Here is a 72089-nt window from a genome sequence, read left to right as displayed (position 1 = left end):
GTTCTTTCACTTTAATTTTTTTTCAAATCTGCAACCTTTAGATAATGTTAGTAAAGTAGAAAAGGGCCTTGTCTCCATATGGTAGTGTTCCAAAAATTCATTTTTAAGATGAACCAATTCAAAGAATGCATTTCCCTATAGAACAGTTTTCATAAAAACACACTTAAAATATAATGGAATAAAAGGGAACTAGCTTCTCAGCTAGCAGTTCAGAGCTTGGCAAACTAGAACACAGCATTTCTTCTCATTTCCTTTCTCACACCCTAGGGAACTTTTTACTCACCCATATGTATAGATTCGGGATTGTCTGCACTTCAAAGATAAAAGGCAGCAATACCATAAATGGTCATTTGTACATAAGAAGCAAAAGTAGTTAAATTCCCCGATCCTTAGTCTCTCTTTCAATTCTTTCCTGTTCCTCTTCGTAGAACTGGAATGCTGGTTCTTCTGAACTCTAGAAGTTTCTTTCTATTCTGCTTGTGCATACCATCTCACCTTCCACCTAGATCTCTCAATCTTCAACTAGAGTGTGTTATCTCCCTGTTCAATTTCACCTTCCACCTTCAACCCTTAGCCCCTGCCATTTTCCAGTCAGGTAATTCCTTGCCAAAAGTCTGACATATAAAAGAATGGGTAGTATCTTGATTGACAATGCTCTAATATGAATATTAGATGGTTGATGTACTGCAGAGAGGGCAATAGATGCTACCCTGTTTCTCATGAGAAAGGAGGTCAAACTCCTCTTCTTCAAACTTAGGTAAGAAGTAGGAAGATACATATAGAAACAGATATTTGAAAGAGGAAGAAAATAAAGCTGGTTTTTGTCTCTGCTACCTTGGATCTATTCAGTAAAAGAGAAGTCTAGTTGAGCTCAAAGTAGAGGTAAAATTTTACTTTAAATTGGTTCCAAAGGATGGATATATATACATATAACCCATTCCTAGCCACAAAAAATGAAACAGAGGATGTGTGTCCAAGTAGCTGTCCAAAGGTGTGAAGTAGTAGTAGGAATTATACCACAGGAAACCAGTTCCAGGACTAAGGTTAACAGACGACAGAGGGAAAGCAAAACTGTCCCTTCTGTTTAGACAGAACTGCCTGCATACACAAGGACAGTACTACTCATCAGAAATAATTAGTATTGAGAGAAAAATAATGAGCTATAAAAGTCAATTTAAATACAGTTTAAACAACTGCAAGTCTAGAACAAAATAATAACTTTGATTTTTGTAATAATTTATTACTACCTCTCTACTGACATATATTTTACACATTGTAATAAAATTAATAGTCTAAATTGTTTGCAATTAGACCACTAGTAAAGAGGACTTAGAATTATAGCTCTGTTGATATTGGCATTTAACCACCTTTTGAAATGCTACCACCTGTACTAGGGATTGAACCCAGGGGGTGCTTTACCACTGAGCTGATATGTGTCCATCCTTACCAAAGATACACTCAAAGCAAATTTTTAGAAACAGTTGCTTCGGTTTTTGAAAAGTCATTCTAATCCCTAGACTCTTGAGGCTTTAACATCTGAAAAAGATCTTAGAAATCACTTAATCTAACTCATTTAGTTTAGAGATAATTGCCTCATGGGTGAAAATCACTTACACACATTTCAGTAAAAGCATCTTTATAGTGAGTAGCTTTATGTTTCCTAGTCAATATTTGCTGCTAAGGGATTAAAAAATTTGGCAATAAATTTAAATATCTGTTGAAAAGATATTGCCACTTAAAATTTTTGGTCAATCTTCATATTATCATTTTAGCCATTGATAAAAATAAATACAATTTACTAATTACTTGAATGTGTTAGGGCCTCTGCAAATATTCTCCTATGTAACCAACACAACCACTCTAAAAGATGGGCATCATCATCTTCCTTTCACAATTGAGGATCAAATGGCTCAGAAAGCAGCTAGTGAATAATAGAGTCAGGATTAAAATACTTTTTGTTCAATAGTTTGTACTCCAGGATGTTGCACCACAGTGGAATTTTTAAAAAGTTATCAGAAATATAACACGAATATTTTCTCAACTTTGTATAGTAAGTGTTGTTTCAAGTATCCTTAAAATTAAAATATGTGTACATGTGCAGATTCTATCGAGGTTTGCCCCATGGCAAAGAGACCACAGAGGTCATAAAGAGGGCTGGAATACTGAAGTATTTGAAAATTCTCTGGTTAAATGTGAAACATTCAAAAACTTCAGTAATTTTCCAAATCACCATTGATCAGCATGGTCAAATGATTATGAGCTCATTTGCAGACAGATAACATCACCAATAGGTTTCACAGGGTCTATCTTTCTTCATTTCTCATCTGGAGCATTGATGTTAATGGATCTACCATGCATGCAGAACTCAATCTATGTAAGCATAAGTAAGTCAAAACTATGTCACCCATTGATTTTAGACACTTAAAAAGGGGCTTGAATTTCAGGAGGGTTGAGAAATAATTATCCTCCTGCTTTAGGTTTTGTTATGGGCTGATTCCCAGAAAACAGATGAAATGGAGCTCAGCATACAGAAAGCATATTGGAAAGTGCTTTTGAGATCAACATCTGTGAAAGGAAAGAGAAAGAAGCAGGAATAGGCAGAGTGCAAAGTTGGACTATAATGTAGTCTTAACAAAAGCCTAGGCCAGCTTCATGGGGAATTCCAAATTTGGAATGGTCCTAGGGAGTATCATAGTATGGGAGCCAGAAGCCAGCTTTCTATACCCATTTAGTGATCAATCACTGGATAGATGCTCTGAGAGGGAGCATGCCCTTGAGTTGAAGCTGGTGTCTGCACCGAGGCAATTCCTTAAAAAAGCAACAGGTCCTGTTTCTCAAGACTTTGCCCTAGCTAGCAGTCCAACTACATCTAACATTGAGGAGAATAGCATTCATTGAGGTTAATTGGCCTACCATTTATGAAAAACTTGATTTCCTGAACTAAAATAGTCTATTAAGAATGTTATGTTGTAGCTGCTCAGTTCACAATAGCCAGATTGTGGAACCAACCTAGATGTCCTTCAATTGATGAATGGGTAAAGAAACTGTGGTATATATATACAATGGAATATTACTCAGCCAGAAAGAATGATAAAATTATGGCATTTGCAGGCAAATGAATGAAATTGGAGAATATCATGCTAAGTGAGATAAGCCAATCTCAAAAAACCAAAGGACAAATGATATTGCTAATAAGTGGATGATGACACATAATGGGGAGTGGGAGGGGTTAGTGTTAGGGTTAGAGTTAGGGTTAGGGAGCGGGGCAAGAATGGGGGAAGGAAGGACTGTATAGAGGGAAAAGAGGGGTGGGAGGGGTGGGGGGGAAGGGAAAAAATAACAGAATGAATCAAACAACATTACCCTATGTAAATTTATGATTACACAAATGGTATGCCTTTACACCACGTACAGAGAACCAACATGTATCCCATTTGTTTACAATAAAAAAAAAAAACTGTGCTCAAAATGACAATTTCAATGTGCATGTGGTGAACGAAGCACCACTATATGTGTAAACTTTGTTAGTTCACTGAATAAAATGAATAAAAATCAAAAAAAAGAGAATGTTATGTTGCAGATTGCATATCATACATTTAATATTAAATGATATGTACATTTATAAAAGTTACATTTTTTTTAAAACCTCCCTTTTTATTCCCTAAAAAAGTACTGTTAAGATTAATGAATCTCTGGTAGATCAGGACTGGGCATTGAGAGTCATGGATCCGCCATATAGCTATAAGCGCTGGACCAGGTGGTGGTTAAGAGCTATTTGGGAGACTGGGAAAGCAGAATGAAAATTTCTTAGAAAACTTGGAATGGAACCAACATTTGACCCAGCTATTCCACTCCTCAGTCTATTCCCAAAGGACTTAAAATCAGTATATTACAGTGACACAGCCACATCAATGTTTATAGCAGCTCAATTCACAATTGCTAAACTGTGGAACCAACCTAAATGCCCTTCAATGGATGAATAGATCAATAAACTATGGTCATATCGTCGCCTTTTTTGAGTGCTCACTGTCAGGCGTCTATCATCCGCCATTTGCCTGCCTCTCACCTGTCCATCGCCTGCCTTACAACTCTCCATCACCCACCACATGAGGTTCACCTCCCGATCGTCCAACAACAGTCAGCAAACTCATCGCCGACCACCAATGGAGCACCAGCTGCCTGCTGTTGCCTGGAAGTTCACTGTTACAGTACCAGCAGGTTTGATTACACATGGCTGCTGCCATTTTGAGACAACAGCCAGGCCCCGTAGGACCCCTGGCCGGTCTGACTGAGCCCTGTCTCCAGGATCTCTCAGCCTGCCCGATCACTCCCTGCCTTGGGCCCTCACATGGACTGACTGCTCCCTGCCGCCAGGACCCACAGACCAACTGACTGCGTCCTATCACCGAGACCCCAGACCGACTGATTGCACCCGGCCTCCAGGATCACACAACCACACTGGACCTCCAGGCCCCCTGCCGGACCAACTGCATCCCATCTCCAGGACCTCCAGCTGACCACGTCCACACCCTGAGCTGCATGCAGCTCCCCATTTGCCAACACATTTCAAAGCCAGAGTGGCCATCCTGGATAATCCTGGAAGCCGTAGCTCCGATCTTTGGGTGGGGCAAATCCCATCCTGAGACGCCTGCTGGAGGCTTGAAGCTCATTGTCAGGTATCTCTCATGCATCAGGCTACTGAACACTGGGAGGTTTCATTAGTATATGACTGTTATACAATAGATTTTCTTTTTTCTCCTTTTTAAAAAATTTAAGTTTTTATTTCTTTATTTTTCTTCCTCTCTTTTCCTTTTGTTTGCCTGTTCCCTCAGAGTCTCTTTTTCCTTTTTTGCATGCTAACATCCAATTTCTTTTGATTACACTCTCACCCTTTCTATTTTCTAGAACTTCTGTATATTCTTTTCTTATCCCATTAACAGCCACATTCTACATCCCTCTGCATCCTCTTTGTCCTCCATTAGAAACTGCAGACCTTATTGCAAACCTGTTTGTTTTACTGAAGATAATATTTGAACTCATTCTGTTTACTATGACAATTTTGTTATTGTCCCCATAGGGACTATGTGGTCTAGAATTGTATAGTGTCTGATTTGGGCACTGCTAATATTGATCGCCCCTTAAAGAAAGGGTTTTGGAAACCTATAGGGCCACTATAAGCCTATAGGGGGAAATCTGCAATACCCCAGATCTGCACTGCTAGAGGGGAAGATACATGAACAACATGAAAAAACAAGGGAAGAAAATGATTCAAACAAATCTAGATTCTATATTAATAGAATCCAATGACAGTATGTTAGAAGAAATGTCAGAAAAGGACTTCAGATTATACATGATTAAGATGATTTGCGAAGCAAAGGATGAGATAAGAGAGCAAATGCAGGCAATGAATGATAATACCAATAAGCTGAAAGAGCACCTGCAGGAAGCAAAAGATCATTTCAACAAAGAGATAGAGATTCTCAAAAAAAAAAAAAAAAAAAAAAAAAAAACCAAATGGAAATCCTTGAAATGAAGGAGACAATAAACCAAATAAAAAACTCAATGGAAAGCATCACCAAAAGACTAGACCACTTGGAAGACAGAACCTCAGACAATGAGGACAAAATATTTAATCTTGAAAATAAAGTTGCCCAAACAGAGAAGATGGTAAGAAATCATGAAGAGAATCTCCAAGAACTATGGGACATCATGAAAAGACCAAATTTGAGAATTATTGGGATTGAGGAAGGCACAGAGATACAAACCAAAGGAATGAACAACCTATTCAATGAAATAATATCAGAAAATTTCCCAAACCTGAAGAATGAAATGGAAAATCAAATACAAGAGGCTTACAGAACACCAAATGCACAGAATCACAACAGATCCACACCAAGGCACATTATAATGAAAATGCCTAAGATTCAAAATAAAGATAGGATTTTGAATGCCGTGAGAGAAAACATCAGATTACATATAGGGGGAGACCAATACGGATAGCAGCCAACTTCTCAACCCAGACTCTAAAAGCTAGAAGGGCCTGGACCAACATATTTCAAGCTCTGAAAGAACATGGTTGCCAAGCAAGAATCCTATACCCAGCAAAACTAACCTTCAGATTTGAAGATGAAATAAAATCCTTCCATGATAAACAAAAGTTAAAAGAATTTACAAATAGAAAGCCTGCACTACAGAATGTTCTCAACAAAATATTCCATGAGGAGGAAATGGAAAACAACAATGTAGGTCAGCAAAGGGAGGAACTACCTTAGAGAAAAACCACTCAAAGGAGAAACCAAGCCAACTTAAAAACCAAAAATAAGCCAAATGACCGGGAATAAAAATCATATCTCAATAATAACCCTGAACGTTAATGGCCTAAACTCATCAATCAAAAGACATAGACTGGCAGAATGGATTAAAAAGAAAGACCCCAACAATATGCTGCCTGCAAGAGACTCACCTCATAGAAAGAGATATCCATAGACTAAAGGTGAAAGGATGGGAAAAAACCTACCACGCACATGGACTCAGTAAAAAAGCGGGGGTTTCCATCCTTATTATCAGATAAAGTGGACTTCAAGCCAAAGTTAGTCAGAAGAGATAAAGAAGGACATTTCATACTGCTTAAGGGAGCCATAAATCAGGAAGACATAATGATAGTAAATATTTATGCCCCAAACAATGGTGCATCCTTGTACATCAAACAAATCCTTCTCAATTTCAGGAATCACATAGACCACAACACAATAATTCTGGGTGACTTTAACGCACTGCTGTCACCACTAGATAGATCTTCCAAACAAAATCCAACCAAAGAAACCATAGAACTCAATAACACAATCAATAACCTAGACTTCATAGACATATATAGAATATTCCATCCATCAACGAGCGGATTCACTTTCTTCTCAGCAGCACATGGAACCTTCTCGAAAATAGACCATATGTTATGCCACAAAGCAGCCCTTAGGAAATGTAAAAAAAATAGAGATACTGCCTTGTGTTCTATCAGATTATAATGGACTGATAGTAGAAATCAATGACAAAATAAAAAAGCAAAATTACTCCAACACCTGGAGACTAAATAATATGCTATTGAATGAAACATGGATAACAAAAAACATCAGGGAGGAGATTAAAAAATTCTTAGAGGTCAATGAGAACGACGATACATCATATCAAAATCTCTGGGATACTATGAAAGCAGTACTAAGAGGAAAATTCATTGCATGGAGCGCATTCCAGAAAAGAATGAAAAGTCAACAACTAAATAACCTAACATTACAGCTGAAAGCCCTAGAAAAAGAAGAACAGAATAACAGCAAAAGTAGTAGAAGACAGGAAATAATTAAAATCAGAGCTGAAATCAATGAAATTGAAACAAAAGAAACTATTCAAAAAATTGACAAAACAAAAAGTTGGTTCTTTGAGAAAGTAAAGAAAATAGACAAACCCTTAGCCACACTAACAAAGAGGAGAGAGAAGACTCAAATTACTAAAATACATGATGCAAAAGGAAATATTACGACAGACACCACTGAGATACAGAACATAATGAGAAGCTACTTTGAAAATCTGTATTCCAACAAAATAGAAACTACCAAAGACATTAAAAAAAAAAAAGAAAGAAACTGTGGTATATATACAAAATGGAATATTACTCAACCTTAAGAAGAATGAAATCATGACATTTTCAGGTAAATGGATGGAGCTGGAAAATATCATGCTAAGCAAAATAAGCCAATCCCAAAAAATCAAAGGTCAAATATTTTCTTTGATATATAGATGCTGATCCATTATAGTGTGTGGGGGGGGGGCGCAGAGGCAAATGGAGGAACTTTACATTGGGCAGGGGGGAGTGAGGGGAGGAAAGGGGAGGCGGTATGGGGATGGGAAAAATGGTGGAATGAGATGGACATTATTACATTACATTACATTATTATGTACATGTAAGATTACATGAATGGTGTGACTTGTACATAACCAGAAAAATGAAAAGTTGCTCTACATTTGTGTACAATGAGTTGAAATGCATTCTGCTGTCATGTATAACTAATTGGAACAAAAAAAGATAAATGAATCTCTAAAATTATGTCCAATAAAGATGCCATTTCATAGAATTAGGTTTTATTTCCCCTTCTTTTTCTTCAAGTGAAAATCACTGGAAGTATAACAAGGACTTAAGACTTTTCACTTTTTGCCTGCGAGTATTTAATGGATGGCTAAAAGCAGGATTAAAGACTTGGCATCTTCGCTTCCATTTTGCATCTGTTTCCTTCACTCTGAGAGACCTTGGATTCCAGGAACAAGGTCTGATTGGATAAACATCTTTTTATGAGTGAAAGTAACCCCACTCCCCAATTAACAGCAACTTTCTTATGGGGGTAGGAACAAGGCCCAGCCTGGCCGGTCCTGATATAATGGTGGACAGATCACACCTGATCAATATCACCTGCTTTGGCAACCATGCAGCCCTGGGCCATGAAGACCCCCTGCCACACACACACGTACACATACTATTTCCCATTTCCCTTTCTATAAAACCTCAGTCATCCTCAGTCCCTTAAAGATGGGGCTAAGGATATGTGTTCCCTTGTCTTCCTGGTGTAGCTATACTGATTAAAGTTTCTTTCATGCTTTCACCATCACCTTTTGTGTTTGGTTTTTGAGACTGGCTCAACCTGATTTGCTGGATTCAAAGTCAGGCCTCTGGCCCAGGACTCTGGCAACAAATGAGTCAAAAACAAGGGTTATTTTTTGTACATTGACATCTTTAAGTCTCTTCTTGAACATTCCAATTCTCCCAAATTTGGATCCCCTGTTACTTCAGTCTTTCCTTGGCCAAAGGGCCCCACTCCTCTTCTCATAGTACTCAAACTCATATTCCCTCAAGCCTGTCCTGTCTTTCTCTTTTTTCATCCTTACCCTTTCCCTTCTCTGAAGCAGCAAAAGCAATCTGTTCCTTACCCCCAGATCACGCAGCTTAGTTCTTGTCTCTGAAAACTTGGTTGATGTCAGGAATATAAAAATCCTAAAAGTCTTATGTTCTACTCCAGCACTCATCAAGGGTTTTGATTTCCTTTCAGAGAAAGACTTTTTTCTCTCAGAGAAATTCTAGTACAATTTATAAAAAAAGAAAATGTTCTCTACTTTTACGAGGAAATGAATAAATTCATGAATAAAGACAGTGAATACATACAGGTGATGAGGAAAAAGGAAGGAAGGGTATGTGTAGTAGTTGTAGAGGGCAGTAAGGTGAAGGAATGTAAAAACCAGAGGTGCAGGAGAAATTAGGAAAATAGAAAAGGTGGAAATCAGTCCATGAAATCAGGTTCTAAAGGAAGGGAGAGGGTCTCCAGAACAGGATGGGGCTGAAAGGACAACCTGGAATGGATGAGGATACTATTGTAGGAAGTCTGCAGGTAGAAAAGAGTGCTGAGTGCAGTTATTTAAAAAAATATCATCTGAAGTTCAAAGCCAACCTCAGCAGCAACTTAGCGAGGCCCTAAGCGACTTAGCAAGACTCTGTCTCAAAATAAATACAATTAAACAGTACTCAGTGGTTAAGCGCCTCTGGGTTCAACAAAATAAAAATAAAAATAAAAAATAAAAAATGTCTGGTTAGAACAAAGAGCGAGGTAAAGTAGATAAAGGAGCAAGCATATTGGTTCAAGTAACTTTTATGGGAAATGGAAAAGGGAACTAATTGGAAAAGTAAAAGAAAAGCCCCCAGGCTCCAACTGAGACAGCCAGATTTCTTCCAGCAAAACTCCTGTCTGTGCTGCTATAGCAATTCATAATAGTTATCATTTTATGGCTATAAAATGTTTCATCAAGTAGATGTAAAATAATTATTCATCTATTTTACTCAAATCCTTATAAACTGAAGTCCAGCAGTTTTAAAAAGACAACTGTGCTCACTTTACCTATATGGTCTACCTACAAATAATTAAAGTCCCCATAAAAAGGAAGTAAAATAATAAATACATCTGCCTTTTGTGCCAATATTACATTTTTCTTTAGCAAAAGATTGTAATTTTTAAAAATATATGCAATCTGTATTGCTTTTTATTGTAACAAAATATGTATAGCACAAAATATGCCATTTAAGGATACATTTAATGGCATTAATTACATTCATACTATTGTACAAATATCATCACTACCTCTTTCTAAAGATTTTCCATTACCCCATATAGAAACTCTGTAACCATTAAGCAATAACTCACCCTTGTCCTCTCCTCCACACCTTGGTAACTTTTAATCTATTTTCTCTCTCTATTAATTTGTCTATTTTAGACAGTTCATGAGTGGAATAACACAATATTTGTCCTTTTGTATCTGGCTTCAATCACTTAGTATAATGACTTTACAGTTCATTCATGTTGTATCTTATATCAGAACTTCATTTTGTTTATGGCTGAATAATTTTCAATGATGTGTATATATCATATTTTGTTCAGCCACTCATTCATTGGTGGACATTTGGATTTTCCACATTTTGGCTATTATAAATAATATCACTATGAATATCTTTTCAAAGATTTCTGACTTTTTGAGGTTTATACCAAAGAATAGAATTGCTGGATTGTATGGTAATTCTGTTTAGCTTTTTAAAAAACTGCCCCACGGGTTTCCACAGTGGTTGTATCATTTTATATTCCCCTAGCAATAAACAGGTGTTCCAATTTCTCTGGATCCTGTCAAAACCTGCTACTTTCTTTTTTCTTATAGCTGTCATAGTAAGTGTGAAAATTTTCCTCATTGTTGTTTTGGTTTGCATTTTTTATTTTAATGACTAAGGATGCTGAACATCTTTTCATGTGTCATTTGTTTATCTTTTTTTGGAGAAATGTCTATTCGACTTCTTTTCCCATTTTTTAGTACAGTTGTCTGTCTTTTAATATGCTGTTGGGTTCCATTTACTTGTATTTTGTTGAAGATTTTTGCTTCAATATTCTTAAGGGATATTGACCTGTTCTTTTTTGTGATGTCTTTTCTGGCAATTTTATCAGAGAAATACCGGTCACACGGGAGTTAGAAAGTGTTCCCTTTTCTTCTATTTTCTGGAAGAATTTGAGAAGGATTGGAGACTTTTCTCTTTGGGAGACTTCGGATCACTGATTTAATTGCTTTATTTGTTGTAGTACTGTTGAGATTTTTCTCTTTCATTTTGAATGGGTTAAATAATTTGTTTCTAATATTTGTCTCATTTCACCTAGGTTATCTGATTTTGTGATATGCCATTATTCATAGTATTCCTACTAATTCCTTTCTATTTTTGTAAAGTTGGCAATAATTTTCCCACTTTCATTTCTGATTTTCATTTGTCTTTTTCTTTTTCTCCTTGCCAGTTTTGTTAAAGGTTTGTCAATTTCAACAATCTTTTCAAAGAATCAAATTTTGGTTTTGCTGATTCTCTGTATTGTTTTTCTATTCTCTATTTATCTATGCTCTCATCTTTATTATTTCCTTCTCTCTGCTAGTTTCATATTGTTTTTCTCTTCCTTTTCTAGTTCCGCAAAGGATAAAGATAGATCACTGATTACTTTTCTTCTTTTCTAATGAAGGCTTTTATGGTTATAAATGTCCCTCTAAATATTGTCTTCATTGTATCCTGTAAGTTTTAATATGTGTATGCTTTTGTTTTCATTGGTATTAAATATTTCTAATCTTCCTTGTAATTTTGTCTTTGACCCATTTATTGTTTAGTAGTGTGTTAATTCTCACTATTTGTGGATATTCCAGTTTTCCTTCTTTTTTGATTTATAGTTTTATTATACTATAATTAGAAAAGATACCTGGTATGATTTTAATGTTTTTAAATTTATGAAGATTTCTTTGTGGCTTAACACATGGTGTATCCTGGAGAATGTTCCACGTACCCTTGAGAAGAATGTATACTACTCTGTTATTGGATGGAATGTTCTCTGTATGCCTGTTCAATGAGGTTTGTGTATTGTGTTATTCAAGTGCTCTAATTCTTCGCTTATCTTCTGCTTAGTTTTAAAAATTCTGTTTTGAAGTCTTCGACTATTATTGTAGAAGTTTGTTTCCATTTGTCAATATTTGCTTCAAATATTTGGGTCTGTTTATTGGTACACAGGTGTTTATGGTTGTTATACCTTCTTAATGAATTGACCTTTTTTTCAATATATAGTGTCCTTTGTCATTAAGACAGCAGTTGAGTCATGCATGGAGGCACACGCCTGTAATCCCAGTGGCTTGGGAGGCAGAGGCAGGAGGATCTCAAGTTCAAAGCCAGACTCAGCAAAAGTGAGGTACTCAGCAACTCAGTGAGACTCTGTCTCTAAATAAAATACAAAATAGGATGGGAATGTGGCTCAATGGTCGAGCCCCTCTGAGTTCAATCCCCTGTACCCCCCCCAAAAAAAAAAAAGACAGAATTTCACTTGGAAGTCTTGTTGACCTGATATGAGTATTGCAAACTGTCCTTTCCAACTTATTTGTGTCTCTGGATCTAAAGTAAATATCTTGTAGAAAACATGTAAGTGGATCATATTTATTTATCCATTCTGCCAATATCTGACTTCTGATTGAAGAGTTTAACCCATTTATATTTAAAATATTACTTGCAATGAACAATTGTTATTTTGCTACTTGCTTCCTGTCTGCCATACACCTTTCTGATCCCCCATTTCCTACCTTACTTGGATGATTTTTGAGGTGAACCATTTTGACTCTCTTCTCATTTCCTTTTGTGTGTCTGTATATATATACATATAGACATTTTATTTGTGGTCACCATGGTGAATCTAAATGACTTTTTAAAAAATATACATTAATAAAGTACATTTCACACCCTAAATTCTTAGCGATCTATTTTGAATTGGTACCAACTTCAAAAACATACAAAAACTATACTCCCCCCTTTATGTCTTTAATATAACTTTATACATTATGTGCTCAATAGATTTTACAAATTTTTATAGGTCTTTAAATCGTGTCAGAAATAAAAGGAGACTTACAAACAAAAATAAAAAGGCACTTTGTTTTTATATTTTCCCATGTATTCGTGTTTAATGGAACTATTTCTTCATACGACTTTGAGATCTGTCTAGTGAAAGGAAAATGTGACGTGGATGAGCAACACAGAAACCAGGTGAGGAGATCCACACATAGAAAGTTTTATTTGCCAATCAAGGTCTGAAAAAGGCCATCATTCAGAAAAAGTGAGGGAGGCAGGGAAAACTTAGCTCCAGGGTATCTTATGGGGCAATTTGATGGCTTGCATAAGGTCCTATGAGTTACTTGTGTAAGAACTTCTGATGGACTGACAGGACAAGTAAGAGGATGTTCCAGTGGGGTAGTTAATGAGAGGTGGGAAGAGGAGGTTACATTTTAACTCCTTTTTTCTGTAAGTACTCCTCTAGGGCAGGAAAGCAACTTACGGTAAGAATTTAAAATGGCTGCATAGATGCAAAACCTTGGACCTAATATCTAGTATTTTTCATTTCAACCTTACAGACTCCTTTAGCATTTCTTGTATGGTGGGTCTATATTGTAATTAAATCTCTCAGCTTTTGTCTATCTCAGTATGTCTTAATTCTTCCTGATTCTTTGAAAGAGGGTTTTGTTGAATATAGACTTCTGTTAACAGTATTTTTTTCTTTCATCACTTTAAGTATCTCTCCCTGCTGTCTTCTAGCCTCTATGGTTTTTGTTGAGAAATAGAACTTTAATCTCTTTAAGGATCCCTGTGTGTGATGAGTCACTTCTTTACTGATGCCTTCAGACTTTTTACCTTTGGCTCTTGACCCTTTGGTTAGAATATCTCATTGTGGGTATCTTTGAATTTCTCCAACTTAGAATGCACTGAACTTCTCAGATTTGTAGGTTAATATCTTTAATCAAATTTGGGAAGATTTTGTCCATAATTTCTTCAAATATTCTTTCTGCCTCTTTCTCATTCTCTTCTTCTCCTAGAATTTCCATACCATATATGTTGGTTCACTTGGTAGTGTCCCACATGTACCTTAGATTCTGTTCAATTTTTAAAAATTAACATGCTTTATTTTTTTTAAAAGTCATTTAGATTCACAGTGAAATTGAGTGAGACGTACAGAGATTTCTCATGTTCCTTACTCCATATATGTACTGCCTTCTCCATTGTCAATATCTCACACTACAGTTTCTATCGAAATAAACCAACATTGACACATCATTATCAATCAAAGTCCACATGGTTATATTAGGGTGAATCCTTGATGTTATACATTCTACTTGGACAAATTTATAGTGACATTTATCCACCATTATAGTTTCATAAAGAAGAGTCTCCCTGCCCTAAAAATCCCTGTTTCACCTATTCATCCTTCCTTCCCCTAAAACCCTGAGCCCACCCTGGATTTTTTACATAGTGTTGCCTTTTCCAGAATGTAATCTGGTTGGAACCATGCAGTACATAGCCTTTTCAGATTGTTTACTTGGTAATATGTACTTAAGGATCTACCATACCTTTTTTTATCTTGGGTGCTTATTTTCAGTGTTGAATAGTATTCCTTTGTCTGAGTGTACAAAAATTTATTTATCCATTTACCTGTATTAGTACATTCAGGCTACTATATTACAAAAATACCACTGGCTGGGTGACTTAACAGAAATTAATTTACTCACGTTTCTGGAGACTAGAATATCATGAACAAGGTACTGATAAATTGTTTCTAGTGAGGGCTCTTCCTGGCTTATAGATGGTACCCTGTGTTATGTCCTCATACAGTTTTACTGATGTGTGTGGAGGGAGGGAGGGAGAAAGAGAGAGTGTGTGTACACGTACTGACATTTCTTATAAGAACATCGATATGGAGCAGGGACCAATGCTTATGACCTCATAAAACCTTCACTATTTCCTTAGAGATCTCATCTCCAAAAATAATCACACTGTAGTTTAAGGTTTCAGCATATGAATTTTGGACCCTACACAAACTTTTAGTTCATATCACATGTACTGAAGGCCTTTTGTTTGCTTCTGAGTACAGGCAATTGTTAATAAAGCTGTTTTAAATATTCAGATGTAGTTGGTTGTGTGGACATAAGTTTTCAGTTCATTTAGTTAAATACCAAGGAGTACAATTGCTGAACTGTGTGTCAAAACTGTTTAGTTCTGTAAGAAAACTGCCGAACTCTCCTTCAAATGCTAAAGCATTTGCATTCCAACAATAAATGGGGTTCCTCATTCTTTTTTCCTTTTTGTACCTTAAAGTCAATAATTTCAATTGTCCTTCTCCAAGCACACTGAATCTTTTATATGCTTACTCAATTTTCCTAGACTTTTTCATTTAATCATTGCACTTTTCAGCTCCAGAATTTCTCTTTTGCTCCTTTTCATGATTTCTGTCTCTTTACCAATATTCTCATTTTGTTCAGACATCATTTTTCTAGTTTTTTTTTTTTTGTTGTTGTTCTTTGTTCATCTTTTTCTTTAGTTCTTTGAGCATATTTAATCCAGCTGTTTTAAAGTTTTGTTTAATAATTCCAGTGCCTAGACTCTTTCAGGGATGGTGTCTGCCCATTTGTTTTGTTCTTTTGATTAAGCCATACCTTCTTCTTTGTATGACTTGTGATTTTTTTTTCAGTGAAAACTGAACATTTGACTATCATGTTAACTAGAAATGAGACCCTTCTCTTTCTCTATGATTTCAGTTTCCTGGATGTTAAAGACTATGGCAATTTGTTTGTTTATTTATTGTTTTATCTGGGAAAAGTGCTTCTTAAAAAAGGGCAGTTGTAAAATGCAGAGACCTCTGCAACAATTACTTGTTTTTTCTTAAAGTGAAATAATGGGTGGGATCCAAGGAATCCAAGCAGTAGATGGACAAATCAGGAGCATCTCCCAAGTTGTTTTCAGGAAACGAAGCAACAAAATGCAAAGGTCAACTTCTTCCATCAAGGAATTCTAACAACTTCAGCTTGTCTCAGAAATTACTGCGCCCTCCCTTTTAGTGGAAAAGTGTGACTTGCTACTGCAAATCAATTGGCAGTTTATTTAATGCCTTTCCTAAACTTTTATTGCAGACTGTATTCCTTGTCAACGAGGTCACTGACGTTTCTCCTCCTTGGCTTGTGTTCAGCTTGTGTTCTGACAGGGATTTTCTCAAATGCCACATACTCTCCCAGTCTTACAAATTGGCCTTGAGCCAGGGTCCTCCTTTAATTAGTGAGGCTTGCACTATGCCAAGGGATCAGCCCAAAGTGAAAGCTTATTAGGGTTTTCTCAAATGTTTTCTAAGCATATGTCTTGCCCTGGATATGTATGTGGCTTTCTAAATTTCCACGTGGATAAGATTGCTTTTGAATTTCCTAATTTCCCAAAGAAATTTGACCCAGCTTTTGCCTGAGTATTGTATGTTTCAATTATAATCTCACTCCCAGGTTGTTAATTCAGCCTGCAGTGTTTTCAAGTTTTCTGGCCTAATTTCTGACTTAGGTGAACTAAAGAATAGCACCTTGAATCAGTACTTCTTTATTAGTCCGCACGGGCTGCTATAACAAAATACCACAGGCTGAACATCTTTTAAACATCAGAAATTTATTTTTCATTGTTCTAGAGGCTGCAAAGTTCAAGATCAAGGTTCTAGCTGACTTGGTTTATAGTTATGATACTGCTGTTTATCGGCGATGAGTTCTGTTTCCTCAGATGTTGAAATAGAACATCAGAGAAGTCCACCAAGGCAAGCATATTAAGCGGGTTTTATTTAAAGGTAGTAACACAGGAGTGTGAAGGGGGTCATGGCTGATGTTCTAGAATCCCAAGAAGTGAGTGAGCCCTGCATCTTTTATAGATTAGGGTCTCCTTTGTTCTTCTGTTCTTTCCAGCTTTTCTCTTTCCTTCCTGCCTACCTTACTAGGCACAGGAGATGCCAGTGAGAGGAAAAAAGTGAGAAGCAGATGGGCAGTGGAGAAGGGCCAAATGGAGGTAGGGGCCCAGGGTGCATTAATTAGCAATTCCATGCCGGCAGCTTTTTGGGAGGGATAGTACGGACAGGTAACCTTGGTGATCACAAAAGCTCTGGAGACACTGACATTCCAATCTACCAGGGGCAGTCTCCAACTTTCCAGACTCAGCTGGCCTCCATTCCTGGATTTGACCAGATTCCCTGTTCTACACTAACTGCCTGTCCTCAATTCTGGCTTCAGTTTCACCATATTTAGCTGATTGGATCTTTTCTTGTGTCCTCACATGATGGGGAGAGGCAGATGGAAAAGGAGGGAGAGTGGAGGAAGATTGGAGAAAGAGGGAGAGGAAGAGAGGGAGAGAGGGAGAGGTGAAGGGGGGGAAGAGAGGGGAGGGAGGAAGGGGAAGGAGAGAGAGAAACAGGCACACACTATGGTGTTTCTTCTTATTCTTTTAAAAGCACCAGCCCTATCAGTTTGGACCCTACTATTATGACTTAATTTAAGCTTGATTACTTCCTCACAGGCCCTGTATCTAAGTACAGTCACATTGGAGGTTAGAGTTAAAACATACGAATGTGTGGGGAAACACAAATTCAGACCGTAGTACCCCCAGTTAGGTTAGAACACAATAATTTGCAAGTGAAGTGTGTTTTTCTTGCTCCTTTGCAAACCTGGTAAACAGCTCCACACTAGGGAAAGGGACTGCTAATGCTTTTGGGCTGTACTGCCATCAGACTGTTGCCTCGTTAGGACTGTGGCAGCTTTGTAACTGCTGCTGCTTTGCCAGACCACTGCCACTCCAAGGAGGTAGGGTAAAGACTAGCAAAATTGACATGAAATATTCCTACTGTTTTCAAGTACCTTTTTCTTGATTCAGTGCTTAGTTGGGTACTGTTTACCTTTGTTTTCCAAACTCTCACAGAATTGGTTCTAACGGTTTCTACTTGTATGTGTGTATACGTGTGCAAGTGTGTGTTTTGATATCTCCATGGGAGAATAAGACAAGAGCTTGGAGCTTCTTACTCTGTCATTTTGCTGTCTTCATTCAAAAGACTGTAATTTTTGCAGGCTTTTCATAGGCCTTATGCTATTCCTTTAGACCAAAGTTTTCAAAACATGTCTTCTTGCAGATAAAGTATTTAGGTTTCTCTTAAGTGATAAAATATATTTTAAACAATGCAAAAGTTATACATTCTAACTAATTTAACAAAAAAAGTGTCACTCAATATAAGGACACAGGGTAAGGACTCATGAAATTGGGCAGTAGGGCTATTTGTGGGGTAGTGAACATGAGGAACTCTGAGGGGGACCAGAAAGCTCCTCTCTCCTCTTTCCCTTTTTCAAGGAGCTCATAGCTCAGGGTCAACTAATTTTATCAGACAATTGGCTTCATTTCTCTCTACAGAATGACTTCTTATTTGGGGTTTATATTCCTAGTTTAAAACCCACATTTGGTTACATTTTTAGTGTTCAACAGGGTATAGCAAAAGTCTTTATGTCCCAATTCCAAATTTCATCAATGAAAAAACCTATCCAATCAGCTATGGTCAGATAGGGAGAACATCCTCTCATATCAATATACCTAAAGGACAGCTTTAATCAGCTTTTTCTCTGCTGTGACCAAAAGACTCGACAAGAACAATTTTAGAGGAAAAGTTTATTTGGGGACTTACGGTTTCAGAGGTCTCAGTCCATAGATGACTAACTCCAATCTTCAGGGTCTGGGATGAGGCAGAACATCATGGCAGAAGTGTGTGGTGAAGGAAAGTAATGGAAAATATGGCACCAGGAAGCAGAGAGAGAGCTCTACTCAACAAAGATAAAATATAAACCCCAAAGGTACACTCCCAGCGATCCAACTCCTCTAGATAAACCCTATAGTTACCATCCAGTTAATCCCTATACGGGAATTAATGTACTGATTTGGTTAAGACTTTCATAACCCAATCATTTCACATCTTAAACTTCTTGCATTGTTTCACACATGAGCTTTTGGGGGTTACATAATATCTAAACCACAACAGGGACCCAACCTATGGATGGGAGTTACAGTAAAAGGCTGAAGAATGGGGTGCATCTTGGCAGAGGTGACAAAAATCCAAAATGGTATACACTAAATGGTTCATTTTTAGATTTTGACATACAACTTAAAAGAAAGAAAAAAATTATGCCATGGTATGTTGCTAAAATGTGTAAGTTAGTTCCTTACAATAACAAGCAGTATGCACATTCATAAATAATTTACTCCTCTGGAATTTCAAACTAAAGAAAGCTTTGCCTATTCCATTTGCAAAAAATATTTTCTGCTTTAGGTGAGCCACCAAGGAAAACAACTAAGGAATATTATGAATTTTATTCCAGAGAACTGAAGGAATCCAGTGTAACACCAGCAAGCCTAATCTCACAAGTTGAGAATATTTCTTGAGATAACACTAGTTCCTCAGTGCATCCATTGCAGTCTTTGCTTTCAAACTAATATGATGTGAGTCAGGCTAAGTCCTCTTCCCTTAAGATTAAAAGTATTTCCTAAACTTCCTTTTTTCTTTATCTTCTCCTCTGTTCTGAACTGGCAGGAATTTTCAATAGATGAGAAGTTTTGCTGAAAACACACTGTCACAAGTTTTCTCTCATCTCAGTTTCCTGGTGTCCATTCCCAATTTAATATTGGAAATGAGGCACATGAAACTCCATCCACTTTTTTTCCCTAAGATTTTTCTTGCTACTACTAGAGATCATCTACAACCACATATAATCTAATGTCTAGTTAAGCTAGTAATTTCATATGATTTGGGGTCACAGCTAAATAGTAGAAAGCAAGAAACAATATAGCAATCATCTTGTGTCCAGCTTCACTTTCTGAGGTTTCATTTATGCATGGTCAGCTGTAGTCTAAAAGTACTAAATAAAAATTTCCAGAAATAATCAATTCAGAAGTTTTAAATTGTGTGTCATTCTGAGCATAGTGATGAAATCTAATGCCATCCCACTCCATCCTACCCAGGATATGAATCATCCCTTTTCCAGCCTATCAATACTGTACATACTACCTTCTCATTTTCACTTAGTAGTCATTTCAATTATGAGGTCAACTATTATGGTATTGTAGTGCTTGTTCTGAAATAATCTTTGTTTTACTTAATAATGATTCCAGGGTGCAAGAGTAGCATTTTTTTTTCTTTTTTTTTTTTTTTTAATGCAGTGCTGAGAATGGAACCCAGTGCTTCACACATGCTAGGCAAGCGCTCTACCACTGAGCACCAGCCCCAGTAAGAGTAGTAATGTTAACAACTTGGGGATGGAAAAAAAAAAAAAGTCATAAAGTACTTTCTTTAAATGAAAGGTGAAAGTTCTTGACTTAATAAAGAAAGAAAACAAAAGCATATGCTGAGATTGCTAAGAGGTACAGTATAAGAAATATTTGGGGAAAGAGACTACATTCACATTCATATAACTTTTATTATAGTATATAGTCAAAATTATTCTACTTTTATTATTAGTTGTTATTATCTCTTACTGTGCCTAATTTATAAACTAAACTTTATCATAGGTAGGTACATATAGAAAAAAACATAGTATTTGTAGGTTTTGATAGTAGGTACAGTTTCAGCTTTCCATGAGGGTCTTAAAACTTATTCCCTGTGGACAAGGGGGTACCACTATTCAAAAAACCAGGAAGCTAGGATAATTCATCTACTACATAATCAGGACTTGAATCCCATACTAAGGCTGCATCTTATTCATCCTAACATATTTATCTAGATTACTCATGCCAAACTGTGCATTGTTAATACTTACATAATCTCTACTTCTGACATTCCATTGTATAAAGCCTTTCTCTGTGTGCACAAGTCCTCCGAGGAGAAAGACATATATTCTACCATTTATACTTGCTGTTGGGCACAATTTTGCTCTAGGATGAACACTTAAGACTCAGACCAAATTACGAGCTAAATACATATTTATTACTAAGAATGTTTAAGAATCGCTGCAGCTACAAAGAGAGACAGATACCTAGCCACAGTTAGAAATTAATTAATGGAAAGAAAAAGAACTCAGTTATAATTATGTGTTCTTTTAAAAACATAATAAATTTTCAACAGGCTAATAAAATGAGATCTGACATTTAATAAGCTACCATCCTGCCATACACTTAAGTCCAAACTGCTTACCTATGAATGATGCTAATACCTACAAAGATACACAGTAAAATCAGCAAATAAGATGCCATCTCTTGAAAGAAAAATCTCCATGGTATTCACATCTAAAATATGTAATCCCTACTTGCTTAAAAATTTAAAAAGGCAGACCTAACCCAGACTACTTAAATTGAAAGAATGTTAATACACTGTTACAAAAAATCATATTTACTTGTGTTTTGAAAAAAGGTTGAGACTATTGTCCCCAATTAATGGATAGGGAAATGGAAATTTAGAAGGTTTAGGTAACTTTTCATAGGTCACTGAGTTAATCAGTAATAAGACTAGAGACAGAATTCAAGTTTCAGGATATTACTGTTTATTCCACTTTGTAACACCCAGGACATCAATGTTTAGATCTCAGTAAGATTCACAATTGATCTCTTTATTATCATATCAAAAAACCCTTATACAATATAGGTGTCAGGGATCACAGATAACACCAACATTATATATAATCCATTAAAGTACAAAAGATAAACTCCACTTGAATAGTTATTCATTCAAATAACAAAAAATTATTTCTTATGTGTCAGGCATTGTGCTAGGCTCTATTATACTCAACTGTGTTAGTTATCTAGTGTTATATAACAAAGTATCCTAAAACTTAGAGGCTTAAAACAATTATTTAAACATGTATTATCTCATTTTCTGGGGGCCAGAAATATGGAAGCAGCTTATTTGAGTGGTTCTGGCCAGGGTCTCTCTTGAGGCGACAGTCAAGATGTTGGCCAGGGATGCATGCCGTCATTTCTAGGCTTGATTATGGTTGGAGGATCTGCTTTCAAGGTCACTTGCATGGCCATTGGCTGGAAGACTTAATACTCACCAACCAAGCCTCTCCATAAGTTGCCTGAGTGACCTTATGACAATGACATGACAACTACTTGTCACGATCTCTCCCTGAGATAGGTGGGCTCTCAGGGAGAGAGAAAAGAAGACCCTTACTAGATGGAGATTGAGATCTATAAGCATGACCAGTCATGCTTGTCCCTTTAGTTAGAGGAACAAAGCATGCAATGTACGCTTCTATCAGATCAACTAGAACAAAAACATAATCAATTTAAATGTCACCAGATTCAAAGACCTACACAAAACACCCATAACTGATTTGTGGCTATACAATATACCCATAACAAGATGGAACATCCTGAACCTTAAATATCAAGTGATTGACATGGGATCTGATTTTCACAAAAGCCTGCCCAGGAACCTGTACTTTTCCTCTTAGAGAATCATACATATAGTCAGAGAGATCAACCCTAGTTCAGTCACTTGTCTTACCTTCTCTGAGAGGCAAGGGGTATGTATACCCTGCCTTTAGGGTGTATATACCTTTGATTTGCTGTCTCTATTAATAAATCTTTCCTTGTGCCTTGCTTTCAACACATCCTGGAATGCTTTTATGTGGCATAAATCAAGAACCTGCCAGGGCCAATTGAGGCTTCCACTGACCCCTGGAGGGTCATCTTTGGACCCCTCTCTGGTGACTCTCCCAGCAAGTAATTCCAGAAAGAGAACAAGAAGAAAGCTAGCATATGTTTTATAAACTCCCCTCAGAGGTCCACTACATCATTTTCATCTTATTCTATTCATGAGAAGTTAGAAAATACAGCCCAAACTTAAAGTTATGGGAATTAAGCTCCATCTCTTGAAAGAAGCATGAAAAAATTTGTGAACATATTTTAAAACCACTATATAAGTGAATATAAGTTAATTTACAGAATTTAACTTAATTACTATAAAATGATTTATTTAATATTTGGGTATTTAATAAAAAACTAAGTTTATTAGAGAATATTTTATCATTGTTGTTAGTTTGCATGTTCTGTCCCATTTTCATCTTACCCTATCAAAAAAATTGTCAACATAGTGCTACATAAATGATAATCTACCTTATTATATCAATTAGGAACCATATTTAAGACTTATAATAGAAAACTCAAATAACAAAATCTTACATAGAAGAAATTTATTTTTCCTCACATAATAACAATCCAGAAGTGGACAGCCCAGCTGGTAAGCTGGCTCTCCAAAGCATTCATGAACCCAGACACCTCTGGCTTTCTGCACCACTAATATTGAGGGTGTGGTTTTTGTCATCATGGTTGAAGTTTCGTTGCTCTACCTTCAGCATCGTGTCCTGGTTCTAAGAAAAAGGATGGGCATAGGTCAAATGGCTAAAGAAACATTTCTTCCATAAAGCTTTCCTTAAGCCCCTCCTAGAAATGACGACTTTCATTTCATTGACAGGTTACATGTCCAGCCATGACTTATAGGAGTCTGAAGACGTGAATGTTTTTTTAACTGGTCACATTGTTACTCTGAAAAAAAAAATCATGGTTCTGCTAGTAGGAAGAAAGAATATTGGTTTAGAAAACTAGCAATGTCTACCTCCTTGCTCTAAGGAGCTTTGATACACGTTATTAAAACAATAGACACTAGCCATAAAACACTGTCCAAGGTTTACCTGTGTTTCAAATGTGTTTCTGATGGGAAAATCTGGTCTGTTTTAAGTCCTACATAAAGTATATTTTTCAAAGTAATCATATCTTTTGTTTTTCCCTAGTTAGTAAAGTCAACATTTCTAGGATCATGTCTAAGGTGGTAACTGTACAGTTGTGCAAAGGTACATGCATAAGACAGTCAATCAGAGTTGTTTATAACAGTAAAAACTTGGGAAAAAACCCACAAATGTCAACCAATAGAATACTGCCAAGATTTAAGATCATACATTCATTTAACAAATACTATGCAACTTTTTTTTTTTTTTTTTTTTTTTTGTGGTACTGGGGATTGAACCCAGGGCCTTGTGCTTGTGAGGCAAGTTCTCTACCAACTGAGCTATATCCCCAGCCCACTATGCAACTTTTTTAAAAACTATGCTATCTATGACACTGAGAAAAGAACTATACATACAAGATCTAATTTATGAAATATTTACTTCCATGTTCTTATGTATTTTTTTATTTTTTGAGAGATGTCTAGAAGAATGTAACAATTTTTAAAATTATTATCTTTAGATTATGAAATTTTAACAAATTATAACTATCTTTGCATTTTTATTTGAAGTTTTGAATTTGTTTGAATAAGCATGTATTGCTTTCATAAAGCAATAACTATCTTCAAAACACCAGAAGAGGATGGGTTAATATTGATTTTATTGACATTTCTTTTTGCCTGTAATTTTTCTGGATATGACTATGGCTGAACTTATCATCAGAAGGTTTATCTTTGTTCATTGAAAAAAAATTATCCTTTGTTCACTATAACTTTCAATAAAATTAAAAATGACATAAGGAATCCTAAGTTGTGTTTTGTTTTATATTTGGAACACTGTGACCTCTAGAGGAGTATTCTTTTCTTGTTTCCTTGTGGGAATACATGGAGCCAAACTGTGGAGGGGGATGAGTCTGGGCAACAACTATCCAAAGTTGGGAAGGAAAGGAAGTTGGAAGTGATATAAGTGAAAAAAGGGAAGTCTGAAGGCATGTGACAAGAAAGGGCACTAACCTGAATGTCATGATACTGGCATTTCTCTTCTGGCATGTTCTATTAGTTTATCTTTCTGGCCTCAGTTTCCTCATCTGAAAAACGACATTTGAATTAGAATCACTAGATGAGTCTTAAGTTTTAAAATTCTTTTGGAATACTATTTTGGATCTACTATACACTAAAGTTGAACCCAAGCAAATTAAAGAAAAAAATAACAATAACTAAAATATGCTACTCATTTTTCTCAGGCATGCTAAGTAACTTGCTAACATTACACAGCTAATAAATTGGTGAAGGGAATCAAGGTTCCAGCCTGTTATGGTTTAAGTATGGCTTGTCCCCATTATAAGATGTTAAGAGGTGGAACCATTAGGAGTTGATTAGGGTTCTGCCCTCATGAATAGCTTAATCCACTCACCTGATTAATGTATTGATGGGTTAATGGCTGTCCAGACAGCAGGTCTGCTATAAAAGTGAGCTTAGCTAAGTCTCTTGCAAGCTCACTGTTTCTTGCCATGTGATATCCTGCTTCGCTTCGGGAAATGGCCAGCAAGAAGGCCATCATCAGATACAGTCCCTTGACCTTTGTACAGAACCATGGCCAAAATAAAGCTCTTCTTTATAACTTACCCAGGCTGTGGTATAGTTTAGCAACAGGAAATTAACTGACACCGCCCAATCAGCCTGATTTCAGAGTACATTTTTAACACTTACATTATAGGATATTAAAGAACTGTCCAAGTCATGCATTTAAATGGAGCAGGCAGTAGCTTTCCAATCCTGGAGCTTGGCCTTATAGACGGTCAATACCAAAGACGTATAGACTTTCCACTCACCTCACACTATGGTGGGGTTGCTGCTACAGGTGGCAACCCATTCCCTAAGGGCAGATGACTTTTGCCAGGTCTGATGAACTTCTTTCTGCTATTGTAGGGCAGAAATGAAGTACTAACAGAATCAAAGTTTATGCACATGTTCTTGCAGGCGGCTTTCTGGTATCACCATCTGGGTTTTCAGTTCTTCCTGGTTCACACATCAGGTTATGCAGCACCTTACTGCATACCTCATCTTGCCATATTTCTATTTATTAAGGTCAGAGAGAAACTGCATAAAGAAAGTGTGAGGACAGGGCAAGAAAAAAAAAAAGGGGGGGGGGGGCAGAGAGAGAAAGAAAGAAGGATGGATTACATGCAGATTAGAGGCCAAGAGACTACTGCAGAATTAGAGCGTGTCCCTCAGACACCACCAGCCTCAGTTCTTGTTTCCTTCCTTTCTCCCCGTCCCTCTCCTCCCCAGTCCCCAAGTACCGAAGCTAGTGCAGAATCCAACAACAGAATCAGAAATGAGAAACCAGTACAGACGATCCCCAAGAGGGCTGCACGTTAAACCTATAGCTCCTGAAAGCCCGACTTCCCAGACCCCTTCGCAAAAGGGCGGAGCGCGTGCTCAGCGCCCAATCCCCGCGTCCGCACGTCGCCGTAGCCCCGCCCCTCCCTGCTCCCTCCGGCTCCGCCCTTCCCTGGGGCTGGTGCTGCGGCGGCGACGTCAGCGCTAGGAGACCCCAGGGTGGCGGCTGCGCCGTAGGCGGGCCGCGGCCTGGACTCGCTGCAGGGAGGGGCGGAGCGAGCGGGCGGGAGCGCGCGCCGGGCCCGCCTCGGCTGCTGCCGCCGCCGCCGCCGCCGCGGGAGAATGATCTGGGTGGTAGCGGGCGGCCCGGGCTAGCGGCCACGAGCCACTTCTGCGGCTGCCCAGACGAGCAAAGGTCGCCAGCCCGTGTTGCCCCTCTCCGCCCCCCAGGAGGGGCGAGAGGGAGCAGCTGCTGATGTCAGGTACGGCCGGCGGAGGCGCCCTCAGGCTGCGGGACCAAGGTCTCGGCTCCCCTCGCCCTCCCCCCTCTCGGGGTGTGTGAGCTGGAAGCGTGGAGGGTGGAACGAGCGCCGGGCGCAGCCAAACAGGTGTCTTGGGGTCGGGGTCGGGCTTGGGGCGTTTGGGCTTCTGAGGGAAGCGAGGGGCGCTACCAGCTCCTGATGCTTCCGCGAGCTGCCACGGGGGCCGGGTGCCCTCGGGCCGTTATTTTGACGACATGTAGCCCCCTCGTCGTGGCTGGTCCTTCCTCTGGCCCTCCCGCGCTCCTCACCTCCTGAGAGCGCGCTGCCTGGCGTCGGGCGTCCGCGTGAGGCACGGGCTGCGCCCGGGCGTGCGGGCCGGATCACTTAGCGGTCTTGCGGGGCTCGGCCCTGCCTGCCCCGCCCCCGGGTCCTCCCCGCCTGGGTCCCGAGCGGCGGCGTAGCCAACGCGGGCTCAGGTGTGGGCACCTTCCGCGAGAGCAGCCCTGCTGCCGCGCCGCCTGAGCGCCTAGCGAGCGGGCGCCGTCCAGAAGTGCCTGAGGCTTGCTTGGATCATCAGGTTTGTCTGCAGCTGATTTATTTTTTTAAAGTTTCCCTGCCGCTGACAGTGAACAAGCCAGGTGTGTGTTGGGGCACTTGCTTTACCAAGAACAGGGGAAAAATTTTTTTCCTGTCCCTCAGCAAAGTGCGGTGGGATTAGTAGGTGCTGGCAAGTTGTCGGTAGTGCTTTGAGTTTAGGTAAATTGCATACTTTTAATAGACCGCAGTTTAGGGGTGGGGATTTATTCATTTTTAGCCCTTAACACCCGCCCCCTTGCCATTTTTAAAAACAACAGCACCAACAAAAACACAAGACCCACACATTCTGGAAAATCTTACTAAGTTTCCAGTTTTCTAAATTCATTGTGGGCATCTCCTTATTTCCTTTTAATGCTTTAAAGATTAAAAACTATGGTATGAATTGATTTCATTATGAATTAAAAAGTTATAAAGTTAGAACTTTACATCACGGTAAATAGGCAATGTGTAAGGACCAGAAATATGTTAATTTACTAAAAGTTGGCTGTAGAACAGCGCTGCCTGGGTGCCAAGAAAAAAAGTGCATAATTTCAAGTTTAATTCTGGTTATCTCGGGAGGTGGGAATCCGCGTTTTTGAAGGTATTTAGATGACAGCATTCCACTCCCTTATCAGAGAAATGTCAGATGAGGCTTATGCACATGATACCGTGTGTTCTAACTCTTACATGTAATAAACTGTATTTGTTTTATTTTCTGCCAGCCTTAGTATACATTGATGTATAGTTTAAATGAATATAAAGCTTCAAGTTACCAAACAGTTAACTCTTTTCACCATATGTTAAGTAAAACAGTGATTTAGTAAGGAAAGTATGACTCATTTAAAGTTCTTTATAGGAAAAGAGAATGATTTTTGAGGACTAGTGAAGAACTATTAAATGTCTTTCTCAAATATGCTTGGAATTTGTGTTTTTTCAATATCTTTTTGCTTAGGATTCACCATTTAAAGATATTTTGTGGTTACTATCCATTTAAAGTTTCTTTTCAGTAATGCTGTCTTTAGATTATATGGGTCTATATTTGATTAAATATCCAGAAAGGCTTAGAATTTTTTGCAAATTTAATTAGGCATAGACAATGAGCTAATGTTTACCTAATGATAGAAATACAAGTGCTTAACTAAGTATATGCTTTCTAGTATTTGTACATTGTTCTGGGCTGAAATAAAAATTGTTATACAGCTTAACTTTGTAGGCCATGTTAGAGTCTTCATGTAGTAAAATTACTGATGGTAATTTTTGTGACAGTACATTTATAAACCTTTAAGTAGAAAATTATCAGCTTGATGCTACATTAATTCAGATACACTTTAAAAAGTTTCATTTTCCCAATAGAAATCTTTTAAAAGATTTGATGAGGCTTGTATAAAGAGACTAGTTTATGAAATATTGAGCAAGAGTGAAATAAAGTTATAATTTTTATCCAAAATTCAGTGGGGTTAAGGTCATTCTTTTAAATGAAGGGGGGAAAAAAAGCCTTGTTCCATAAAATGTGAGGTTAGCATTTTATTTTAAAATCTGGTTATAAAGGAACTCCAGTGTGAAATTAATATTTTACTTTGCACCTACTTCAAACATCCCAGGGGAGAATACATGCCCCAATTTGTAATGTATGAAATTACAAAGTCTTATTTGGAGGACAAATATAAATAAAGAACATGCTTCTTGTGAATTAAGGAAACTGTTAAGAAACTGGGGAAAACCAGAAAGGAAATTCAAATACATTTCCAGACCCGTAGAATGATCTGTCTTGCACATTGAAGGGACACAATATTGCTGAGTTTCTGAAATGGAAAACCTGATTGAAATGAAAGCTGTGTATTTAAAGCACATTTAAACTGGTAGAAGTTGGATAATGGGCAGAATTTGGAATTATATACAGCTTCGTGTAGTCATTTGCATTCTTGGTTATTTTCTAGGGTTACCATAATAAAGGACCATGAACAGCCATTTGAAACAACAAGAATTTATTGTCCCAGTTCTGGTGGCTAGATGTCTGAAATCAGGATGTTGCTGGGACTGTGTTGTCAAGTTTCTAAGGGGAGAACCTGTTCTAGGCCTCTTAGCTTCTGTGTCAATTCCTTGGCTTGTAGCTGTATCACTTCCATGGCATTCTCCCTGTTTAGCTCTGAAACATTAATGCTACAGATATGTTCCCTGGATTCTCATATCACCTGGGAACATGTTAGAAATGCAAATCTTCAGAGTCCACTTGAGATCTTGTTTTGAAAACTGTTGTAACTTAACTTTCATATGATTCTGATGCAGACTCAAGTTTGAGAATCACTGTTTAGGATGAAAAAGAAAGACAATAACAAGATGAATTTAAAAAAAAATAATGTTAGATGTTAATAAGTGCTGTGAGTAAGAGTAGAATGGTCAGGGAAGACTCCTGAGAAATAAAGACCTGAAGTAGTTGGGGAGTGATAACAGCAAGTATAAAAACCGTGGGCAGGTTTGAGGAATTTCAGTGAGTTCAGGGGTAAAACATGGGAAAACAGTATTCAAATCAATCCTATGAAATTGTTGTTTGTTAAATTATTGTTTGTTTGTTGCTTACCTCCAAAACAAGGAGGAGAGATCAGAAAGAAAGGGGTGGAATGAGATGGCAGATTATGTGAAGGTCATTTTAAGATTTGGGCTTTTTAAGTGAGATTAGGAAATTGGGAGGGTGTTGAGCTGATGAGTGACAAGATCTGATTTCAGTTTTAAAAGGCTCACTCTGACTACTCTAAAAAATAGAATGAAGGAAAGGTTGAAGGGAAGAAAAGTTGATTAGAAGGTTTTTGCTGAAGTTAAGAGAAATAGGTGCCTCAAACCAGGGCTGTAGTTTTGGAAAAATTAGAACAAGTACAAGACTAAAAACAGATTAAAGTAAATGTGAAAAGTAAACTTGTTTTTTTCTTTTACTCTAGTTACCTTAGTCATCTGTTTGCCTTCCTCAAAAACAACTATTCTTTATATATATTTTTGAGGTCTTTCATGTATGTATTAGAAACTTAAGTTTCAAAAAGTTAAAGGAGTAGTTTTTAACTGGGGCTGATTTTCTCCCCCAGGGACATTTGGCCATGTCTCCAGGCATCTAGGAAGTAGAGGCTGTGGATATTTCTAAAAATCTTACAGTGAAGAGAACAACTCCAATAATAGTATTATCCAACTCATGATTTCAGTAGCACCAAGGTTAAGAAACCCTGACTTCATGGGATTTGTAGACATGATAGTGGAGAGAAGAGATCATTATAGTTAGATGTATAGTAGGAATAGAGGAGCCAAATACATTGGGATGCTTAGAGAACTATTGATAGTTCAGAATTGCTGTAGTGTAAGGCATAGAAGAATTGCAAAAGATAAAACTGGACACCTGGAGAGTCTAAATCAAGGAGAGCCTTTTATGTCATGTTAATTAAAGATGCTTAGTTTTTGTGTTGTAGGTAGTGGGTTTCCATGAAAAGCTTCATGGGATGACATGGTTAGCTTCATTTCAGAGTTCATTATGATAACAGGATGAGTTGAAGTGAGAGAGCACTGAAATTAGGGAGACAGGTTAGATACTGCAATAGCTTAGAAGAGAGAGGAACGTGTGATACAGGGCACAGTCAAAATGGAGAGGAGATGATGGATTAGAAAACTGTTTAGAAAATAAAATTGGCAATACTTGATAATTGGATTTGGGGTGAGGATAAAAGGAATCATTAAGAATGTCTCCCAGGCCTGGGGATGTAACTCTGTGGAAGAGCACATGCCTGACATGTGCACAGCTCTGGATTTGATCCCCAGAACCCTCCCCTGGAAGAAAATAAGATCTCCCTAATTTCTCCTGTAGGTAATTAGGATAGCTGTAACTGAAAAGGGAACCCATTGGTGAGTAATTTGGGTAATCGATAATAATTAATATATGATAGGCAGTTTTAAGGGAGGAAGGGAATGACTCACTTCTGGACATACTGAATTTGAGATGCCTATGGTCTAGGTGGAAATATTTAGCATTTATCTATGTATGTGACTCTGAAACTTGAATTCTAAAAAGGATCATGAGATCCTTTTGTGTAACAAGTGTGGAAAAATTAATGCACTTCGATTTTTTTACTCCCTAAATAAAATAGCCTACCTTTAATGTTTTGTCAGAAAAGTAATGTGTATATCTGATAAAAAAATCAAAACATTAAAATTAAACACTAATTTAAAATTAAGACATGAAAAAAATTGTCCTTCTTGCCTATGTCATCTTTCTAAATTTTTATTGATATATACAGTATATATATATGGGCACATTTATTTTTTTTGTATTTTATATATACAGAATTTTGTATATACATAATTATGTGCACTTACACATAAGCATTTAAAATGGGATTACTATGCAGACTTCAGTAGTTTGTCTAAAAAACAATCTTTTACACAGTTCAAATGAATAAGGTCGTGGTATAAAACAATAAGTGAAAAGGATAAAGTAGTGACTAATGGATATAGCATGATCTGTGAAATGCATATTAAAAGGTGAACATACATATATGGTGACATAGGCATTACTTTTTCTTTTTTTGTCAAGGTTTTAAACAACGGATAATAGTTACCCTTGTGGAGAGCTAGTGGTAAAGATGGTAAAGTATATGTAATACTTTTTTGTATATTGTTTCTTCTCTCTAGTTTGCTTTTGGTTTCTTTATTCTTTTCATTCTCTGATTTTAAAAACACTTTATTAATAATTAATAATCTTAGCCAAAAGTACACACACTTATCAGAACCCTTGGATCACTGATTTTGACAACTGTAGAGTATTATATGGTATGATACCTCCATATATACATTTCATCAACAGATATCTTGTGTTTATTGCTGTCGTGACTACCATAGGAAGGATTCTCTGATTTGTCCTTAAGATAAATTTCTGATCATGAAATGGTTGATCAAGGCATATCAAGTTAAAAACACAAGATTTCCAAATGCCCTTTCAGCAAGAAACATACTTTTGAAGCAGCAGCTTTACCACTATATTTATCTAGTAATCTAAACTAATCTATTAGTAGTCATAGCATCTGAGTTTGGGGAACATCTCAATTCATATAAAATGGAAAGGTATTTCTAGTTATTTCCTCCTAGTTTTAACTTCATTTTTAAAAAATAATGAAATCTTTAAAACATTTGGAATTATTAATTATCAAAAAAAGATCCTGCGGGTTACTTTATATGTTTCACAAAAGATCAATTATTTCAATACTTTATTTTTAGATTTTGAACCCAGGACCCTCTATCATTGCGCTATATCCATCCCCAGCCCTTCTTATCTTTTATTTTGTGACAGGATCTCACTAAGTTACCCACGCTGGCCTCAAACTTGTAATCCTCCTTGCTTAGCCTAACTTGCTCCTGTAAGGGAGACATGCAGTAAATTAAATACCAGCATTCATTGGGTTGTACGATTTTGGGATCGGTGAAGTTGAGGCAAAACTTGAATGCTGTAGTAGTTCGTAGTTTAAAGCACAGCACAACTATGTGTCAAGGAGTTAACACATGAGACCTAGGCCTAGAAGCAAACTCAAGGACTTGTATCCTTGTAGACTACAGTTAAGGTAAATGTGGAATGTTGTGTCTGGAAACCCCTTATCTGAAGTTCTGAGTTGGAAATTGAAGCTATTTCTGTTTTTTAATGATCTGTCATCCATGCAAAAATGGGTAGTCCATTCTCATTGATACAGTTTCAAATAAAATTGTTTCTGACAGTATTGATTGTAGAGAAAAGATTCTTAGCACTATATATTTAGTGTTAATTAAAAATGCACTTTTATATAGTAATTGTTGACTTTGTGCATTCTGAATATCAGATTATTTTAATTACTCTATTTTTCATAGATAGTATATTTTAATATGTGGTAGGCTTGGTCTACTCTCACCCCATTTCCCTTTTAAAAGTTTCCTACTTAAACTCGCGTATTTATTTTTTTAAACAACATTTAGAAAAGTTTTACCATCTTATTTAATTTTTAAAAATCTTGTATTTACAATAGATCAGATAACTGGGCATGGTGGTGCATGCCTGTAATGCCAGGGGTTCAGGAGGCTGAGGCAGGATGATCACACATTCAAAGCCAGCCTCAGCAAGTTAGTGAGGTCCTGAGCAACTTAGGGATACCCTGTCTCAAAATAAAAAATAAAAAGAGCTGGGGATGCGGCTCAGTGGTTAAGGGTTCCTGGGTTCAATCCTCACTCCCCAAAAGAGGAGGGTGGAATCTGATAGGGTTAGAAGAAGTATCTCTGTAATGCTTTATCCATTTTTCCAGAATTTCTCATTTATGTTCACATGTTTATTTTCCCAAACTTTTAGAAAAATTTTACAAAGTTATTTATTTTAACAAATCTTCCTGTGTTTTAGCTGGGATCATGTTACATATCCAAGTTGATCTGCAGAAAATTGACAACTTTAACATTGATTTTTTTTTTTTTAATTATTTTTACTTTGGTAAAATATGATATAAAAATCAGCATTTCAGTCATTTTTAAGTTTACAGTTCAGTGGTATTAAGTACCTTTATATTGTTATGCAACTACCACCATCATCCTTCTCCAGAACTCTTCATCCTGTAAAACTGAAATTGTACCCATTTGAATAATTTCCTGTTCTCCCTTCTCACAATCCCTGACCACCAAAATTCCGATTTTTTTACTTATAAATATTTCATCTAAGTGGAATCATACATTCTTTTTGTGATTGGCTTATTTGACTTATTAATGTCCTTGAGGTTCATAGGTAGGATGTGTCAGAATTCTTTTCCTTTTTATGACTATTATTATTTCATATGTAAATGTCACATTTTGCTAATTAGTTCATCTGCTAGTGAATACTTCATTTTCCACTACATTTAGTTATTTTAATTCTGGTACTGTGAGCTTGGGTTTACGAATACTTCAAGACCCTGCTTTCAAATCACTTGGGCATATACCCAGAAGTGGAATTGATGGATAATATAGTAATTTTTCTTAGTTTTTTACAAACTGCTATACTGTTTTCCACAGCTGCTGTATTATTTTACATTACTATAAAAATGCACAGGGGTTCCAGTTTTCTCCACATATTTGTCAACAGTTGTTATTTTCTGATTATTGATAGTGGCCATCCTAAAGGGTATGAAGTGGCATCACACTGTAGTTTTGATTTGTATTTCATTAATAATTAGCCATGTTAGTAATCTCTTATGTGCTTATTTGTCATTTGTGTATCTTTGGAGATACCTGTTCAAGTCTTTGTCCCCTTTTGAAATATGTTTTTTTGTTGTTAAATTTTAGGAGTTCTCTATATGTTTGTAATGTTAATTCTTTATCATATGATTTGTGAATATTTGCCCAAATTCTGTGGTTTGCCATTTTCCTATTGATAGTATCTCTCTCTCTCTTTTTTTTTTTTTTTTTTTTTTGCTTTGGTGTATTGGACAGCTTTCTAATATAAACTATGAGAAAGCAATTCCAATTTAATGGAAGAGATGCCGAGAGATTCAAGAATAATGTTATCCACTATTAGCATGTAAAACTGAGGGAAAGATCAGTGAATCATGCTCATAGAATTCTGCCCCCATGGGAGATGGAAGAGTCAGTCCAAAGCCACTGATGGAAAGATGAAGAAAGAAGGACCCTCAGAGCATGGGTTTCTGGCTAGAATTTGTTCCTTGCTCACTATGTCAATTTTCCTCCCAGTCCCCTCAGGCTGATTCTCTAGGTTAACATGGTGATCATGTTTGCTGTAGTGGAGAAAATGAAGTGACAGACTGAACCCAGTGGCAATGTTGAAAAGCTTCCCGAACAACACTTGGCCCAGGCTTCTCCAGGGAAGATGGACAGAGGGAAAAGAGGTGCTGGCACAAAGGGAGGGCTTAGCATAGGGCTCTGGAAAGTTCAGAGGAGCTGGAGGCCCAGGTGGCAGGACACACCTGGATAGCAAAGAACTCCTATGGTCATGAAAGTCTTCAGTGCCCATACAAAGGACAGCAGTCCAAACCCCATCAGGCATAAGCAGATGGAGCCATATGGGGAATGACAAAGGGACTTGCCCTAACCTGTCTCTCATGTGGGAGTGATCCAGCCCCATTAGCCCATGGTGGGCAGCCTGGGAGAGTGGAGGTCAAGGTAGCCCAGTGTTGGACAGAATACCATGGTAGACAGACCCCATCTGGTTTCTGAGGTGAACTGGTGTCTCCATCCCTCAAAGCCTTTGGGCATGCACAGAGCTGAAGGAGGTCTTGCTGGCTGAGAACTTTGGAATGCTCCTTCTAGTGAGACTGGGCAGGGTTGGCAGGGTGAGGACTGCCTTGAGAAAGCAGCTGAGGAATGGATGGATTGGGATTTCCAGAGACTTCAGAGACGATGCCTGGTCTGATAGGAACCATGATTCAATGCTCCAACTTGGGGCTAATTTGCCGAATGAGGTAGTTCCATCCTGACCTCTCTAGGCAGGGTAGGTCTGGGAAGACAGAAAACAGGCCTTCCCAAGACTCATGGGGATGAAAAGTGGCCAAGAAAAGCTAGATTTGGGCTCCCAGAATATAATGAGAAAAATAGAGGGCTATAAAGGATTCTAGGTGCAGGCTGAGCTGATGGCGCCTTCTATTCATGATTCTGATCCTGACATTGGCTTGGAGGCAGAGGCAGCCATCCCCTGATCTTCCGAAGCCCTTGAGATAAAGGGACCAGTTGGAGGATGGGCCTTCGGGCACCCAAGGGCCCAAGTGTGTGACGGCCACCCCTATGGAACTCAGCAGAGACCACAAAGTTCCAGCCTTAGTTTATTCTCAGAGCAACAAGCATGGCATGGGGTTTGGGAGCTTCAGTCTTGGAGACAAGGGCAGGGTTGCAGGTCTGTCGTCTTGGCCTAGGAATATTTAGGATCCCCCAGCTGGGCCATCCAGATCACCCTTCTGGAATTGCCAGCTCTCTCCTCTCTCCTCAGTGGATAGGAGAGTGGTTGGGAGGCAGCTTCACCCAGCAGGAAACACCATCTCTTCTCCGTGGGACACCCAACCTCTCTCCTGGGCAGGACCCTGGAGCCACACAGGTGTGTCTAGATCTCCATGTCCACCGAGCAAATGTTGCCCATTTTGTGCTCTCTGACTTTGGCTGGGTCCACTTTTCGAAGCAGTTGGTCCACAGGCTCAACTGTGCTTTGGTTGAACATGTCCGTCTCGTGCCACAGCTGTGTGTACTGGCACAAATGTTGCTGGGTCATCTCCACCCTCTCCATTTCCACCTGCTCCAGCTCCAAAGTGGTGGTCACCATCTCTTCAAACCACTTGGACTGGGCCTGGTTGTAGAGGTCCACACAGTGCATGAGGTCATTACCAGTCTGTGTGGACTTCCTCCGTACCTTCTTGATGTCCTCTTCCATCTTGTTGCTCAGCTTGATCTCCAGCTGCTGGGTCTTCATCTCCAGGTCTCTCTTCTACTCTGTGAGGGCTTTTCCAGGCCTTCTCCACAGATGCATACCGGCTGGCGAGTTGCTTGCGGAGGTCAGCGATATGGTAGTCACACTTTTTCATGTTTTTCTTGAAGTTCTCACGAAAGTTCATTAGGGGCTTCTTGACCTCACTGTGAAGCTTGGCAGAGAACGTGAGATGAACTTCTGCTTCATCTGCCAGGCTCTTCTTCACCTGAGTCCATGCTTCTCCCAGGGAGCCGTCCTCCTGTGCAGCCAAGGAGTTCTGTGAGAGCTTAACCAAGTTCTTTGCATATTCTTCTTCGATCTTTATCCTCTCTCAGATAAATTCAAACATTTCTTTCTGCATTTGTTTGCCCTGCAGTTGCTTTTGAAGCAGCAATTCAAATCCTGCCAAGGTGCCATTGCCTTGTGGGGGGGTCTTTCTTATCAGCCCAGAAGTAGTCACAGTAGCTTCACTCTGTTGGCTTCAGCAGCTGCTGTTCAGGCATTGTGTCTGGGTGAGGGAACATCACGCAATTTATCATCTTCTCTGTGTGGTCACCTTTATTTTCAAAATTATATATTTGTCTTCATTGCCTGAAGTTCTGTCTTCCAAGTGGTCTCCTCTGTTGGTGCTACTTTCCATTGAATTTTTATTTTGGTTTATTGATTCCTTCATTTCAAAGATTTCTTCTAGATTTCTTCTCAGGGTTTTTATCTCTTTCTTTAAGATATCTTCCCTCTCCTGAAACATAGCTCTGATTTCACTCTTTATATTCTCCTTAAAGTCGTGAAGCAGTTTTACTAAGTAAATTCTGAACTCCTTCTCTGACATATCTTCTACTGGTTTGTCAATGGAATCTATAATTGGAGCATCCTGGTTTGATTGGAGTGCTTTATTCCCTTTTTTTTTTTTTTTTTCATTTTGTTTGTGTGTCTTCCCATTTAGCTGTGGGAATCTGAGGTAGTACAGTTTCTACCCTGTAGATTTATAGTGTCCCTGAAGGTTTCTGGTACCTTGCAAATCTGGGTTTCAGTTTCTGTATGCTCCACCACGCCACACTCCCAAGATGGCTCCTGGATCGCAGATGATCGATAAACTCCAGTGGAGAGTGAAGGATATGGAAATAGGCCCCAGGGATGGAACTTCCCTTCCAGTTTCCCTACCTGCCCTCCTGCCCTGCCCTAAATAAACCCCTCCACCAAAACTCCTCTCATGCCCTGCCTGCCAAAAGGCCCACCCAAAGTAACTAACTCCTCCCTTGATCTGGCTCTTGATAGTGTATCTTAATGCTTTAATTTAAAAATTTTTACTAAAGTACAGTTTACTGCTAATTTTATTTGGAGTTGTTGACTCTGCCCTTGGTGTCATCTAAGAAATCATTGCCAAATCCAATGTCATGAAACTTTTGCCTATGATCTTTTCTGAATTAATTTTTGTATATTGTGTTGTGTAAGGACCAACTTTATTCTTTTGCATGTGGATATCCAGTTTTCTTACCTCATTTGTTAAAAAGACTTTTACCCTGATTAAATGATCTTGGTTCCTTTGCAAACATGATTTGACCCTAAAAGTGGGTTTATTTTCTGGACTCTATTTCATTGGTCTGCGTTTCTTTCTTTATGCCAGTACCACACAGTTTTGATTACTGTTGCTTTGTGGTAAGTTTTGAAATTAGGTGGTCTGAGTCTTGCAGCTTTGTTCTTTTTTTCCAAGATTGTTTTGACTGCCCAAGTTTTCTTAAGATTCCATTTTAGAATGGATTTTCTATTCCTATAGAGAACTTTGTTGGTACTAGGGATTGCATTGAATTTGTAGATCACTTTGGGTGGTATTTACATCTTACCAGTATTAAGTCTTGCAGTCCTGGAACATGGAATCTTTCCACTTATTCCTGTCTAATTTTGGTGATGTTTTGTAGTCCTTAGTGCTCAAATCTTTCACTTCCTTTGTTAGTTAATCCCTTGGTTTCTTTTTAATGTTATTGAGTGGAATTGTTAACTTCCTATCTAAATTGTTCATTGTTGGTTTATATACATGCAACTAATTTTTATAAATTGACTTTGAATCCTGATAATTTATTGAATTCATTTATTAGTCCTAACAGGTTTGTCTGGGTATTACTTTTTAGGTTTTTTTTTTTTTTTTTTTTTTTTTTCAATCTAATTTAGGATTTTCTGTATATACAATCAGACTATGTATAGGACAGAGATAATTTTAACTACTTCTATCTATTTTGGATATCTTTTTTTCTTGCCTGATTACTATGGCTGAAACTTCCATTACTAAGTTGAATATGAGTGTTGAAGGCAGGCATAATTGCCTTGTTTCTCATCTTATAGGAAATACTTGGCAGTCTTTTATCATGTGTATAAGGTTTGCTGTGGATTGCTCATTTATGACTTTTATTTATGTGGAGGTAGTATCCATCTGTAGTTAGTTTGTTGAGAGTCTATGAAGTGTACTGAAATGGTACTGAAATTTGTTAAATACTTTTTATTGCATCAATTGAAATGACTGGGTTTTTTCCCCGCATTTCATTTTGTTAGTGTGGTATATTATCTTGAATGATTTTCATATGTTGAATTATGCTTGCATTATCAGAATAAATGCCATTTGCTCATGGTGTAAGATTTTTAATATGTTGCCGAATTCAGCTTGCTATAATTTTGTCAGTAATTGTTGTATTGTTGTTCATATTGGTATTGGTCTGTAGTTTTCTCGTAGTGTCTTTGTAGTGTCTGGCCCCACAGAATGAGTTAAGAAGTGTCCCTCTTCTATTTTTTGGAAAAATCTGGTGTTTTAGTCAGCTTTCACAGCTGTGACCAAAAGACCTGACACGAGCAACATAGAGGAGGAAAAGCTTATTTGGGGTCTCACAGTTTTCAGATGTCTAAGTCTATAGATGGTTGACTCCATTTTTCTGGGGCCAAGATGAGGCAGAAAACCGTGTTGGAAGAGTATGGTGGAGGAAAGCAGGTCTGGACATGGTCACCCAGAAGGGAAGAGAGAGAGTTCCCATCATCAAAGGCAAAATATAAACCCCCAGGGCACACCCCTGTTGACCCAGCTCCTCCAGCCATACCCTACATGCCTGCAGTTATCACCCAGTTCATCCCTGTCAGGATTAGTGAGTGCACTTATTAGATTAAAACTCTCATTACCCAGTCATCTCTCAATTTTCTTGCATTGTCTCATACTTAAACTTTGGGGAACACCTAATATCTAAACCGTAACATTTGTTAAGATTTGGCGTTAGTTAATTAAATGGTTGGTAAAACTCACCTTTTCAGGCCATCAGATCCAAGTCCTTTGATTTTGGGGAGCATATTTTTTTATCACTGATCCAACTTTTTGATTACTGATCCAGTCCCCTTCCAATTAATAGCAATCTTCAGAGTTTGTTTTTCTTGTGATTTAGAATTGTTAAACTTTGTTTCTAGCAGTTTTCATCAGTTATACAGTTGTTGGCATCAGTTGTTCATGGTGTTCTCCTGTAATCCTTTTTTTTTTTTTTTTTTTCCTGTAGAATGGGTAACTGAGCCCATTTTCATTTCTGATTTTAGTAATTTGAGTCTACTTTTTCTTAACCTACCTGAAGATTTGTCATTTTGTTGATGTTTTTGACTACCCAACTTTTAGTTTTTTTCTTTATTTTCTTGTTTGTTTATCTCTGCTCTAATCTTTATTTACTTTATGTTGACTTTCAGTTCAGTTCTTTTTCTGGTTAAGTTGTAAAGATAAGTTGTTCAGCTTTAATAATTGCCCTTATGTTTACTTATTGCGATTCTTATTTCTTCAATACTTTATTATCTAGTGTCCTTTTGTTTCAACCTGCAGGACTCTGCATTTCTTGAGTTCAGGTCTAGTATGTTGAATTCCTTCAGCTTTTGTTTATGTGAGAATGTTTTAAACATTTCTCTCACTTTTAATAAATAAATTTAAGATATTTTCACATATTTTCTGAATTTTACCTTTACCTGACCATGCTTAATGACTTAATTTCCCTTGTATATGCAGTTGCTTTTGAATTTCTTCTTAATGACTGGATATCCCTTTAACAAAGAGATGGGGGAAGGTAATAGTCATTTAAATTCCCTAGAAGTCACTTCAGCCAGGGAGGGAGTGACTTGTAACAGTGAGTGGAAGTGCATCACCAGTGGCTACTGGTCTCTGTGTCCCTATCTCTGATCAGGAGCAGCCATCATCAGAACAACCCTAGTTTCTAAGGCTTTGTTTAAGCTACTTCACAAACATGGCGCAGCTGCCTGCCAAGGGGACAGAGTGGAAGGAGAGCTAAGAGCTGAAATTTAAGTGAAATCAGCTACAATTTACCTTACTTTCCAAGTCTTTCCCTGAAAGTTATAAGAAAACTTGATAGTTCTTCAGAGTTCCAAAATAGTTACATCAGATAGATTCTGCCAGTGTAACTGTTGACTGGTTGGGGAGACAGATTCTTGGTACTTCCTCTTTCACCATTTCCTAGAATCCTCTCACATCATTAATTTGTTATATCCCATACGTGTCTTTCCATTTACCTCAAATTTTATTATCCTTCAGTGAAAATATCATTTGCTTTGTGTAGATCCTATACACTTCTAGTTATCTTCATTGTTACTTGGTACAGCTATTTTTGCTGTTGCAGTGTGATCTTCTATTATAGTTGCTGATTATGTACTATAAATGAGTGATTAATTTTACAAATAGCTGCCTTAATTGATTTTTCTGTTTAATAGTATTTCAGTCTTTTTCAGAAGATGGCTAGATTATCAATATTTAATGATGATTTTGATACCTCTTAAATATTTACACCTGTTTTTTCTTGTGCCGTGATATTGGCTAGTGCTTCCAGTGTTGTATTAATAATGGCAGTGATGGCCTGCATTTCTCTCTCATTTTTAATTTAATAAGAAGCTTCCAGGGCACTGAGGCATCAGTATAGTATTAGTTCTGCAATTTTAGTGTCTCAATTAGTAGATATTTGTGAATGAAGAAATTCTAGGGAAGATCTGGATATGGCAGTAATTTTCTTAGGCCCAAAAGGTAATAAACAGTTTGTGGGAAACAACACCAATGAACACTTTTTATAAAGACAGAAATAGGGACAAAAGAATCATGGTGAATAAAAACCAAAGATAAACATTTCAACAACAATCTACTACTAGTTATGTCTTGTGGCCCTAGGCAACTGTGTAAGAGACATGGTTTCAGCCTACTGTTGGAAATAGAGCAGATTGGGGATTCATGGAGTAATAATATTAGACGTTCCTAGAAGATTTATCAGTATAATAGACTCTCTACTTTGTCCTACCTTTGTGTATTGTAGGAACCATTGAGGATTCAAAAATATATTCATGAAATTATAGAACAGAAACAAAATTTTTTGATCTGCTGGACTTGAAATTGTGGGAATTTTTTAAAAATATTACAACTTGAGATTTGTACATATAATTTTTGGAAGTTTAATTTATTGTTTTCAAAATTTTTAAATTCCAAGGTCCTTTCTAGAGCTAATGTGGCATAACTAATGATCATAAAGTATTTCAGAATCATTAGGCAAAAGGGTTTACATTAATTTTTCCTATTAATGATAGAAAAAATTTTTAAATCTTTTTCTGAATTAACATGTACTTTTATTATAGTTCGCATGAGTCAAACACACATAAAAAAATGATGTGTAGTTCATGTCATTTAAGCCCCAACTTACATGATTTCATGGTGGGTAAATTCTTAATCATCATGTGGACATACGGTTTATTCAGTGATAACTCATTTCATTTTTAATTCCTTTTTGTTTGATAAGATAGTGAGAGCCTTGTTAAAAAGCTTTGAAACAACTGATACAGAGATTTAGACATGATTTAAAACATAGAAGTATTTTATTTATTAAAATAGGCAGGCAGTACAAAATATTTTCCAAATATTTTGTTTGGAAAAGTCATTTCATCTGTTTTCTTCCCATCCCACTCTACCCCACCCCTCCCCAAAACTTGGATACCTTTCATAAACTAGGTACTGAGTTCAGTACCTAGAGGTATAGAATAAAAGTCTGTTCTTGGGAAGCTTATAGTCTACCAGTAGAGAGAGATACATATCCCTACTGTGATGTAGAATGATGAATATATAGTAGAGGTACAAATGAAGGAAAAAAGAAACACTTGAACGGAGAGTGGTTTAATTTGGTTACAAGGGTGGAGGAAGAGGTTTCATGGAGAGTACAAAACTAAGGTAACCTTAAAATATATATACATAAATCCAGAGGTTCAATTTGGGCAGGACACTCCAGGTAGAAAGAATAGAATGGTAAAAATCATTCATATAAAAGTCCATGGTAAACTTGGAGAATGGCTAAGTATACATATGCCTTTAGGGGTAGGTGTTATCAAAATTAGAGCAGGAATGTAACTAGAGCTAGGTCTTATATGCCAAATTAAGCAGTTGAACTTGATCTGTGATACAGAAAAGTACAGTAGCCCCCTTCCCCTTTTATGGTTTCAGTTACTGGTGGTCATCTGTGGTCTGAAAATACTAAATAGAAAATTTCAGAAATAAACTTCATAAATTTCAAATTCAAATTGTATACTCTTCTGATTAGGGTGATAAAATCTCATGTAATCCTCGCCTCATTTCTTCCTGCATGGGACCTGAATTGCCATCCAGCCTATTCACACTACATGCTATGGGTCCATTAGTCATTTAATGACCGTCTTGGTTATCAGCTCTACTTTCACAGTATTACAGTGGTTGTATTCAGGTGACCCTTATTTTACTTAAAAGTGGTCCCAAAACACAAGAGTTGTGATTATGGCATTTTGGATATGCTAAAAAAAATGTAAAGAAAGAATCATATTCTACGCTTGCTAAGGTCTGTATTACATTGACATGTCAAGAGAGAAAGAGATCACATTTAAATAAATTCTATTATGGTTTGTTTTAATTGTTTAACCTAATTTATTATAAATTATCATAGGTATGTACAGGAAAAGACAGTATATGTAGGGTTCATAATTATCTACTTTCAGGCATCCACTGGGGTTCTTGGAGTGTATCCCCACAGATAAGAGATGGTGTTAAGAGTTTGAGTATGAGTATCCTCCAAAAGGTCATATGTGAGACAATATAAGAATGTTCACAGGTGAAATTAGATTCTGAGAGTTGTAACTTAATCAGTGGGATAATCCACTTAAATGGATTAACTGGGTGGTAACTATAGACAGGTAGGGTGTGACTGCAGAAAGTAGGTCACCGGAGACATGCTTATATTTTGTCCCTGGCACCTTGCTTTTGCATGCTCTCTCTACCTCCTTTCTGTCATGAATAACTGCTTTTCTCTCCCACACCCTTCAGCATGGCTTTCTGCTTTACCTTGGACCCAGAGCTATGGAGTCAGCCAACCAGGTTCTGAACCTCTAAAACCATGTGTCAAAATAAACTTTTCCTCCTCTACATTCTTTTCAGGCCTTTGGGTCACGTGCTTCAAAGCTAACCCAGGGGCTAATGTATTATAATTTTTAAACAAGTCTGTTATGTGAAGGCTCTGTGAAATTGCTGACTCCAAAGAATTATCAAGGAATGGAGAGAAAAAAATGTCACAAAGTGGCAAAAGTGGAAAGGTGTGGAGATGTCACATTTGAGGGTATTTGACACATGGAGAGCTGCTTAATTGGTAACACCTTCCAAAGGCTACATAAAACTTTGCAATCAAGTTTAAAAACAATTTTATAATCTCAACTCTGAATGTTCTTGAAATCCCACATTCAGAATAACCAAAGGTGAGTTTTCCTGCTTGTTGCTATCCTTTGAATCTGCAAATTTTTTGTATCCTTAATGGTTGCTGTAATACCAAGTTAGTGGTATTTTGTATTGCTTTATTATATCAAAAAAAAAGAAAGGGAGAAGGGAAGAGAGAATCAGATTCCTTTTGAGAGTACTCCTTAGTAGCTAACACTCAGACCAGTATTTCCAAATCTGGTTTCACCTACAGATAATTTAAAGAGAATTAAACTTGAACCAAATGGTAGGTGCCTTAAACTAAGAAAAAGACTTGCATCTCTGCTTTCAACATTACTCTTCTTTTTATGGAGAACAGAGGTGAATATAGCATGTTTCCATTGAGTTCTAATCAGAACCCAGAAATCAGAGAACTCCCAAGCCTCCATCCTGTATATTTCATGATTCAGCAAGCTTCTAGCCACCATTCAATATTTTGGGAGGAAAACAGTTTGAGTCCAAGTAATGCAGTGATTCTCAAACTGTGATCCAGAAAAACTCTGTTCTTTTAGACTATTTCAGGAGGGCCATAAAGTCAAAACTGTTATACTAAGACTGATATTTGCTTTTTCACTCATTCTCTCATAAGTATGCAGTCGGATTTTCTAGAAGGTATATGATATGTAATATTTTAATAAATTGTGAAGATATAGAATTTCAGATCCAGTTGTTTTCTATTAAACCAGAAACTGATTTGCAAAAATTTGGAGAAATGTTTTTTTTTTCCTCAGAAAATGCAGTTATTTTCCACAAAATATATTTGTATTAGCAGTGGGTTTATTATCATTATGAATAATATAGAAGATTCCCTACTTAGTAATATAATTTATGATTTTTTTTAACTTACCACAATGAGAAAGCAGAATGCACTTGATGCAAACCATTCTTTCTATTGCCTTTTCAAGCTAGTCTGCTCATGATTATCAGAGTAAACAACTAGTACTCAGTAGTGTTGTTGTTGCTAAGCTCTGAAATTTGGTAGAAATTTGCATTTTAAGTACAGTTTTGCATCTTTTTTCTAACCATGTTTTCATAATGAAATGTAATCTTTAAAATATTTTTAGCAATTGTATAATATTCTACAATTTATTTTAATATGCATTCCCTTTAGTCTAATTTTTGAATATGAATCTTTCATTCATCTAGCAGATATTTTAAGGCTTATTATACATGGGTACTGTTCATCATTGCTTTTTTATTTTTTGTTAAGATTTTCTTATTAAGAGTTGAGTCACCAAGTACAAAGTTACCTACATTTTGAAGGCAAAGAAGGAAATATACTAAAAATAATATTTCCAGTATTCTATAATAGCAGCTATTAAAATTAGGAATTGACATAACTTTTAGCTTGGATACAGTTGTGGAAAGATGATGTACATTAATTTAAAGCATGTTGAATATCCTTTTCAGTGAATAATTTGTGTATATTTTTGTTAGATTATACTTCAGATTTGAGTATTGTTTTTTATTTCATAATTCAAATATACGTATGACCAATGCTGATGTTTTCTCAGTCTCCAGACCCGCTACTCCCAACAATGTGGTCAAGATCTCTGTATCGGTGTTTTAAAATAGATTCATTATGGTACACTAAATATTGATTTAACCAGAATCTGTCACTTCTTTAAAACATCCAGATGTTCAGAAGCTCATGATACACATATCTTTATTCGTCAGTTTGTTTTTCTATTGCATAATCTGTTCCAAGTAGCTTTGACTGTTTTGGTGTCTTATTGACTTTCCTTAAAATGTCTAGTATTCTTAATGAGCTATTTATAATTTAGAGTAGATATTAAAATTTTATTTTAATCTCTATACATTTCTGGGAATAATGGCCAATGATTCTCAACTGTAGGATGATCCTACTTGGAGTGGTTTATTGCTCAGCCTTTTGGGGAATCCATAGTGTGATTCCAGACCAAATGGTTTTTAATTTTCCCTGTCCTAAAAGTCATCATAGCAGAAGATGCCAGTGCTCTGTTGATGGACCCGTTATTTTCTTCCCTCTCTTATGGTAGGCTCCTGATGTGTATGCATTCCCAATTCTAGCTCCTGTGGTTTTTGTGGGAGAACTGTTTTCACAATGACAGAACTTGCTTTACTAGTGTAGGTGTTGTAGAAGCCTCTGAGAAATTTGTTTCTTAGGACAGATCTTAACCAGTGACTGAAGGTAGGAGTAAACTGAGTTGTAACCTACATTGTTTCCAGAGCTACTTTGAGGGAGTGAGATAAAATTTCCCTTCATGGGAACTTACTTGGTATCTTCCTTTTGCTTTGTTCCTTTACCTGTGTTATTACCCTACAAATTTTCCAAGAAATACTTCTGTTGACCTTTAAGAAAAACTGAGGCACAAGTTAATTAAGAAACAAAGTTTAGTTGAATTGATCTGAGCTGCAAATTAAGAGACACAAATTTCAAGCAGGCTGAAATGGGATCCGAGATCACAAGTCTTTTTTTTAATATGTGTGTGTGTATTTTTATATTTTAGTTGTCGATAGACCATTATTTTATTTATTTATATGTGGTGCTGAGAATCAAACCCAGTGCCTCACACGTGCTAGGCAAGCACTCTACCACTGAGGTACCACTCTACCCCAGCCCTTAACAAATCTTAAAGGCAAAAACTTCTAATTGGGAGGGGGTTTACAATAGTTGTTTGTCAAGAATTTAGGTTAATGCAGTCTGAGTAGCAAGCTGTCATTTAAGAAAGGGACTGGGAAATTTGAATAATATTCATAAAGCAGTTATTAGGAGATGGGAAAGAACAAGAACAGATAAATTCTTGAGAAAGAAAGGGAGTTAGATGACTCTCATGGCTATAAGATTTTTGCTTTACTGAAAACTATAGCTCTCAGAACTTAGTCACAGAATATAGCAGTTTCCCAGGGTCAAGGTTTATTTGAAGGTAGCCATGATTAAAGTTTGCTCTCTCATGTCCTCTTACCCTACTGTTATGGGAGGCTTCAATCTGCCTTTATCTTCGTGATTTTTCGTTGTTCTCCAATAGATCACTTTCATATAAGTGCCTTATCTTAAGAGTTTGCTTCCAGAGGACCCAACTTAAGATAACTATTACTAATTGTGTTGTTTTTCTTAATACTATAATATGGAGGAATGGATTGGATTCTAGTTTTCTGTGTTATATATTAATTTGAGATTCTCTGTTAAATATTGGTATCAAACTTTTACATAAAGAATTGGTTAAATTTTGAATTTTCTAGAATGATCTATGTAGAATAAAAACTTTTAAGGGATTGAAATATTTCATCTAGGAAAAGTCGTCTTGTTATCTGACTTTTACATTATTTCTTTTATGGTTATTTAGGTTTTGTATCTGGAGTGAGCTTTGATAATTAGCTTTCTAAAAAGAAATATGTTTCATTTGGGCTTTTATGTTTAATATTAAAGTATTTTTAATCTGATTTTGAATATGGTTTGAATTCTCACTTGAGGAAACAATTGCAAAAAGACATTTCTGAGCTAATTGAGGTAATGTGATTAGAGAAGACAGTAGGAGAAATTTATTACAAACTGTGGTTTACATGAAACCAAAAAAGTATTGTTAGTTTTGTTAGGTATTGATAATGGCATGTTAGGTAGTAAGAAAATGTGCATATTTTCAGAGAGAACTATAAAATTATTTAGAGATGAGATGTAAAATACTGTAATCAACTAAAGAAAGAATAAGTGTCATTTTTAAGTTATTATTCTGTAATGGGAGTATGTTTTTTCTGGGGGGGAGGCTAAACTTTAATGTGCATTCAAAGCTTTTATTAAACTTTAAGAAAAAACCAACTCGAGTGACCCCATGATGTCTGACTCTTTCACATTATTTCTTTTACATTATTACATTATGATGAAAGTAGAACACATAATTCTTAGAAGCACAGTATCTTTCCTCCTCCTCCCCTCATCCCCAGCTCCATTGTTGTAGGAAGATATGCCTTTTTTGCCTAGGTCTCTTGGTTTAATTACTATTATTCTTTTAACCTACATAGCTTTTCTTTACAGGATAACATTTCTATCTTGTGTTATAAGTACCACACACTTTCTTGATAGTTTTGTGTTGGAAAGAATCACATGTCTCTTACCAATGATGGTATGATTTCTCCATTTGTGAGGTTTTTTTTTTATATTTAGATTTCTATCTCAGCTGAATTATATCTTTAGGTGGTGTATCAAAGGTATATATATGGGTTCTGAGCCCTTGCATATTTGAAAATGCCTTCCTGTTGTCTTGATTCTTAAATGACAACTTGCTGCAGTTTTAAGCCTATGAGCATACATGTTTTTACTCCTGAGAAACTTAAGGTTTTTCAGCATTTGTCATTTAATGATACTAGGCTTTTTTTTCCTTTCTTTTTTTAATCTTCCTAATGTTTTGCTTTGCCTTGCTTGTTTATTCCTGGGTACTTATCAGACTCTGAGTGAATTTCAAGTTATCTTTTAAGTACTGATCTATATATACTAGGTTTTTCTGGGTCATATATGAGACCTTTATTCAGATTTATGGTCTTTAGTACTTTTAAATATGTTTTAAAGTATATATATTTTCCCTATTTTATGTATTCCTGTACTTATATATTTTTTAAACATGTATATAGGTACCCTATTTTATGTATTCTATTGTTTGGAGGATATGTTATTCTCTTTGGCTCTCCATTGCTTGAGTTTCATGTCTGTCATCTATAATTGCTTTAATCTCTTCAATTTTTAAGCTAACACAAAGCAGTCCTATACAGTTTTTCTTTTTATGAATATTTAGAATTGTTCTTTTCACGCTTTTTGCATCTTTTTCCTCCACTGCAAGATTTATAGATAGGTTCTATAACTTCTATTTATTCATTTTAAATAGAATCAGTTCTACTGGTATTGCTTAAAAATTGTGTTGGATAGAATACTTTTTACTACCTGCCACATGGACATTTTTTTTTTAATGTACGTTTGAATCTTTCTTTTGTACCACTACTGGTTGATAGTTTCTCTCCAACATTTGGTGCCTGAGAGGGGTAAATAAATGAGGTGTGGGACCTTGGGAAGCTGCTGTGTGTTTTTCTAATGATTCCAGGAAGTCAGAGGGTATTTGGAAGTGGGAAACATCATTAGATTGGAGGCATATCATTTCAATTTTGTATTTTCCCTATTTTGTCTGGGTGAATAGTTTACTTTGACAATAAGTTGTGCTTAATGTGTTAGTACAAATTTTTTGTATGCATTTTGATCCATAGTGACCTGTCACCATTTTACATCCCACTTGCAATGTATAGTGATCCAGTTTATCTATATCCTCCCCAGTGTTTGGTAGTATTACTGTATTTTTAATTTCAGTCTTTCATAGAGGTATTAAAGAGATCTTAGTTTTAGCTCTCATCTTCCTAATGGTGAATCAAGTTGAATATCTTGTTATCTTTACATCTTTGGCAAATGTATTCTGCACATTTCTAATTGCATTTTTTAAATGTTTTGGTTTCATCAGTTTTTTTTCTTTTATGAATTGTTGTTGTTGGGGGTTGGGGTTACCAGGGCTTGAACCCAGGGGCACTTAACCACTGAGCCACATCCCCAGTCCTTTTTGAGACAGGGTCTTGTTAAGTTGCTGAGGCTAGTCTCATATTTGGAATCCTCCTGTTCAGGCCTCCCATGTCACTGGGATTAAAGGCACTACCCTACTTGGCTGAATGTATGTTTGATATGAAGTCTAAAAACTTTCCAAGTTCTAGATCTTAAGGATTTTTCCCCCCTAAATGTTTTATACTTGCATGTTTTAGCACTTAAATCTGTAGTACATTTTCAGTTAATTTTTAAGTAAGACTTCAGGGTTTTTTTGTTTGGTTGGTTTTTGTTTAGTATTGAAAAAAATATCTTGCCTGTTCATTCACTTTTGTACCTTTGTCAAGAATTAGTTGAGCATCTTTATGTGGGTCTGTTTCTGGGTTTTCTGTTGCATTGATCCATGCCCCCTTCCAGTACTACACATTTTTTTTTGTTATGTTAGCTGTATACTTTGAACTTAAGTAGACTGATTCAAAATTGTAGCTATTCTGGTTCATTTGCCTTTATGTAAGAATTGTAAAATAACATTGCATATGTCTACAAAATAGTTTGTTGGGATGTTCATAGAAACTGCATTAAACTTGCATATCATTTTGGGGAGATTTGACATCTTTGTTGAGGGTTTTGGTTTTTTTTAAAATCACGAACATGGTATGTTTTTATTTTGGTCTTATTTTTTTCATCAGCATCATTTGACTTTTATCATAGAAGTCTTGTACATGTTTTGTTAGCTGTACACATTTTTTGAGCAATTATAAAGGGAGTGTTTTGAATTACTTGTCTTTCATGTCTACATGTTCATTAGTATACAGAAATCCAGTTGATTTTGATGTGTTTGTGTTGTATCTCCTGACCTTGTTGAATTCACTTACTCCAGACAGTTTCGGGAAGGTACTGGGGATTGAACCCAGTGGTACTTTACCACTGAACTGTACAGCCCCAGGCCTTTTTGATACAAGGTCTCATTAAGTTGCTTGCTTAGGGCTTTGCTGATTTGCTGAGGCTGTCTTCAAACTTGCCCTCCTCCCATTTCAGCCTCCCAAGTTGCTGGGATTACGGCAGGTGTGTGTCACCTCATCCATCTTGTTTTTTTTTTTTTTTTTTTTTTTTTCTTTATACCCATGTATTCTGCAAGTAGGGACAATTTTATTTTTGCTTTCAATCTCTGTGTCTCATTCATTCCTCTCCCTGCAACCCCCACCCCCGCCCTGTGATACTTAGTTTTTCATTTGTAATATAGGGATACTGCTATCAAGTTTTCAGGTTGCTGTGAGGATCAGAGAAAATGTCAAGTTTCTAACATGGTGCTCAAGTGTACTGTATTCATAAACCTTTAAAATGTGCATTACTATACAGGATTCATCCCAGTTTTACCAGGAAAGTATGAGAGAAATAAAGATCATAGCTCATTTTAATGTGGTTTGAAGAGAGATGTATACTTTGAATATGTAGGTGCAACAAATGAAAATCATAATCCAGAACAACATTACAAATATTAGGTTGCAGGCTTGGCAAATATGGAATAAAGCACTAAATAAAAAATTTAAAGGAAAAATGATTGAGGATTTTAGGAACTTTATTATGAATTGCTCTGACTTTCTGAAAGGCCAAAAATTGTTCCAAGACCTGCTTTCATGGTAAAGGGCATTAAAGTCTTTAGAAAGTATTGATGATCTCGTCAAGTGACTGAAAACCAAGCATAAGAGAAGAATCAATAGGCAACCTTAAAGATACCATGAGTTCAGTTCCAGACCAACTTGATAAACCAAAAGTCATAGTAAAGCCAGTTAGAAAAAAGATTTGGGTTCCCCAATGTATGTAAATTATGTGTACACAATAAATGTATAATAGCATTATGTCTAAAAACACAAAATGTATGTACCTTTAAAATTTTGCTCAATTACCTGAGCCCTTAGTGAATCAATGTTTTTGCAAGTGGTCTTGCCCATGTTAATGGGAGCTCACTGATGAGGGTGATGGTTGCTAAAGATTGGGATGGCTCTTGACAATTTCTAAAAACAAAACAATAAAGATTGCTACATCATTGGACTCTTGCTTTCATGAAGATTTTTCTGTAGTATACCAGCTGCTGGATAACAGTTTAAAAATCAGTCCTCTCACACCCTACCACTGCTTTATCAACAAAGTTTATTCATTTGTTGTCATTTCTCTCTCAAGAAACCACTCTGCTTATCTATAAGAAGCAATTTCTCATTTCTATTTTTATCATGAAATTGCCACAATTCAGTCACATCCTTAAACTCCACATCTGTAGCTACTTCCTCCACTCAAGCCTTGAACCCCTCAGTCATTCATGAGGATTGGAATCAGCTAGCTTCCAAATTCCTATTAATGTTGACATTTTGACTTCCTATGAATCACAAATGTTTAGTGGCATTCTAGAATGGTGAACCCTTTCTAGAAGATTTTCATTTGCCTTTTTCCAAATCAGAGGAATCACTGTGGCAGCTATAGCCTTATGAAATGTATTTCTTAATAAGATTTGAAATTACTCCTTGATCCATGGACTGCAGGATGGTTGTTGTGTTAGCAGACATGAAAACAGCATTAATAATGGATACAATATTAAGAGGCCACCAACAGGCCTCTTGGGTGACAGGATGCATTGTCAGTGAGCAGTATTATTTTAAAAGAATTTTTTTTTTTAAGCAGTAGATATGAGCAGTGCACTTAAAATATTCAGTAAGCCTTGTTGTAAATAGATGTGCTATTTTCCAGACTTTGTTGTTCCATTTATAGAGCAAAGGTAGAGTAGTTTTAGTGTAATTCTTAAGGGCCTTAGGAATTTCTGAATGATAAATAAGCTTTGACTTCAACTGAAGGTCACTAGTTGCTCCTAACAAGAGCACCTGTCTTTTGAAGCTGGTTATTGACTTCTCTTTAGCTATGAGCATCCTAGTTGGCATCTTTTTCCATTATAAGGCTGTTTCATCTACATTGAGAAACTATTGTTTAGTGTACCACCTTCATCTGATGATCTTCACTAGCTCTTGGGTAACTTACAGTGGTTTCTACATTAGCACTTTGTGCTTCACTTTGCACTTTTCTTTGCCTAAATCTCATGAATCAGCTTCTAGCTTCAGACTTTCTTCTACAGCTTTCTTACCTCTCAGCCTTCATACAGGTGAAGAGAGTTAGGCCCTACTCTTGCTTAGGCTTTGGCCTGTGGGAGTATTCGAGTGGATATACCCTAGAGAACCCTGAAACTTTTCATATCAGCAATAAAACTCTTTCATCTTCTTATCACTCATGTGTACACTGGAGTACTTTAATTTCCTTCAAGAACTTTTCCTTGACTTTGTGTATCTACCTGTTTGGTACAAGAGGCCTGTCTTGGGCTTTTGACCTATCTCAGCTTTTCATATCCCTTCCTCACCACGTATATAAGAAATGTTTAAATCAGTCTTTCACTTGAACATTCATAGACCATTGTAGGATTATGAACTGACCTAAACTTCAATATTGTTGTGTCCTAGGGAATAGGGCAGTGCAAGACCGGAACAGAGATGGGAAATAGGCAGTTGTGGAGCAGTTAAAACACAAAACTTAAGTCTGTAGTCTTACATAGGTGCAGTTTATGATGCCCCCAAATAATAACAATAGTGACAAAGATTACAAATCACCATGAAAGATACAGTAAGTTTGAAATGTTGGGGAAATTACCAAATTTTGACAGACACATAAAGGGAGCAGGAACTATTTGGAGAAATACTTGCTCGTTATAGGACTGTCACAAATCTTCCATCTGTTAAACTATTTCTGAGGCACAGTAAATCAAAGAACGATAAAACAAGACATGTCTGTATCTACAAGAGTTAAACAAACAAAACTGGTGCCTGTGTAAGACAACCATGGAATAATATCTAAGAGTACCTGGTCAAGTTTACATGGTCAAGTTGTGCTTCACATATGAAGGTAATAGGAGACATTCTTAAATGTGAAGAATTTTAGCACCGATAAAGAACTACTTGTTGAAATCCAGCCCTCAAAACACATAACATTAACAAAGAATTCAAATTTAGAGGAGCTGCAGTGTAAGTATTATTAGTGAGCTGAAGTCCAGTTTAATGGATCCAAGATTAAGCAGTCATGAAATTACAGGTCATAAATTTTTACCAAACAAAAATAATTCACAAAAATTATGTTTGCATACTGATTTCCACACTTCAAGAAACCAAGGGATACTGCCTAAAATTAAAATATGTAATTAAGTAAAGGGTCTCCAACTGCTTTGTATTTTTCATAATTTTCTTTTCCTAATCTTAAAAGGGATCATTTGGAGAAGAGAAGGTCATGCTTTAAATGTGCTTTTCATTTCAGTGTCTTCCTATAAACTCACATAGCTTCAGTTTATATGTTAAATCTTGAAACTACATGATTAATCCCAGTTCTGTAAATTATAATTTAAAAGTGGTTAAGACTTGAAATTCTTGATTTAGATTGTTAGTGCAACTATGGGATTGTTTCTGATCTCTCAGTTACATCTGTAAAATGGGAATAATGGTACCTGATTTATCCATGTAAAGCTCTTAGTACAGCACACAAATTAAGTTACCTCTTCTATCCCTGTTATTCATAGAGGGAAAGATCTCTAATGATATTCTTCAAATGTTAATAGTTTTTTCTGGGTGGTGAGATTTAGGGTAATTTCTTCCTTCATGCATTTCTCTATTCATTGAAATTTTTTTCTTTACGATAAATAAAGCTCTTTTTTTAAACACATATTAGTTGTCTTAGCACTTTTTTGCATCTAAAATCTCAATTGCCACACCTAGAAATTTATATTTTTAAAATGTTCAAGTGATTCTGATGAGCACTGGACATAAATAATTTTCCCTCCACCCAATTCATTTGAAATTAGAAGCCCCCATAATGTGCAGCATGGTTAAGCAATGTCGTCTTCTACTCCGGTCTGCTACAGTACTGTTATCTGAAGAGGTAGACATGATTTTTGCTAGAAATCTGAGTGGGCTTTGAGGGTGCATTCCGTCTATCTGAGATGACTGCTTTAACACAGGATCAGGAAAGAAAGTAACTTACAGATACTTAGTCATTAAGGCAGGTGTCCTTGAAATTGGAAGGGGTTGGGTAAAAGCAACAAGGAGAAGCCAGCATATGCTGAGGAGGCAGAAGAGCAGAAGAGTAATTAAGAGTATGGCAGTCATCAAATGGCATCACTATATATATATATATATATATATATATATATATATATTGTGTGTGTGTGTGTGTGTGTGTGTGTGTGTGGTGCTGGGGATCAGACTCTACGAGTGAGCTATTCCCAGCCCCAACAAAATATTTTTAAATTAAAAACAAGTTATATATAAAACCAACAGTGTTTTCCAGGACCTCCTAGAAGACTTTGGGCTTTGATTTTTTTTCTTAGCTTCATTTTCTCTCTATTCATTTCTCTCAGAATCAGTACAGTCAACCCTTCATATCCACAGGTTCCACATCCATGGATTCAACCACTTGTGAATTAAAAATATTTAGGAGAAAAATTTAGCATATGTATTGAACATATACAGACTTTCCTTGTCATTTTTCCCTGAGTATAAATTCCCTAACAGTTCTACAGTATAACAGTTATTTATAGAGCATTTATATTATATTAGGTATTACATATAATCTAGAGATAATTTAAGGTATGTGGTGGAATTTGTGTAGATTATATGCAAATACTTTGCCATTTTAAATAAGGAACTTAAGCATCTATCAATTTTTATGTCCCCAGGGAGTTCTGGAACCAAAGTCTGTGGATACTGAGGAACAATTATAATTGTCTTGAGGAGTAGAGCTCTGCCAAATATCTGGTTCACCTCACTTGACTTCTCCTTTCTTACAAATCTTGGACCCAGTAGTTCTCACTCATTGATGTGTCTTCAAACTTTTACATTTTGTATAGATTTTCTGATTGTGGTCTGAAAGATTCTCGTCAGCCATTCTGGAAATATAATCATATGAAATTATTTGGTATAGGTTGTTATAGTAATAATTTTAGTTTGTGCATTTTGGTTGTATATGTAAAGGTAATTTGGGGGCTTATTCCTTGGACTTTTGTCTTTATTATAAGACACCTTGTCCTTTGGTGTGAGTGGTAACTGGGTGAAGAGTTCGAGAAATGTAATGGATCTTAAGAGCACTGGCTTTTCTTAAGCAGGGAGATCTGGGTTCAATTTGTGGCTCTTCTTGATTGTGCCAACCTACCTTAGTTATTTAACTTATAAAAATTTGTTACCTCATTGTGAAATAGGCATAGTGAGAATAAAAAATGAAATTATGTATGGACATTACCTGGCATATGGTAAATGCTTAGCAAACTTGTTTTTTGAATTACCTTGAAGAATTATAAACTATACATCTAGGACCATTCTCATAAGCAATTTAGAGGAATTTATAACTTCACGATGTATAAATCCTTAAAGGGGGCCTGTATGTTATGGGACAGTTAAGTAAGCATTTTTTGAGCAGCCACTATGTTCCTCTGATACATTGATGTGATCCAGGGTCTTGCAGTCCAGTGGAATAGCAGGGAGAGATGGTAAGAACATGGGGTAGTCACATCCAGTACTATAATGAATCTGGGATATTAATTAGAGCAGGGAGCAGCAGTCTTTTTCTGTAAAGAGACAGGTAAGACTTTATGGGATCTACTAAGCTCTGATTTGGAGGAAGAGTGCAAAAACAGTCAGAACCAGCACATAAATGAATGGGTATGGGTGTGTTCAAATAAAACTTTCTTTACAAAAGCAGGCGGGAGACCAGCCCCTCCACAAACTAAATTACTTTTACATTTTTAAGAGTTGTTTAGAAAGAACAAGATGCTCTGGACAATATGTGACCCACAAAGCCTGAAATCTTTTATTTCTACTCCTTTATAGAAAAAGTTTGTTAACCCATGAGTTGGAGAATAGAGTAGGTGGTGATTGCTATAAAAGAAAGGTAGATTTTAAGTACTCAGTTAACAACAAAGGGACATTCACCCATGCCAACAATGGTTATTCTACATATTACCCATCTCTTTTATTGAATTATCATAATGTGCTGTTGTAGCAGCAAATAAAGTGGTAAAGTCAGAGATGATTACAGGTTAAAAACCATTAGAATGTTCTTCTATATGAAAGGAATTGACTTTCCATGATTGCTGTAAACATTATCAGAGTTTTTACTCACATGTATACTGCTTTATACTTTTATAACACCTTTGTTTTGTTTTGTTTGTTTTGTTTTCCAGAAATACACTTTCGGGAAATGGCCTCTAAATCTTGGTTGAATTTTTTAACTTTCCTCTGTGGATCAGCAATAGGGTTTTTTTTGTGCTCTCAGCTATTTAGTATTTTGTTGGGAGAACAGGGTGACACACAGCCCAATATTCTTCATAATGATCCCCATGCTAGGCATTCAGATGATAATGGACAGAATCATCTAGAAGGACAAATGAACTTCAATGCAGATTCTAGCCAACATAAAGGTATGGTTTATATTATTAAGAAGTATTTCAGTCTAAGCTTTGAGTGTTGGGAAAGTTATCTGTATGAATTTTGTTATATCACTGGATTATTCCAGATATGAAAACAAATTTTTATTTGCCTAATGAGAAGGAATTGCTAAAGCCCATATTTATTTAGGAAATAAGTTAAATTTATTTTTTTGTAAAAATGATTCAGAAACCACGATTTGGAAAAAGTTTTTCTTTAGGTTCAATATTGTTATGGTTCATATCTGCATCTGTGGGTTTTGCTGTTGTTTTGTTTTGCTCATGGTTTATGCTTAGTCTTGTTTTCCTAGAAAAACTCAAGATTATGTTTTAAAATAGAAATATTTATAATACTATAAGTATGAAATAAATTTATATATATTTAATGTCAATATAGAATAGTATTTACTATCGAAAGTTCAATTTTTAATTTGTATCAGTAGTTAATATAACTACTGTTAACTAGTAGTTAATATAATATTTTATCCTTTTGAGAAAAAAACTGGGGAAGTAGAAGTACTAAGGATGTATTACAATGTCTTCATTTTCCTCCTGGTCTCTTTTTTCTAACGAGATATTTTCAGTTGAGTCTTCCATGTTGTACTTAATGTTGTTTTTTTCCCCCATTTCTATCTTTTAGTAGTTCCTTTGTATGTGTAATATCAACCTTCATAATTTTAATTTCCACCTATTCTTTATAGTGTTTATCTTCTGCCCACTTCCAGACACTTCAAGAGTTGTTTCTGTGTTTTTCCAATAATAAATTATTTTTTCCCTTCCCTTCTTGCAGGGATTGAAGTGGGGAGGTATCATAACCTGATTGTTTTATCAACCAGCAAGCACATGCATACTCTAACAAATTGTCATGTTACATGAATGTTTATGTAACAGTGATTAAGCTCTGAGTAGCCCTCTATGTTCTTATTATAGAGCAGTTTGGTCACTATGTACTTGTCCTGTAGCATATCTGTCTCAGATGATTAATTGGAGTCAGACTTCCCTGGTACTTGTAAGGCTGTATTATGCCTCACTGCAGGTGCATTTTTTTTATACCTTTTGTTCCACTCAGTGACCCACACAGTGTGTATTACGCTAAAAACTTAACTCCTTCTCTTTTTCTTCCCTCCTAAAACTTGTTTTTCCTATATTACCATCTGCCTAAACCAGAAACAATGAACTTATGGTACCTGTTTTCCATTGTATACCAATCCATTCCATTTGTCACTAAATTCTAATGTATTTTCAGATCTCTTCAGCTCAGTTCATGGTACATTTCCCCTAATTCAGGCCTTTACCTATATTCACATAATTGCACTTAACTTTTCCATGTCTTTTGTCCTTTCTGTTGATGAGCTCTACTCATTTAAAATTGTATTTTCTGCATTATCTTTTTTTTCTAGTGTAGTTTTCTCTCTCCCTATGCAAGTTCTTATTTCATTGCTCTGTAGGATTTATCAGCCACTACTTTCTTTTTCCTCAGCACATGGAACACTTTGTTCATGTATTCTCTTAGTATGTAAGTTATTTCTTCACATGTCAATCTCCACTGCTAAACTGAATTTTTAGGTGGCCGGAAACATGTCTTACTCATTTTTTCCTCTCCTATGCCAGTACATGCCTGTTACAAAGTAGTTAACAAATAATTGAAAGAATAAAAATATCTGCTAGATCTAAATGTGGGGAGAAATCGGTCTTTTCCTGAATAAGACAGATCAGATTCTCACCTATACCATTCTCTGTATCCATACAGTGTCTGAGATCTCTGTATAGCTAAGAGATTGAATTTCTTGGATATATGAGCAGTGAATGCTTTTTTACTGAAAATAGGGGGATTTTTTTTTCTGCTTTTGTCTTTTTGGATTGTGAATTCTTAATCTTCAGAGGGGCATTTCTTCTATTCCCTCTCAGTTAACTAGGAAATTATACTCATATCAATTTTTCACAGGACTGAAGTTTTGTAACACACTTAACCTTAACTTTAAAGGTATGCTTCTAAAGAATTAAACCACCCTAAAACATTTCTACTCAAAAGTGTAGTTTGCAGACTCATGCTGGTCTGCAACTAAATAAGTGTTGAAATTGGGAGTAGACAAACTTTTATGGTAATTTTGACAGAGTATTTTGCCTGAATCTGAAAATAAAGACTTAGGGCTTGCTTGTGTTTTATGTTTCTTTATATTTTCTAATGGTTTTTAAATTTTATTTGTAAAAGTCCCTAATGATTAGAAATAAAAATTGGTCCTTCACCATAGATCATTTGAGAAGTGCTAGTCTAGAATCTCATAATTGGTCTGTAGACCAGTGCTACTCATGATGTAGTTCTGGCTTAACAACCAGATAAGAAGCTTGCACCCAGATATAAATCAGTTTAAGTCCCTAAGTCTACTACTTAGTTAAGCAGACAACCTTTTTTCTTTTTTTCCTCCTTTCTTTTTGGTATCAAGCCTTCCTTGATTAAAAAAAAGTACCTCATTTCTTTGCAAAGTGGTGGTTTAAAAAACTGCTGTAGACAGTCTTGGAAATCCCACCTCTACTCCTTCTGTTCTGTTTTTGAATAGTGGATTTGCATTTTGGAATGAGTTATATATAGAACATTCGGAAGTAATCACAGCCCTCCTGCATTAACTCCTCTGTTCTAAACAGGTGTAATCATGAAACCTTTTAGGGCCACCTCAGGGTTCCTGTGGACAGTTGATAACAGTGGAACTTCAAAAAAGAACTGCCACTTCAGCATGTTTTTTCTGCCCTTCAGAAGCTCATTCAGAACAATGTGAAATTTGTTGTGCTAAAAAACAGCTGAAGCTTTCTTTATAGTATAAAGTACCAAGCATAGACTACGTAAGGTAGTATTTAATGTTCATCTGAATCACCAGAACTTGTTAAAATTCAGATTCTGATTCAGCGTGTTTGATGTGAAACCTGAAATTCTGCATTTCTAGGAAACTCCGGGTGTTGCTGATATTTTTGGTCAGTGAATCAAGTTTTAGTAGCAAGGTCGTAAGGAGTTCAGTGAACTCCTTGGATGAAATTGACAGGAAATCAATAAATCAGAATGTAGCTCACATTAGGTTGAGTTTTGTTTTCTTTCACCTAAATCACTAATAGATAGTTTTTTGAAATTAAGAAATGTTTACATCATAATTTAGATTTTACATCTGTCTAAGTATAACTTTTAAAAATGTTTGTTTAATAGATGAGAACACAGACATCGCTGAAAACCTCTTCCAGAAAGTTAAAATTCTTTGTTGGGTTATGACAGGCCCTCAGAATCTAGAGAAAAAGGCCAAACATGTCAAAGCTACATGGGCTCAACGTTGTAATAAAGTGTTGTTTATGAGTTCAGAAGAAAATAAAGACTTTCCTACTGTGGGATTAAAAACCAAAGAAGGCAGAGATCAACTCTACTGGAAAACAATTAAAGCTTTTCAGTATGTTCATGACCATTATTTAGAAGATGCTGATTGGTTTATGAAAGCAGATGATGATACATATGTCATACTTGACAATTTGAGATGGCTGCTTTCAAAGTATGACCCTGAAAAACCCATTTACTTTGGGAGAAGATTTAAGCCCTACGTAAAGCAGGGTTACATGAGTGGGGGAGCAGGATACGTACTAAGCAAAGAAGCCTTGAAGAGATTCGTTGATGCATTTAAAACAGACAAATGTACACATAGTTCCTCCATTGAAGACTTAGCCCTGGGAAAATGCATGGAAATCATAAATGTGGAAGCTGGAGACTCCAGAGATACCACTGGAAAAGAAACTTTTCATCCCTTTGTACCAGAACACCACTTAATCAAAGGTTATCTACCCAGAACCTTTTGGTACTGGAATTATAACTACTATCCTCCTGTAGAGGTAAGTTTAGAAATTTTGTTATTTATAAATATTTGAGACTGATGGACTTTTGTTAACTTAAAAAAAAAAAAAAACTAGCTAATATGTGTAGTTTTTTTTTTTTAGTGTCAACAACTAGAACTCTCCCTTGTGTGGCAGTTTAACATAGCAGATGAGAACAGAGCATCAACCATAGTCATTCAACAAATACGTTATATTTATATACATATAATGTATCCATAGATTCTAGATATGTTCTAGATGAAGAGGCATATAATGAACAGGCAGACCAGTAAAGACATGATTTTAGGTAGTGGTAAGTACTTGAAAAAAAAAACCAGTTGAGGACTTGAAGAATGACCCAGAGTGGATGGTATACTTTTTGTTGGATGATGATTAAGGAAGTCCTAAGGGGAGATTTTTTTGTTAGTACTGAGAATTGAACCTAGGAACTCTCTTATCACTAAGCTACATCCCCAGCCCTTTTTTCCATTTTTTCAAATTTTGAGACTTAGTCTTGATAAATTACTCATGCTGGCCTCAGTCTCCCAAGTCACTGGAATTATAGACATGTACTCCCACAGTCAACCTAATATATGAATTTCGAACAAAAACCTGAATGATTCTAGGGAGCAGACTGTGAGAGGAACTGGTTAAAGAGCCTGCTATTCTTCAAAAACAGCATGTGAAAAGACTGAGTTTCAGAAAGACCTAGGTTCAAATCCTGCTGTCCTACTGAAAAGTAAAATCACCTTGAATGGACAGAATTTGGCTAATGTCTGAACCTCAGTTTCTTCATTTGTAAAATGGACATAATCAGCCTGTCTCAGAAATAATTAAAATGGTACACAGTGTCACACAGTTGTACTTAATAAGTCTTGCTTCTGATTTGATACCTTAGATTACATTCTTGAGAATTTTATCTAGATTGTTTTGTGAAATACTTCAAATTTAGAAACATTTCAGAATAATAATACCTTGTATTCATCCTCTGACTTTACTAAATATTACTCTTTGACTACATTTGCATCAAATCCTTTCAAAGGAAAAAAAAAAGTGTTACATTTGAGGTCTATTTATCCTCCTTAGTTCCCATCCCACTTTCCAAAGAATCAAACACTATCATGAATTTAATATTACACATTACCATGTGTGTTTTTATGTTTTTCCTACATATTTATGTATCCCTAAATATTGTTTTTGTTTTTTTAAATAAATTTTTTGTTTTTTTTAAATGGAATTATACCATCTGCATTTTCTACAGATTGCCCTTTTCATACATTGAGGTACATCAATACATATATTTGCTTCATTAACTTAAATGCTGTGTAATAATCTGTGAACATACAGCAATTTATCCATTCTTCTATTGGATATTCTTGTTGGTTTTTTTTAGTTTTTCACTGTTCTAAACACTTCTGCAGTGGATAAGTGAATGTACCAGGAATCATGAAACCTAGCTTTTATACTTGATTCTGTTAATGGTTAGTTCCCTATGCCTTCTTTTCTCTAGCTCCAGCATAATAACAATTCACTTCATGGTACCACTCTCTTCTTCACAAGCCAGTGCTTTCAAATTATCATCTAGAATAGTGGCTCTCAACCAGGAGCAGTTTTGATCCTCAGGAGATGTTTGGTAAGGCTGGGAAACTTTCTGTTGTGAAAACTAGAAGGTTACTGCTCCCATCTAGTGAGTAGAAATCCCACTAGATTTTTAACCATCCATAATGTACGGAATAGTTCTGTCCCCCAACAAAGAATTATCTGATACAAAATGTCAGTGCCAAGGTTAAGAATCTTTGTTCTAAAACATCTGGCCCAAGCTTAAGGTAACCATCTTTAAAAGGAAATTTTGAGGCAGATCTCTACTGCTTCTAGTGTCAGCCACCTTTGTATTCGGTATTTATACAAATGTGGCATCTAATCCTTACAATGATTCTGTAATTAATAGGTGACAAAACTGAAGCTCAGGAAAATTAAGTAACTTGACTAACCTAGTAATAGTTTAGGCAATGTTGCAAACCACCATTATTTTTTAAAAAGTTATTTTTTCCATTGTACTGCTAAGAAGCTCCTCAGTGATTAATGGGATATGTGCCAAAAGAAGGGGATTAGGGTGGATATGTTAAAATAAATATTCCATTTTTTTGGGTAAAATTCCACTTTAATAAATGAATTTAAGGTTCATCTATGTAATGAGACTACTGAAATTTTATGCTAGCATTTCATTGCTTATTCTAACTACAACAGGTTCTTTGATTGTAAAGTAGGCATTCCCAGTATGCTTTTTGGTATCTGTTTTGCAAAAGGAAAATAGATTATCTGTAATTGTAAACTTTTCTTAACATATTCTGACCATTTCAAGATTATTCGACCTTCCTTTTATGTGTCACCCTTCCCATTAAAAATATTCTTGAATTTAAAAACTTTACAAAGCATCTAACAAATACACAAAATGTGTATTTTACTGAGTATCTGATAATTGGTACATATGCCGTAATAGCAAAAAGATAGCATAATTGGGATTATTTTATAACCATAAAATATCCTGTCTTCCTTTTTGAAAGTATTGCCCTACTTACAAATAGGGCATACCTAACAATTTGCTAAATTTACATGAACAAAATAAATACTTCTATAGTGCATTTTTTAATAAGTCATGGTGGTTAAATGGATGGCAAAATCTGTTGTCTTCATAAAACTGAGATTGGCCCAGTCTTCTAAAATTGTGTGTTCTCTATTGTGAGGTTCTACAAAAACTCAGTATGAAAACCAAAACTCTAGTATTCACCTGTCATCTAATAAATTTTATTCTGATGTGAGCTACTATTTTCAAAGCCTTTCTTGATCATGCTTTTTTCTCTGTAGTAATCACTTAAGAATATAGAAAATTTGTACCCAGTGTCAGAGTGTAAGATATTCAAATTCCTTAAAGAGAAAGCTTATTCATAACTGTTCATTCAGTTCCTTTGCCATACCACCTTCTCACTTCTTTAGAAGTATATTAGAAATTGTTTTCACCAGAGAATTTGCAGTCTTAAAGCAGGATTGAACATAGATATGTAATTTTCCATATGTATATTTTTCCCTCTATATGGGTACTTGTCTTTTCTCAGTAAATGGTAAAAGCTCATTATTCCACTGTTTCATATTTATTTTAGTCTGTCTAAAACATTAGTACAAGGGTCCTGATTTTTCAAAATTGTTTACGTATTAGAGCTGGTTTAAATAACCACAAATTAACTTACCTACTTACTTTTCATATTTGTTCTGATATTCTCTAGTGTTTATATGGTTGTCCAAGAATTCCACTTACCCAGTTTTGTTTCAAAAGAAAGTTCAGGAAGGACAAAAAATTCTTAATGATGTTTCTTGACCATTTTTACTGTACATAATTATAAGCATGAATTCTATGAAGTTCCAAGTTTGCAGATATGCAAATACTTCAATGAAATTGACACAGATACATTAAAATAGGTTGAAATCATAGTCTAGGGCTTATAGATACTAGTATTAGAATTACTATATAATTGTATTATACATTATAAGTTTTTATAAGTCTTCTACATCTGGGATAATAGACAAAATGGGTTAAATGTTCAATTTAATAGATCAACATGAACCTTCTCTAGGAACTTGTACTGACAGACATCAGATTGTCTTTTTTTTTTTTTTGGAGTCACATGGATGAAACATTCTTCAGATATTAATTCCTACCCTAGATTCACATTGACATTGTGACTATTAAAATAGAAAACCAAAGAGAGAGAGAGAGAGACACTGGTCTGAAATTAAGTTTTTGTTTTGTGTTAAACCTATTCACCAACCCTATTAGGAATTAATGAGAATTATGTAATTGAACAAAGTTTAAATTTGACCTACTTACCTCTGAGGGTCACAAAAGGTTCTATGAAAAGTTTACAAAAGGTTCTACAAATAGACATCCTTTTAATAACCACCTTTTGCAAATAAGGAAATTGATACTTTCAGAGATTTCATAAGTTGCCTGAGATAAAGTACTAATACTCAAAATTTGTATTTAAACCAAGGTCTACCTTGAAAGTTTCCTCTTACATGCTATACTCTTTGGGTTGATAGATAAAGTATTAGGTTGGAGACACATAATGGACAAGGCTTTTTAGTCATTGAATGCTCCAGAGATATCTGAGTCTAAGCCAAGTGAAAAATTACAGTAAGAAAATTACGAAGCAAAAGCAAAAATTTTGAAAAAAATCCAGTCTTAATTCTTTGTACACCTGCTGCTTTCATTTGAAGAAGTTTGAATGATTTTATCTGTTAAAGCACTGACGAGTGTGAAAAAATATTGTTTCAATTAGAAATACTTTGGTAATTTCATGTTTGGTTTTAAACTATTAGAAACTCAAAAAACTATATTTTTTCCACAGATCTAAAAATTAGATGCCTCTGCTTTACCTTGCTAGTTTAATGCTTGGGTTCTTTTAAATTAGTGTATATCCTATAAGTGTGTTATAATATTTTGTATGTGCTGTTGATTAACAATGCCTGTTTCTGCTAATTTTTTAGGGTCCTGGTTGCTGTTCTGATCTGGCAGTTTCTTTTCACTATGTTGATTCTACAACTATGTATGAATTAGAATACCTCGTTTATCATCTTCGTCCCTATGGTTATTTATATAGATATCAACCTGCCTTACCTGAGAATAAATTAAATGAAATAAGTCAAGCAAACAAAAATGAAGATCCAAAAGTAAAATTAGGAAACCCTTGAAAGAAAAATGTGAGTGAACCAAGGTAAAATGTCTAGCATTGCAGTGAAGAACTTCTGCATTTCTGACATAGAATCCTGAAATCCCATTGAGAAATTCATTCTAAGTGAACATTCCATATAGAAATCTTTCAAATGAAAGACTGTAAACTTAAGCTTTAAATGAGCTGTGAAGTCTGTTAAAATGTGTTTTGATACAGTAATATATAAATACGTATATATATATGAAAAATTGTGTTTTCTTAAAACAGTGGCAAGGTAGAAGAACTAGAAGAGATTTTGTTGCCTGCTCCCTGACCATGTGTGTTATTGTCACTGAAAAAAACTAAAACAGTTAAATTTGCTAAAACTGCACTGCACCATGTTACATACACAATGCTAAAAGATCTGCCTTAAAGAAAATTTAGAAAGTAATGTTGCTCAGTGTTGTTTATACTCATTTGGTGTGTGATATCAATGAAGCAATCCCCCCACACAGTTGTATAATGAAAATTCTGCTGTGATTATTTATAATTGGCAATATTTATTCAAAAAGAAGGTAGAATAAGAATGGCACTTATCCTAAAGTGCATTAATAAAACTACATTTTGAAAGTTACCATGGGCCTTGACTATATTATATACTTGGTTCTAAATAATCTTTTACTGGGTCCCTATTTTTTTCCCCCTAAATATCTTGAACCACTCTCAAATACTTTCTCCACTATTAATGTTTATTTACTCAAAGCATTAATAGCATTCTGTAAACATGCATTTAAAATATTTCCCAGATTTACCCTGTTAATTGTGGGTAACAAATAGTAAATTTAATACTATTTGGGCATGCTTTTCTTGTATCAGTGCCACTCTCAGGTATTACTGACATTTTTAATTGATTATTTAAAATTTCAACTACATAAGTATTGTTCCTTTCATTCTCATCCTGTTGAGAGATGAGAACTTGTTTGTGCCTTTCATAACTTGTTTAAAGCCATTATAAAATTCATTTTTTAGTCTGAGGTGGCTATTACACTGGCAAAATATTTTGAATGCAGGTTTTTACCAGAGTTACTTTAAAACATTAGAAAATGCAGAGTGCTTAAACAAACTAAAATGTCATATATTAAAAGACCAAATACTTAATTGAAGTTTGATGCTGACTTTATTACTTTGGGAAAATTGTCTTGCCAGTGAATAATGCTAACAAAGCAAAATACCCATTCAAGATTGCCATCCAAAAATAAGATTATTTTTTAATATTGCATATGATTTACATTTCTTATCACTATGCTAAATTTACATGACCGTCCCTTCATTGACTGTTGCTTGGCTAAATAATATTCACTTATTGTGCCAAAACACGTCAAAATCATGACTTCTCTGGGTGGTGTATTTGAGAGGATGTTCATTTCAGTGAATATTTATGGAGTACCATGTCACATAGTGAAAACAGACACTAATTTTAAGCTAATAAGTTTGGTTTTTGTTGATTTCATGATGGTTCCATCTGCCAAAATTTCAAGGCCATTCATTCTGTTCTTTGAATAACTCTTTACCATGATGCGAACATAGACTTATCTGTAGATTGTGTGTTCTTTACTAGAAATTTAGCATGAACATTCAAAAATCTTAAAATTTAGTCATAGGAAATGAATGCTGCAATGAATCCTGGGCTCTGGAGTCAGACTGCCTGGATTTTAAATTCTTGTTCCATCACTTAACTATTTTTGTAATCTTGAGCCTCAGTTTCCTCATCTGTGAATTAGGGATGATAATACTACCTACCTCACAGGATTTTTTCTGAGGATTAAATAAGTGAATATATGTAAGGCTCTTAGAACACTGTCTAACCCAGAATAGGGAGCAATAAGTAAAAGGTTTTATTATTCTGTGACCTTAGAGTGTAAATATTTGATTTAAATGAGGGAAATGATCAGATCATACTGAGGGGAATATTTTGTATATATCTTATAATAAGTATTAGCTAGTATTTATCTAGTGCCTACTGTGTGCCAGGTACTGTGCTTTACTCTGTATACATGAGTATTAATCCTCACAAATTGGGTGTTATTCCCACATTACAGATGAAGAAACTGAGGTTCAGAAAATTAAAATAATTCTTCCACTGTCACAAAACGAGTAAGTAACAGAGGTTGGATTTATACTCAAATCCTATGTGCTCTCACTTGTATTATGTCAGCCTTGGGGTTAGTCATTTAACATTATTCTCATTTTCACATACATGGTATGACCTCTGATACATTGGCCAGTAATAGTCATATTGACCAACCAAATTCTCATAGTGATTCTTATCTCACACTCTTGCCTGGGAGCTTGTCTAAATGGTCTCAAAACCCCGAGCCCAAAAACTCTGATTTTAGCATGGGCTGTAGGAGTTCCATTCTTACCAGATAATCTAGAGCAGTGATTGTCAAAGTGTAGTTCAAGAAACAGAGTCGGCATCACCTGGGAACTTGTTGGAAATGCAGCCCTTCTTGGGCCCCAGCCCAGACCTACGAAATTCCAGGATGGGAGATATCAGTTCTGTTTGAAAAAACCATGTAGGCAAGTCTTACTGATCTTAGGTAGAGAACCACTGCCCAGCTGCCTACATGATTCTGGTGCAAATAGTCTCAAACTCAGGATTATTACTCCATGGATAAATTTTTTCAGACTTAGACACAAGAATGTTTTGGATCAGTGTAGTCCAAGATCACACTATGTTAAAGGCAAAATGCTTTAAAGATAATTTAAAGGGTCTATGGATCTCTGATTTTGACAAAATACTTTAGCTTCTCCATATTGACTAATATTGAAGCCCACAGTAAAATGTGCAGTTCTCCCAAGTTTAGTATAATTTCTCATTGGACAGGAAGGGTTAAGAGCTAATAAGTACATAGAATTCATTTAAAGCATACATATAATTAGTGCCATAAGAAATACCCACAACTAGCCAGGCAGAGAATGCCTATAATCCCAGGAACTGGGGAGGCTGAGGCAGAAGGATTGCAAGTATAAGGTCAGCCACAACTGTTATTAAAACTTTCTAAATAGAAATAGCAAAATGCTGTTGAATAAAATGCAAAGTGTTTTTCTGCTAATTCATACCATCAATTTAAATTTCATCACTTTCAAGAATTTGACTATCTTATATGAGCTAAGAAGCAAAATAATTCTGTTTTTGATAAAGCACATAAAACTAGATTTCATAATAAGTCACCATTTTTAGCTTAAGATATTTATCATTTGGATAAATTATTTTAATGTGGTCTCAAAGCATAAGGCTTTTGCTGTCTTACAAGCATACTCTAATAACAATACGCTTACAAAGGTGAGAAGGTTATAGGTTTAAAGCAGGGTTTTGTTCCAGTGTTTGTTTTCAAATACCTTAATTTTCAGAAGAGTTTTTGTCACTGTAATAAGATTAAAAAATGCTGACCAATTTTTAATATTTTTGAATATGGTAATTAGACTTGAGCATTAAACTTGCTGATTATTTTCATAATTGTTTATTTTTCACTTCCTTGAGCCTACTATCAAACTGTATTACCAGATTGAGGCACTATTGTACTTGAAAGACTCCCTCACTTGAGTGATCAGATCATAGCTAGCCTTTTATTCATCATTTAAATTTTCAGTTTATTAGATCATTACTCTGGCTGATAATTTCTGCTCCTTTGTATTTATTGAAGTTCTTTTTTCCTTTTTAAGTACCACTTTCAGTTACTCTTAATGCTGCCTTCATTAAGATTAATTTGGCTGTTACAGGTGATTAGAATTTGTATGACTTGCTGATAATTTTATACCTACTAACTTTAGGTTTCCCTAGGATTAAATGTCTAAAAATAATGCCTGCTGGCTCTCAGGATACTTGCCCTACTTTAAAATTTACAATTTTAAATTAATCCTCCACTTTATTAAAGGAGGTGGTTACTTGAATCCTATCCACTCACCCTCTTCTTAAAAATGAAAAAACTCATTTACATTTTTTCTCTACTTCTTTACAGTAGGTTTGACAGAATCATACTTAAATCTGGGAGAGAAACTGTGGTATATTTTATGCTAAATGTAACCTCTACTGATAAAGAAAAATGACATGTTTGTATATCAGTTGAAATAGAACATTTAACACAGATTAAGAACAACGTTTACCAATTCTTTTAGAGAAACCAACTCTAGAAAGTAGTTGTAAAGTTGAATTGTGCTCCATTTCAACTCCCTTACCTCTCTAGTTTTCAGTTTTGAATAACTCTGCAGGGCCCTACGAATCAATAATCTACATGAAGTGTATTAGAGGGAAACTAATCTTACTGCTAAGCAGTGTGTTGTACTATATAGTGGTGAATGTTTGTGTTTTGGAATTTTAAAATTATTTAAAGTAATTGTGTTATGAATGGTTTAAAAATGTCTGGTGACTTGCTTATTTTAAGTAATCACCATTAAATCAGAAAAATGTATTTTTAAATGTTTTTTAAAGTGCCTTTTGAAAATTTTTAAACAATGGATTTGAACAACTGCACAAAATAAATTACCATGTTCAAAATTGTTTCATCTGATTATTTGTAACGGATATAAAAGTTGTGGGATTAATACTGTCTTTTATGGGTAGTTTGGGGTTTTTTTCTGTCCAAGTTTTTCTCTTTGAAAAAACTTATATATTTTTCTGTAATATAAATTATTTAAGGCAACAGAATATTCCACCTCTAACTTGAATAATTTACTTTAAAAAACTTAGAATACTTTCTCTATAGCGTAGGTGAGAGAGAGGGCCAAGGAAGGGGGAGAGAGTGAAAGAGAGAAGGAGGGAGAGGGAGAGAGAATGAGTGTGTGTGTGTGTGTGTGTGTGTGTGTGTGAGAGAGAGAGAGAGAGAGAGTAGATGGAAGACAGATACTTTTCTGTTTCTTGGTATGTTTTCATTTATCATGTACACTAAAAAGTCCATTGAACAGATGATTGTGCCCAAAAGCACCTGCTAGAAATTCAGCGATAGGCAAGACATATAAGATCCCTGTTCTTACAGACTTTAGAGTGAACAAGATACATCAAAAAATATTAGGAAAATAAAAATGATATAATAGAGCAGTTTTCAGGATGGGACCTCAAGGAAGACCTCTGAGAAAGTAATATTTGAGCTGAAACCTGAATGATGGACATTTTTTATATTTCAAAAGTTACTTGTCTATCACATTCTTTGCTCTTAGAATGTTTACTTATCATGCTTTGGGCATATCATGAAAGCTCACTGAAATAATATCTATAGGTAAAACAAAAAGCAAAACTTGGTATTTTCAGGCATATTTCATCCAGAGCTCAAATCTATTGATAATTATATCTGTCTGGGAGTTTCAGGGTATGAATAAAAATTTACTATTATTTCTAGGCACAGTGTTATAGTGTCCATAATGCACTTGAATCTTGCCTGTGTTCCTCAGTTTTCAGTAACCTACTACCCAGTATGTTCATGTTTAGCCCACATAAGGTCCATATTTTTTGGATTAGGCAACTTTAGAAAAGCTAAGGAGATAAATACTTCATGTGACTTCAGTAACAGAGTTGTATGAAATAATACATTATCTTTTCCAATGAGCTGTATTTAGTTGTGCTACTAATTGATGTCATTTGAAAGTAGATTTATTTACATAAATACATAGATCTTACTACCTATTTTTTTTCCCAAAAATATAACCTTAGGACTGGGGAAGCAAGAGGATTATTGTTGAATTTATCTCTTTATTAAAGGGAAGGGCCCTACCTCAAATTTTTCATCAGATCTAATGATGCTGATAATATTGTCCAAGAGAAATTTCCTGAATAGTTCATTAAGACTGAGTAAACATTTAACCATTAAAATTGATTAAACTTGCATCATTGGTATTCTTCATATCTGGAAATATTAGTAAAACATGAGTGAAACTTTTGTTTTGCAACTATGTCTATCTTGCATTATTTCTTTTGCCAAAAGAACTACCAGTTGTTTGTGCTAGTGTTTCTTGTATTATTTTTTTCTAGCAATGAAAATTTGTTCAAGGGCATTTATATACTTTCTCTTACATGTAGTGCAGTTGAATCCAGCTGCTTACTTTGTAAAATACTCATTGTCTTTATGAAATTCAGTCCTAAAATGTCAGATATTTGAGTTTTCTAATGAATGCCTAGTGGAAGATTAAAAGTATTTCTCATTTATAGGACTGCTAAATTATGTACCCACTAATTTGGGTGCAGTGTCTTATACATAATAGCTAATGCAATTTCCCTTTTGTAAGCTTC

General features: G+C 35.9%; 1 protein-coding gene, 1 long non-coding RNA gene and 1 pseudogene across 10 annotated transcripts; 1 reads left to right on the top strand and 2 right to left on the bottom strand.

The window, feature by feature from the left end:
* Positions 1-21434: 21434 nt before the first annotated feature.
* Positions 21435-26381, bottom strand: LOC124990936 (uncharacterized). 2 transcript variants are annotated; one of them, XR_007109841.1, is made up of 4 exons: positions 25919-26381; positions 25448-25715; positions 24630-24703; positions 21435-23440 (listed from the first exon to the last, which is right to left on the bottom strand). It is a non-coding gene; the product is annotated as an uncharacterized LOC124990936 (long non-coding RNA). The 2 variants fall into 2 exon arrangements; XR_007109842.1 differs by having other exon boundaries at positions 21435-23265; positions 25919-26337.
* C1galt1 (core 1 synthase, glycoprotein-N-acetylgalactosamine 3-beta-galactosyltransferase 1) lies at positions 26155-70357 on the top strand. 8 transcript variants are annotated; one of them, XM_047561495.1, is made up of 5 exons: positions 26155-26440; positions 57015-57251; positions 60451-61118; positions 62611-62733; positions 65643-65775. In XM_047561495.1, exons 1-4 carry the CDS (start codon positions 26434-26436, stop codon positions 62683-62685), a joined length of 987 nt encoding a protein of 328 aa, XP_047417451.1. In that variant the 5' UTR covers positions 26155-26433; the 3' UTR covers positions 62686-62733; positions 65643-65775. The 8 variants fall into 8 exon arrangements, with proteins under 8 accessions (XP_047417451.1, XP_047417446.1, XP_047417445.1 ...); XM_047561490.1 differs by lacking the exon at positions 62611-62733 and adding an exon at positions 31584-31635 and having other exon boundaries at positions 26164-26440; positions 65643-70357; XM_047561489.1 differs by lacking the exon at positions 62611-62733 and adding an exon at positions 31584-31635 and having other exon boundaries at positions 26164-26566; positions 65643-70357.
* LOC124990455 (growth arrest-specific protein 7-like) lies at positions 36081-36979 on the bottom strand (annotated as a pseudogene).
* Positions 70358-72089: the final 1732 nt, after the last annotated feature.

This window comes from Sciurus carolinensis, chromosome 8 (assembly GCF_902686445.1).
Source record: "Sciurus carolinensis chromosome 8, mSciCar1.2, whole genome shotgun sequence".
In the NCBI taxonomy this organism is placed as follows: Eukaryota; Metazoa; Chordata; class Mammalia; order Rodentia; family Sciuridae; genus Sciurus; species Sciurus carolinensis.
The sequence above is the reverse complement of the archived record's forward strand: the minus strand, read 5'-3'. Positions and strand labels throughout refer to the sequence as shown.

Bases quoted from the DNA above. Each gene is read 5' to 3' on its own strand.
- C1galt1 (XM_047561487.1), top strand. The intron at 57,252-60,450 runs GTATGGTTTATA...TTTGTTTAATAG, and splicing joins AGATTCTAGCCAACATAAAG to ATGAGAACACAGACATCGCT. The intron at 61,119-65,642 runs GTAAGTTTAGAA...CTAATTTTTTAG, and splicing joins ACTACTATCCTCCTGTAGAG to GGTCCTGGTTGCTGTTCTGA.